The 72,089-nt window shown below is 45.2% G+C and overlaps 1 protein-coding gene across 1 annotated transcript; it reads left to right on the top strand.

Annotated features, from left to right (window-relative positions):
• Positions 1–766: 766 nt before the first annotated feature.
• FEM1C (fem-1 homolog C) lies at positions 767–58,187 on the top strand. The gene is made up of 3 exons (XM_078675518.1): positions 767–991; positions 1,839–2,443; positions 55,555–58,187. Exons 2-3 carry the CDS (start codon positions 1,900–1,902, stop codon positions 56,862–56,864), a joined length of 1,854 nt encoding a protein of 617 aa, XP_078531644.1. The 5' UTR covers positions 767–991; positions 1,839–1,899; the 3' UTR covers positions 56,865–58,187.
• Positions 58,188–72,089: the final 13,902 nt, after the last annotated feature.

Genomic DNA, 72,089 nt, shown 5'->3' on the forward strand with positions numbered 1-72,089 from the left:
AAGAAGGGGCCAGGTGGCAACCACAGTCTGTAGGAGGTAGCAAATGACAGGGGTGTGGAAAGCGTTTGTGTGTGCTATTTTCGTAGACTTGCACGTTACTAGGAAACGCCTACAAACAAAACATTCCATTGATTATTTTAAAATTATAGTCATTCTTCCGAGTTCCACGACTTAAGTCTGTTCCACAATTGAAACGGTGGGCGTATGGAGCACTCTACTCCAATAGAGAAACTTCTCCGTTGGTGTAAACAAAGACCAACTCCAAAACGCTAAAGTGACATGTTGAGGATCAGGTAGCGGCCATGGCAGGGTCAGGCGACAGTCCAGCATTAATTTAAGTCTGTACCTGCCCCCGGCTCTTCCACAATAAGAACACGATTGTCCTTTGCTAACCTAGGTATGTTGAAAATAAAAACCACTTCAATGACCAGCTGGAATGTTCTAACTTTGCATTTACAAAGGGTGGCCGTCCGACGCATTCGTCCTTCTTCACTTTCTATTTAAGGGTTCTACCTTCCGTGAACTTAACACGAGATCGGTGTATCGTCGCTCTTTTATTAATTATTTTTTCCTAACTGACGCCCTCCTAATATCTATCAACAAGGTGGAATGGAACATCGAACTTGAACCAACACCTTCGTGTGCGCTCTCAGCCTATTCTCTGTTTACGTCACAAGCAGAGCCCCGCCTTCTTGCGCCCTAATTCAGCGACTGTTGCGTTGGAATGCGGGTTCTTTCACCGTTCATTGGTTGGTGCGAAGATGACAGTTGCGTGAGTCATCGGAGGTAAGGTTAGGTTGGCTTCTCTTCCTCTTCTAGCAGTCAGCCGTGCTGCTTAAGTCCCCTGTCCGCTTCCTGTTCCGGGGGCGCCCGAAGAAGGCGTCGAGCGAGGTGCCGGCTAGTTCGCGTTGTTTTATGAGTCGAGGGTGTTGGCCATGGAGGAGCGGGACGTCCGACGCCATTGGAACGGTGGCTGCAGAGCTCTGTGAAGGTAGCTTTAGTCCGGAACGTAAACGGACTGTCAGGAAGGTCGGAAGGCGGGGCTTTATTAAAGGGGCGGAGTTATCTGGATCCTTTTTTGGGGTTCAGGGAGCTTGTTCCGATGGTTGTTATAGTTAGTATGGTCTTGTTTTGGGTTCAACTGGTCCTGTTTTTGGTGTAGATAAGGGAATACTGATGTGGGGCAGCAGTGCTTAAGGGATCTTTATTAAAGAATAAGGATAGGGGTGGGGTTCCCAGTACTTGGAGTCCAGAAGCAGCTGTTTTGGGGGGGGTCAGTGTTCTTGTAATTCTGGGTACTTTTATTGTCATGTGACGTTGGCTGGAAAGAAGGCATGAAAATGCATTCACGGCATCGATTGATCGGTCAGTGACAGATTCATATTTGGTATTTTACTTCAATTCTGCCATTCGGGTCCTTTGAAATGACGAGATTTCCGCGCGACAGATGGTATTTCTTCCCTGGAGATGGCACTGTTGGCCGTTCTACCTGACTGCGAAGTTGCTCCTTTTCTGAGTGTGGTGGGTGGGCCTACGGGTGGTGGAAATAGTTACTGGAGCCTCGGAATCCCTGCTGCTGTAGGGGGCGAGTGAGTCACAGGCGGCTGGCTACACAAGCCTGGTCTCAGCGCACGCAGAGACTGGTTCCTGGGTGTCCCTGGGAGGCAGTCTACATACAGGCGCTTATGCCTTCTGTTGTGATCCGACATGTGCACCTGCCCGAATGGATTTCAAAAGGCATGGTGAAGTGCAGGATCTCGGTGTCGGGCGACCGTCTGAACAAGTGTGCCAGGCTTGGCGATGCGGTGTATGATAGCTATGCTCTTGTCTCCCCACAGGTGTGACCCTGGGATCTTTGGGACGGATGCCACCCTCCACGGCTGAGCCTGCGCCGCAGCCATGGATCTGAGGACGGCCGTATTCAACGCAGCCCGCGATGGTAAACTGCGGCTTCTGGCCAAGCTGCTGGGCAGCAAGACTCCGCCCGAAGTGGTGGCACTGGTATCGGAGCGCACGGGCGGCGCCACCCCGTTGCTGATGGCGGCACGGTATGGCCACCTTGACATGGTGCGGTACCTGCTGACACAGTGCAGGGCTCCCGTGGAGGCCGGCGGTGCCGTCAGTTTCGACGGGGAGACCATCGAGGGTGCACCACCGCTCTGGGCTGCCTCGGCCGCAGGCCACCTGCCAGTGGTGCAGGCGCTGCTGGAGCACGGGGCATCGGTCAACAACACCACCTTGACCAACTCCACCCCTCTGCGGGCCGCCTGCTTCGATGGACACCTGGAGATCGTCAAGTACCTGGTGGAGCACAAGGCCGACCTGGAGGTGGCCAACCGGCACGGCCACACCTGCCTCATGATCTCCTGCTACAAGGGCCACAAGGACATCGCACAGTACCTTCTAGAAAAGGGGGCAGATGTGAACAGGAAGAGCGTGAAAGGTATGAGACCGAGAGCAAGCTTGAAATTCAAGATCACAGGTCCTTTAAGATATGGGGGGGTCACACATGTAATCGTCATGCTGTAATAGTGTCTTGGATAGCTACATACTTTATAGTGTTTGTCTTAAACTGGCAGAAGCACAGATGCTGGAGCAGTCAGTAACGTACATGGATTTTATTTTAGGTCTTACATGACAGTTAAACTGTCACTTTGCCTTTAACCTATACCAATATTCTACAGTTCTCTGCTTCCACACAAATACATATTAATTCTCATACTATTTACTTGGAATGCTTCACAATACCATGCTACATTCCTTTAAAGCCAGACCTATGGGTATTGCGTGTGTGTGTGTGTGTGTGTGTGTTTTTTTTTTTTTTTAATAATCAAGTGCATTTTGTAGTACATCATCGCTACATAATAAACATAACTGTAAAATGTTGGAGTGTAAAAGCAGATTAGTGGTTTGCCTTTTTTTTCCCTCAGTGCTTTTAGGTTACAATAGCAGGGATTCAGCTCAAGACAAACATGAAATTAAACAAGCATTGGCAAAACACTAGGATTGGTGGTGGTTAGTAGTCTATTGGTTTTGTTAATGCGTGTTTTATTTAGACAGTGTTTGTATAACTTTATTGTCGTGGGAACTGATGACTCTTCAGCAATGTAACAAAAAGATTAGTTGAAGGAAAATGTTTTTTTGGTCTCAAAGCACACATTGTCATTGGAGTCCTTGGCACTGAAGAAAATGGTTTTGTATGTTGATGGGTGCTTTGCGAAAGCTAAAGATAGTCACTCACAGTGAACTTAGCCATATAGAGTTTTTTAGAATAGTTTTAATAAAAAGAAAATGGCATTGGCTATTTCTGGACGTCATTAGGGGCTCGATTATTAAAGAAAGACACAAAAGTGCACCCTTAGTATATGTCCTTGCGTTGGTGCAGATTTACGATCTTCATGAATTTACAGAAGTAGGCCTGGAAACCTTTCTCTTCTCAGGAGTACATTTTCCAGCACTGGTAGAGATTACTAAAAAGATGGTGAAAACCCTTAAATAGGAAAGTTTGTAGGTGTGCACAGACTCAAAATGATATTACATCCTTGAAACTACCACTTCCAGCCCCAGTTAGAAGGCAATCTTTTATTTTTATTTTTTATTCTTATACATTTTCTTATTAAAAACAGCCTTGTTTCATTCATACATCACCAGCTTCATCGGGGCTAAGCACAATTATTCAAATCCACAATGTGTTGTCGTCTGTGTTTGATCCTTATCTTAAAAAAAAAAAAAAGTTTTTCATAACAAAATCTATGGGGCAGGTGAAAGACTTAGCAGGCAGAAGAGAAAAAGAGCAGTCTAAGTAGACAAAATTGCCAAATCAAACCTTGCATGTTATGGTCAAATTAACAAACCAAACAAAGGCCAGAAATGTAAGACAGAAGAGAAAGATAAATGAATGGAGGAGAGCATCCTGAGAACCCAAAAACACCACAGACTGAGAGGACCGGTCCTGAGGAGCAGCTACCTCTGCCAACCACCCCTGCACTGGATTCCCCAGAATCTTGCCAACACTTAGCTAATGTGATAAAGAAAAATAAAACCCAGATTGAAAAACCGGAATAGCTGATGAATGTCTCAACATGATCAACTTTAGATATGCAACAATTCTCAACTTGGAGATGCACTTTAGTTTATGAAAGACTAATTCCCAGAAAAGATTTAATGCTGGACAAGATGCGAAGACATGGACTGAATTGCACCAGTGCGTCCACAATGGAAGCAGTGGCAATCCAACTGACGCTTCATAATATAGAATGGGGAGGGGTTGGAAAGTCATAATCTTGCTAACACCAGTCAAGCTAATGTGATAGAGAATAAATAAAACCCAGATAGACAAACCGGAGTAGCTGATGAATGTCTCGACATAATCAACATTGGATCCCCAACAGTCCTCAACCCTGGAGATACTCCCAGTTTGTCAAAGACCAATTCCCAGAAAAGATTTAATGCTGGACCGGATGCAAAGACATGGGTCGAATTGCACCAGTGCGTCCACAACGGAAGCAGTGGCTGGCCAACTGAAGCTTCATAGTATAGAGATGGTGAGGAGTGTAATGCTAGTCATTAATACATTTAGGATGGTGTACCTTGATACAGAGCACATTCAAAGCTGAATGAAACCACATATTGCTACACCTAAGATCAACACATGTGACTTCCATGTTGAGCAGAATACTCCACTTAGGAGCCCTCCCCAGAAAATTAATCCATCTGGTTATTAGATGAGATAGATTGGCTCATAAACCAGCCTAATATTTCTCTTGGATAGAGCATTCCTAATAAGATCAAGACCGTGCTTGCCCACACAACTCCAATCAGCTTCTTTAAGGCTAAAAAAAATGACGCATTTGCAAATATCCAAAAAGACGGTTGATGGGAGAGGAACCTTTTGCTGTAGATTACCAAATGAGGTAAAGACTGTGCTGTCGAATAGCTGGCCTAAGGTCAGGAGATTGACCGTTACCCAAGTCTCCCTGAAACCCTCCTGAATACAATCCGGAAAGTTGGGATTATAGCCAAACATGTGAGCTGGTTGAAAGGAGAAATGCCCAGAAATATTCTCTTTAAAGGAACCCCAAATAAAATGGAAAACTTAATATATATTAAACAAGGTTTGTTTAAAATAAACAAGGTTTGTTTAAAATATATTGTATCTGATCGTTCCCCCCTCCACCCCCCCCCCCCCCCCCCAAAAAAAAAACGGGAGGAACTCACTAAGCATATGGGCCAAGAACCAACCGAAGTTGTGCGAAGAAAAATGCCAGATAATAAACACTTAGGACCGGGAGTGAACCCCGCCCCCCTCTCCACTCCTTGGACTGCTGTAAAAATGTAATCTTGCAACGGGGCTTCTGATGTGACCAAATTAACTTGAGCCCTAATGACGCGACTTTTCTAAAAAAGAGAACCAGTAAAAAAGTGGGATACAGCAAAATAAATTAAGATATTGAGGAAGGTAATAATTTTAATAAGATTATTGTCCGATGAGCCCCAGATGCAAACTGTTCCACTTGAGAAACACCTCTGCTGAGTGTTGAAATAGTTTACCATAGTTATTTCTAAGATATCAAGAGTGTTAACAGTTAATGTAACCCTAAGGTATACCAGAGACTGACCACACCTCCTGTCCTTGTCGGGAGACAAAATTGGATATAATCCGAGTCTTCTGATTTAACTTGTAGCCAGCAACCTCTCCAAATGACTGATCATGTAGACCACTAATTAGAGAAGGCGGTCAAAACGGCGATGTCGTCCACATAATCTACCATTTTTACTTCAAAATTAACCTCGGGTTGTATCTCTAACGTTAGGGACTGAATAAACAGTTCAATATAAAGAGAAAATAACTGAGAGGAAAGAGGACACCCCTGCCTGGTCCCATGGAGTATGGAAATGGGATCTTATTGTCCCTATTCTACAAATCGAGAGAATAAAGGGTCCCTCAAAACCGGCGCGAGGTACCATGAGAAAGTAGCATTAAACTCTTCTGGTATCTGATCAGGATCAGATGCCTTCCTTCTGGCCAGAGAGCTAATGGTGTCATTGACCTCCCCAAGGGAAATGGGTAACTCCAACTTAGATTGCTGGGTACGAGTTGCCATGGGCTCAAGATGCTGCTGGTTAAATCGAGATATATCCTTGGGGGAGGATTAGCAATCCTGTTTATAAAAAGGCCTGATAGAGCCTACGAAAAGTATCACATATTGCTGCAAAATCCGGGATAAAGGACCCATTTTTGTCCCTGATCTGCAGAATGCTATTTGACCTAGAGCTGTCTCTTACCCTAAATGACAAAATGTGCCCATTTCCTCACTATTTTCAAAATAGGTCAATTGCTGAGCCTTTCCGTTTTTAACTGCTCGATTCCCAGATTTGTTTCCTAAGGGAGGCTCTAAGAATCGTAGCCAATTCCCAGAGTCAGTTGGTCGACCCATGGCCCATCCTTTACCATGAGACAATAGCCGAGGTCTGTTTCTAAAGCACAGAGCCAGTCTGGCCGCCCTTTCCTCTGTCATTTCTGCCTTCCATCGACGGGAGGCAAATTGGAGAGTCTGTCCCCAACACGAGGCCTTAAGAGCACCCCGAACCACCTGGAGTGGAGATGGGTTAATATTGAATTCCAGGAATTTGCTTAAATGTGCATTCATAGAGCTAACATACCCATCTTTCAATAGAATCTTGAGTTCAAATGTCCACCTAATGCCATTCCCTCCTCCCCCCCCAATCAGTCAGTATAAAGCGCAGCTAATCACCAGAGTGGGTATCCAGGCGCTTGCAGGTCCCAGAGGCTAATTCGAACAGCCAGGTCTTGAGGGCTATTTGGAATTCCGAAAGTGAGGTTGTGGTCCGGAGGTGTGGGGAGGCTGTTCCAGCTCTTTGTTGTGATGTGGGAGATGGAGCATTCTCCTTCTGTAGACGCAGGGAGTATGGGTTAGTGAAAGGGAAGTGGAGCGTAGGCTTGACTCCTGGTGGAAGTTCAGGCGGTGGTTCATGTAGGCAGATCCTTAGTCTAGTGCCATGTGTGCGCAGGGTCAGCAGCTTGAATTGGCATCTCTTCTGTACGGTGAGCCAGTGGAGTTTCCTGAGGTGTGGTGTGTTTTGGGTTTTTCGGGGAATATCGAAGATGAGTCTGGCTGTGGCGTTCTGTTTGGTCTGGAGTTTCTGTAGGAGGTGGGCTGCGATTCCTACGTGCAGGGCATTGCCATAGTCCAGACTGCTGGTGATGAAGGCTTATGTCACGGTGCGTCTCAAGTGTAGGGGTAGCCACTTAAAGATCTTGCGTAGCATGCACAGAGTGAGGAGCAGGCGGAGGAGATGGCGTTTATCTATGACTTCATGGGTAGCTTGTTGTCTTTTATTATTTCAAAGTTTCTGGCATTGTTGGAATGAGTGGGTGCGAGTCCTAGGTCTGATGGCCACCAGGAGTCGTTCCATGTGTTGCTGCTGTTGCCAAAGATCAGTACTTCCCCCTAATGATATAGGGAATGACAGAGTTGTGGTCTGACAGGACCCATGCTTTGTGCTTTGCTTGTAATATTTGAGGAAGAAACCAAAGTACAGCTCCCCAAAAACATATCTAGACTGGACACAGCGTTATTGGGCACAGAGTAAAATGTAAAAACCGGATCCCGTTTGAAGCAGTCATCTGTTTGACTGCAGATTGTGGGTTTGATGACTTGTGCTAAGCCCTGAAGAAGCTTGTTGTGTATGAGTGAAACGCGTTGGCTGCTATGGGTGTATTTTATAAAGAAAACTTGGAACAACAATAAAAGATTGACATTTAACAGTATCTGCTCAGGGCATCTGGAGCTTTTATTGTTTTGGAGTAATGGAATCATTTGTGTAATTAACTGTAGGGCACTGCCGCTCTGATGAATTATTCTAATAATTTGGGTGCGGGGCAGCTATTCCAGAGAGGTGGGCAACAATTTGATGAAGGCAGGCAACTTGCTAGTGGTGCAGTGAATCAGTCCTTGTGATCCAGTATGTAGATTTGTAGAAATGTGGTAAAAGCAGGGCATTGCTAGAATACAAACCCTGCTGTAATGGGAGTCCTGGCATAACCAGAGAGGCTATTAACAGATTTCTAATACAAGAACACTCCCATAATTTGTCACCTCACTGCATGGCACCAGAGGGATAAGTTAATTTTCTTTTACCAGACAAGTAGATTTAAGAAGCTTCCTGGGCCATGGAGTATGGAAATGAAATGAAAAATATGCTCCACAGTCTTGAGGTTCAAAGTTCAATCGGTGCTTTCTCATAAATTAACCTTTTTATGTGTTTTAAGCTTAATAATTTAGGTTTTCAAACGTGTTTTCTTATAAGGGTGCACTTCCTCTGAAGCTAGAAGTGTGAACACACATTTTTACCCCACAGGCATTCTTAAATGGAGAAATACGAGAAGCCTTTTGGTTAGATTTTGTATGTCAGTAGTAAACCCGCAGTGTGATGTTATTACGTCTTTTCATTTTGATAGACTGCTGATTTGATTCTAGAAGGTAAATCTGACATTGGTTCTACCTGTCTGGCTTAATGGACCCAAGATCACATTCTACATGTTTGGCTTTCTCAAGTTTAATTTGAGAAGACAGCAAATTTCTCCTCTTTAAGGGGCTCAAATTGCGCAAACTTAACAGGTACATTTTGTTTGTATGAAAACTGCTGAATATAGTGATATTCGTAAGATTTAGTGGCGCGTGCAGCTTTTTCATTCTGCATGCATTATACCTGCTTTTTTAGGGCAAGCATTCCAACTGGTGACATTCGGTTTAAACATAGCTGGTTTTGGAGACCTTTTATTTGTGGAATATTTTTCATACTTTGAATAGTCCAAAAGGTCCAAGTATACACCCTACTGGGAATTTGTTGAAATGTGTTATAGATCTAAATGTTGGCTAGGCCATTTACATCTGAAAAACAGCACATGCTCCCAGGAATGCAATCCTGGAGATGAGAAAATTGCTCCTCAGTCATTTTTTTTGTTCTTCCCTACAACTAGAAGTAGTTGGTTTCTCAGTAAATGTATTGGTCAACAGTGTGTTAGTTTCATATTGTGCTATTGTTTCTCTGTTTATAAAGTGGATGTTGGTTGGAATTATGTTTGATATACTTGGCTTTAACTTTGAGTTGTGCCTTTGTTTCAATCGTTGACCAGTGATGCTGTTTGTATTCGTAACTGACTGATGTAGGCATGTTTAGGTTTGAAGTTTGGTTTCCGAGAATACACATTCCCCACATTTAAATTGATCAATCCATTTTATTCATTAGAATTACTGTCACTTTCAAAAGTAACTATACGCATTAAAACATGTATAGTACTGGGGCAACAAATGATGGATTGATGCTGAATAAATCAATCATTATCTCTTCCCCCCCCCCCCTTCCCAGTTAACAGATCTGGGTTAAATCCATCGTTCTTATGCTCACTATGCCACCCCAGTTTGAGCCGAGCCAGTGGTCAAATATGTAAATACCTTTGAGCATTGCCAAGCCAGATGTAAGAAACATGCTGCGGGTGGCCACACCTTGCACAACAACCATCTTATCTGAGCCCTAACTTGTAATGGGCAACTGGGCTATGATCTATTCTTTTTTGATATTTAAAATGTATCAAACGAAGTTGTTAGTTTGGGGTGAGCTCACCAGTCTGAGCATAGCAGTAGTCCATTGCACATCTGTAGGGGTAGCTAGCAACTCCTCCTGCCACTTTTGTTAAGCCTTGGTTGGGTATTTTGGCGCTGCCTCCTGCATTAACTTGTAAATGTGGGGCACTAGTTTCCTGGTGGATAGTGTCACTGCAGTGCTTTCTAGTGTGCAAAACTCTTGCGGGTGCAGTAAAGTTAGCATTTATTTTGCAGTACGCTTTGTAAATTCTATACTACAGGAAAATATCTAGTTGTGTATTCTCCTTATGGTCGGACACCTCATTTGGATGTATAAATGTCCTTGTCTGCTGTAGATCGCCCACATATCGGAAGGGCATTACCTGGACCTGCATGTATGCTCTTTGATCGCATGTTGGTGGAATGCTCGGGAGGAAGGCTAGCATCAGGCTTGGGGTGGAAAAAGTTTTGCACAATTTTTAAGTTTGCCCTAGGCCCATACCGTGCATTGTGTGGTGTCAGTTTCAGCCATTAGGAGCTATAAGAGTGTCACATGGTTGATGTGATGTCTGGTAGTGCCAGAAGTAAGTATATGCTCTCTACTTGAGCACTGAGGTAATACACTTGAAGTCTGGCACTGCCATCCCTATCTATTTATAAAGAAGAGTCTGTCTGTCCCACCTTAGTCTAGGGTGCTTGCCTGCCCATGCAATGCGAATCAGTTCGGTCAGTAGCATCATGGAGGATGCTTTCGTTAGTGGCTTGGGTATATTTTTGAACTGATAAAAAGGAGGCCGCATCACCTTTTTTGCCAGTGCTAGATGTCTGGCCATCGACAGGCAATGTAATCTGTTTCTCTATTCTATTTTCTCCATGGCTACTACATATTTCTTGCTTATTACAACATTGACACTTTTATTCACTGTAATTCCTTAAGTACTTTAGCATATGTTCTTCCTGTTGTAAAGGATGGTCTTAAATCTAATCAGTTCATACCTTGGTCAGTGGTAAAAATGTTTATGGTGATGCCAGCCTGTGTTTTTTTTTTTTTTTTTTATATCAATTCTTTTTATTTGATTTTCATTGCGCACAATAGGCCACTTCATTAGCTGTTAAATTTCACATGAGTTTGTACATGTATTTTAGTATATCATTTCAGCTGTAGGCATTATCATTTATCACTTTACTGCTTCACTTTATGTTCGGTTTAATAATAATAAAGAATTGAACTTCATTGTGTGCATCATAGCGGTATTTGTCGCCTATCATTGGTTTGAATAGATGCATAATATTGCTCTGCAATGGGGAACATAACTTGAATCGAGGGGGAAATCAATTGGGATAGACTGTGTGGGAGGATATATATGTTGCTGGACGTAGGCGAGCCTTGTAGGGAGTTTTTTTTAGTTTCTAGCCACTAAGTCGGATCTCAAGATGGAATGCCATAGCTGGGTATGAGGTCTAGAATTTGTGTTTGTCCCATATCTGTACCCTGCGGTTTAGGCGCAGGAGGAGATTGTCCTGTGCGCTGCATGAGTAACATTCTTCCTGGGGGGCCTGAGAGGAAGGTAATGTTATCTGGAGATACTGCATGTGGTGTAGTGTGCTTGAAGGTGTGGAGTAGTGTCGCCCATTGCATGGAGATAGGATGTTTCCGAGTACCTCAGACTTCTTCAAGTCTTAGCACATCTTCCTCTGATGCTCCCCATTTAATGACTGCTCCTCTCCTAGCCGCTAATGCTGGTCCCACCGGGGTCCTCCAGAGCATAGCTAAGCTTCGTTTGGCTAGTAGAGGAGCTAGGGACGCAAATCACATCTCTACTTTGTGATGTTTCCGACGCGTGAATATACAGAACGCACAGGCTTCCCACGTGGTAATGTCTGCAAGTCCTGTCACCTCATGTGGCGTGTATCGTGCTCCAGTAGGGTTCTAGTGTTGGACAACTCCAGAACATGTGGAGAAATGTCACCCTGGTTTCTTGGCATCTAGGGCATACATATTCAGGTAGTAACACTGGACGGTGTCTGGTGTTGGGTATGCCCGATGTAATAGAAAGTATTGTATGTTTTTGAATTGCTAATTACAGGATACTTTTTTAGGGAATTCCAATTCTTGTTCCCATTCTGTATCATAGAGTGACCTCTGACATCCCGTCTCCCACTTTTCCCAAAGAGGGGTGAATGTGACAATGCCCAGCTCTCGCATTGCCTTCTATAACCATGTCCCTATGTGACGTCCGGGACCCATCCGTAATATTGCATGAATGACTGTGCGTAGATGGCTCTGTGTCAGTCATGTGCAGCAGCAGTCTGCCACCAATTGCCCATGTGTGAGAAACTGTCCTCTCAGGAGATCCGTGTTGGCCATTAGCCCTGCGAATGAGAGCAGCTGACCGTTTGTAAACGAGGAGCTTGCTTGTCCATGTGTGTAGGGTTTGTGCTGTATAATGGTTACGGCCTCTGGGAAGACCGACCAGCAGCAATAGGGGGGAGGTGCGGAGTACAGAGGGGTTGTGCGTGACATCCAATGTATGCGTTTCATACAAGTGTACACTACGTCATTTGTAGTGGACACCATAGCGTAGATTAGTGAAGTAATAGAGTAGTCGTGGGACAAGGATAATTTTGGCACTGCCATTTTCCCCGATGGGGGCTAAAGAGAGTTTTCCAGAAGTTGACCGAGTAACGAATGCCTGCTAGTGCTTTTCGGTAGTTACCCTCATAAATGTTGTGTGGGGTGTGGTACAACCGAACACCTAGGTAATTCGTTGTTTGAGCACTCCACATGAGGTCAATTCCTCTAGCTCACACATGTTGGGGAGTGGGATCAACTGATAATGGGTATATTGTGGACTCGGCCCAGTTAACTTTTAGGCCCGCTGTGGACTCATAATCCATCAGAGTGACAAATATCGGTGTGAGGTCCGAGGTGATGTCTTGGACATAGATGTGCAGATCGTCCACGTACAGTGACGCACTATGCATAGTTCCCACTATTGGGATTATCCACTGCTCGCCCTCCCTTCAAAGCCGAATTGCTAGTGGCTTCATCGCTATGGCAAATTGCGGGGAGAGCGGGCAGCCCTGCCTTGTACCTCTCAGCACTGGGAACGAGGGCAATACGTGGCGTGCGAGCCTTACTCTGGAGGACGGTCTAGTGTATATGAGTTTAGTGTAGGCCAATAAGCGGGGTCCCACTCCCATCCGTTGGAGGACGTTAAAGAGGTATTGCCACAATAATGTATCAAAGTCCTTCTTCAGGTCCAGGCACGCAGCATGGGGGAAGCGACCCTGGATTTGACCCTGCACATGGAACAGCTGCTGGATATTATGGGAGGTGTTTCTCCGCGGCACAAACCCACACTGGTATGAGTGTATTAGCGTTGGGAGAATTGAGGAGTACTGGTCTGCTAGGATTTAGCCATACTTTTTATAGTCTGCGGGTAGCAGGGTGATAGGCCGGTATGAGCCCAAGTGACAGGGGTCTTGGTCTGGCTTAAGGAATGAGACTATTATTGATTTCCGCATCGATTGCAGTAGATCAGCCTCCTCCAGTGCTGCTTTGTATAGTTCTACCAATCGGTGGATTAACTGGACTGAGAGTGCAGAAAAACTCCACGACAGGCTGCCCAGACCTGGTGCCTTGCGTGTAGCCAGGACTTGGATAGCTTGTCACTTCTGTTGCAGTGATATACTCATCTAGGGTGCTTTGGTCATTTGGTGTTATACAGGGCAGAGGGTGTGCACCCAAGAATCTGTCCAGTATGTCTGGGACTTCTAGGCTAGGAGCCTTATATAGGGCAGAGTAATATTCCTGAGATGCCTGCGTTATGAATGCTTGGGAGTGGACTTAGGTTCCTGTAATGGTGTGCACAGCGGTAATTGGCTGTGAGGCAGTGTCTTGTTTCACTAGCCAAGCTAGCAGTGCGCCAGCTCTGTTTACTTCCTTGTTTACTCTGGCCGCATGTGCTCTAAAGTTATATCTTTAGAGGTCTGCGAGCACCTTTTTGTGTATACCGTTTTGGTGTCGATGTGGCTACATTTCTATTTTCTGCATGTGTCAGTGAGGCTAGTTTTTGTTCTTTTTCTACTGTATGCCGTTCTAGAGTTTTACGCACTCCAGAGATGTGTTGGTTACACGTCCCCCTTATCACTACTGTGAATGTCCCACCATACTGCCCAGGTTGTTGCTGTTAGTTTTTTTGCTGAAATAGTTTTGAATATGTTTAAACACTGGGTCTACTAAGCATTCTCACGGAAGGCGCCAGGTGAGAACCGGCGACGCGATTGGTTGCCATGCTAGGGTAAGCGTATGAGCGCCATGATCCGATAGGACCCGTCACAGGTACTCAGAGTACTGAACCATAGGAATTATGGGCGGAGAACATAAGCGATCCAGACAGACTCTGAGATCATGTGGTATAGAGTGAAATTAGTACAGACTCGCATCTGGGTGCTTGGTACGCCATGCTTCCGCCAATGCTCTATCCAGGTATTAAAGCGCTTTGTTTGTGTTATTGCCGGGTAGGGTGGATGCGGCGGGCAGGATATATCTAAGAGGATATTTTGTACACAATTGTAGTCCCTTTCTAGTATCCAGGGCGTCTTGGTGTGTTGGGTCAGATAGGTGGGAGAAAGAGTCCCAGAATTTCCCCTGTTCGGTGCGTAGATACTTCCCAGCAGGACTGGTTGTAATAAAGGAGCCCTTGTAATAAAGCATAACGCCTCTCTGAATCTATTGTTTTGGATAGTTCTCGGAACGTAACTCTTGGTCGTAACCAAATAAGTGTTCCCTGTGCACACGCAGAGTACGTTGTGGCACAAAATGTACCGTGCTAGCGTCTATGGAAATTTTTTGAAGTTCTCCTTCCACTAGGTGTGTTTCCTGCAGCAATGCAATCTGTGCGTTTTGTCGTTTTATGTAGGCGTACACTGCGTATCTCTTGCGTGCCATGTGCATACTGCGCACATTGAGTGTGAGGAAGTTAATATCTTTATGTGCCATAGTGTGCAGGGAGGGTCTGGGATCGGTTAGTCCGACAGGGTGTGGGGTAGTATTGTGGCATATGCACCTCTCTGAGTTTGGCCTTGTTGCCCCATTTTAGTTTAAATGCCTCCTCTACCTGCAAGCAGCTCTTTAGTGTAGTGGTGGCTAACAGAATAGGGGTTATCAACTGGGGTGGGGTACTTTCCCAATACAGGGGACCTATTGCAACAGGCGGTACGTCCAAACATAGCATGTTGCAAAAACTCTAATGTATTGTGGGGGTGGTGGTTTGTGCTGCTAAAGGCGACTCTGTAAAGGGGCACTTGCAGGATTTTTGTGTGCAGGGGAGCTGATCAGTAGTCTATTGCTTGTTGTGTGTAGTATTGCAACATGTGTGATATATCATTTTTGATAAGGACTAAGCTACTTTAAAGTTCATTGCAGTAGTGGCGGTGGGGTTATATCAACGTGTCTGCTGTCTGTGACGTAACCAGTGGATGGGTCATCCAGCCTGCTTGTGACTCAGTTTCTTCACTGCCTTCTTCCGCTTCTGATGTGAAGATGTGCGGGCCTTTGTCTATATCTGTTGCTGTTGAGGTTGCCATAATTCTGCCACTGCCTGTAGGGCTTTCCTGCACTGTGTAATGATTTGCTCCAGGTCCGAAGACCCCATGGACTGGGCGGAAGGTTCCGGCTAGGATGCTTGTCTTGTGTTTTAGGGTGACTTCTATTGCTGCGCTGTGTGCTTAGTGTGCTTAAAGTTCGAGCTTGGATGTTTGTTGCAGTTGTGGTCCGCCCAGTTGTGGGCTGCTTGTGGGTCCGTGAAGAAAACAATGGTTCCACCTTGCATAATTTTGAGGCGTGCTAGGAATAGCAGTGAGTATTGGATTCCATCTTGCCGAAGTCGCCGCTTCACCTCTAAAAACGAAGATCGCTGGCTTTGCACCGCTCGAATAGTCCTGAAAGAGCATTATTTGTTTGTTCTCCACTTGAATGGGGCCATGTTGTCTTTACGCCTAGAGCACGGCATCCCTGTCTCTATAGTGCAGGAACTTCACGAGCATCGAGTGAGGTGGGGATCCTGGTGGAGGTCTACGAGTTGGCACTCTGTGGGCTCTCTGTTGAGAAGAACGTGGTGTGGTCTGCATCTGCAGGGCTCGAAAAATCTTTCAAATGTTACTAGACCTGCAGGTCTAGTAACTTTAGTAATGTACTTGACCCGTTAACTGGTCTCAAATTGTGTGATCCTAGGCAAATACGTTGTCATATGGCGCAGCCTCTTTTTGATTATCAAATAAGAAAGCACCTTCAAATATGCAAGCTCACTATTTCTGATGAACAAAAAACTCCTTATTTACTAGACTAAATGTTTGCTCCATGTATAACAAGAATCAAACCCATATTAAGGGTATATGTCATTCCTGGATTACCTCTTTGTTTACTAATAGCTTTGTCATCTGGGCAGGAGCAGAAATAATTCTCAGTTCATGTTTAAAAACTCACTTTTCATAAATATATTACATTGCATGATGTGGTAGTGCAATATCCTTTACGGATCGCATATTTTCCTTCAAATGGCCACAATCTTCCCACTGACACTTAGTTTTACTGATGATAGCGCATAAACAAATTTTGGAAATTGGGTTTCAGCAAAAATATTTAAAATGTGCACATCAAGTAAAATGTTCTAATTTGTTCCTATAAAAATATTTTTTTTCACTCACAGAATTACAAAAATGTCTTCATACAGTAAAATATATTTCAAATGTTTGAACAGGTCACTTGGCTATTTCAGTGTTAGAGAAAAGCCTGACATGTTAAGCCTTTCATTTAACATGCTTTGCACAGTTCAATTGTCACACAGTTCACTTTACAAAATCCTTTAACCTAAGGCATAGAAAGAAAAATAAATGTAATAAGATAAGCTGACTTTTGACCTCTGTCTCTGAAAGCCAGCAAATGTGACACAATAACAAGATTTCATTGCATTTATATTACTCTTTCACTTTGTAAGCGATAAAGATGCATTTAAATCTTGTTTTCTTTTACTCTGTTTTCAGAGACGTAGGTCAAAAGTCAGTTTGTCTTCCCTGAAGATAAGAGGATTTTCAACTCCAGAAAGGGCAACTACTCCCTAAAAATAGCTCTTCCTGAATACATCTTTGTAGACCATGAGTGGATTTTTCAAGGCAGGAGTGAAGGACCTGGTCCAATTTTCCATGTCCTCAATTGGGTTGGTTTCCTCCGCGCCCTCCGGAAGGCCTAGGTCACGGATATTACATAGTGTCAATCACCCTTCGAGGTCATCTGTGCGTTCCTCCATGGTTGTCATTCAGCCTAATAAAGTCTGCAACGTTTCTTGGTGTATTTTGAATGACTGTTGCATAGTAGCGATTGCTTTCTCCCACTCCACCACCCGGTCTGCAAGTGTGCGATCGTGTCAAAGCAGATTAAGGTCTTTACCTAGGGTGCCAAAACGCTCTTCCATTGACACTCCGGAGTGCTCAGTCGCTTTTAAGACCTTGTCTTGTCTCTCGGACTGGTCCGTTCAAGAAGAGCCGCCATGCCTTTCTGCAAGGCTTGGCACTTGTGGGATCATCTTGCGTTGCAGCGGGCGTAATGGAGCTTTGTATGGGCGCGTGGTTCCCTCATTTTGTCCATAATTTGTTGCATTTCGCAGCTGAGAAGCCTGCGCACCGGTTCAAGATTGAGGTTCGGTCGTTTGCCAGACTTCTTAATACAGGTATCACATGACCTACTTATTTGTGTTAGTCCAAGCGTATGGTGCTCCGGGGGCTGTGTGAATTACTTTTATTGTCCCTGACCTTTACACACTGCATCTGTATATTGGAGAGAGTGCTTAATGATCGCGCTGGTTCGGTCCTTCCGAGTGGTCACCATGTGTGCCCTTGATGGTAGCGGTGGGGTATGCAGTGGCATCTGTCTCGTGCTGGTAGCTTGCTCTGGTTAGCGATGCCCTCACTTAGTGCCTTGCGCCGTAGCTACTGCCAGTTCCTGTGAGTATCTCCGCGACTGAATATCGCCACGGTTCGTCTCAGTAACTGCTTGTGGTCGCCATTTGGTTTGCCTGGTAGCCCGCCTCTGAGATGTGAGCCCAATATGGTGGCGTGAGGGGGGGTGGTGGTTTCTTTCCTGCTGATGTTACGTGGCCTTGTGCTTGAGCACCTCTGGTGAGTTACTGTGAGGTTTCCCTTCGTCTGTGCCCTGGCTCCTGAGGGGTGGTGACCTTGCTCTGTACTCCGGAGGAGTTGTGAGGGGCCCAGAGTGGCTGCTAAAGTGGATGGGGGGGCCTGCCTCCTGCGCTGATTTTCTCTGGGATTGCTGGGAGCGCGCTTACTTACCGAAGTCGTCCGTCTTGGTGGCTGCCTCAGACAGTTTAGTTTCCCGCTCTGTGTATTTCAGCACAGCCTCGCGGCTCTCGCTGGGCCTTGTGTCCTGTCTTGCCACTGTTGGGTGGGGGGGCAGGGAGTGGGGTGGGGGCAGGGAGTTGGTCGTGTTATACCCAGCTCTGCTGAACGCCACCCTCTTGCCTCAGCTCTCGCCGACTCCCTGTTCCACAATCGTGTCACCGCCTTCGCTGGATGCAATGGCTAGAGCCCGGTGGAGAAGTCCGGCGCCTCCTGGTCTGCCTTACCCTCGTGGGGGCCGCCATGTTGGATCCGAGTCCGCGTCACCGAGGGCTTCGCAATCCACTGTCTCGTGACGCCTGGGTAAGTGCAAGACCCGTACGTGCTTCCACAAGTGTTCAGGTAGCTGTAGGTTCGCACATGGCTCCCCCGGTTCGGTGCATCTGGCGAGGTTCGTGCTTTATGTTGGAGCCCCAGCTAGGCACCTCTGCCATTGTAGCCAGCTTGGTCACGCCCCTGTGTTGCCAGCCTGTTGAGGGAGCAAACCTCAGGAATTCTTTTATTAGTGGTGGTACATTGACTCCAGGCTGCCTGAGAGATAGATATCTATCTATCCGGGGTCTGGTGGATCATTGGACTAATTCCTGCACAGCATGGGCCTGTGTTAGACCACATGGTCACAGGCTCAAATCCCGGAGGGTCTACTTAGCCTTTCATCCAACTGAGGTCGATAAAATGAGTACCATTGAGTTGGGTAACAATAAACATCTGTTATTCAGCGCCAAGATACCTTTGGGTGAACGTGCGCTTTACAAATAAACGGTGTGTGTGTATGTATGTGTAATGTATGTATGTATGTGTGTGTGTGTATATATATATATATATATATATGTATGTAACTTCGTCTAGAATTAAAGAGATTATGAGCCTTCTAGAAGAGCATGATGTTGCCGTAGTCCAGCCCCCAGTGTCTCCATCGCTATGAACAATGGTGCTGATATTATTCGGTTTAGCCAAATCCTTGCTGTAGGTGCAGTGTAGAGCTGTTTAACCCATTTAAGAAACTCTACAATAAATCCCATTCTTCTTAAAAACCTAAATGGGTATGGCCACTCTAGGGAATCAAATGCTTTTGCAGTATCCAAGAACACTACTGCTGCCTCAGGTTTAAGGTTGAGCAGTGCAAATAAAGTACAGAGGTTTGCATTATGGATCTCCCAGATATGAAACCTGCTTGATCCTTTCTCGGCAGACTGGCTAGCAGTGACCGAATCTGATCTGTTGGGAGTTTGGCAGTGATCTTGTTCTCTGTGATAGGCGCCTGTGTGAGTTGCCTTTTTTCAGGAGGCTTATTCAGTTTTATTAATCTAATTATTATAGCATCTCTTAGGGTTGGGGAAGATTGCCTTTCTGGTATCAATCTTTGTACGTGGCAATTAGTCTCTGTTTTATTAGCTGCACATATTCCTTCTGGAACTACGCTGGTGACCCGTCTGGGCCAGGGGCTTTTCCGTTTGGTAAATTTGTGATTCTTTCACCAACTTCTTCGGGGTAATGGGCATCTCTAGATAGTGAATTTGTACACAGGAATTTGAGGAGATCACTTAAAGCATATTTGTAGGGTGCACTTCACACTTTCCCCCTGACAAAAGGCCTCGCAGGACTGAAATGCATTGGGGATCGGGGGAGCATGGGGGTTGTAAAGCCATCAATTAATGATGAAATCTAACCCCTTCGCTGCTGCCGTCGGCCGTTGCGCGAGCTACCTCCCTGGTGCTGCACACGTCTGACGCGGCCCCGCCTACCCTTTAGAACGCCCGCACCGTGGCGGAGAAACCGTCGCGGTTAAGGCGTTAAGAATGAAGTGGTTACACACCCGGATGTTTGGTATACCTTGGACAAATACTAATAAAATGAATGATTCATGATCATTTGACCTTTTAGGTTATTAAGATGGATGAAATGAAACTACAATAATATTGATTGAGTAGACACTCCTCGCAGTACCTGAAGGAGTGCTTAAGGGGATGTGTAGTTTTCTATACTTGCATATGGTGTTTGACTTTGCCTCACCAATGAGTTGAGTGATACCCACAAGCACACTTACCAATAGTATTTTGTTTAACTATTTATAAATTGGAGTATATTGAGTGCAAATTTTTTTTTTTTTCTACCTATGCCTCCCTAGATATTTCCTTTGTGTAGCCCCCAATCGGGCAAGTTCACTGGTATCTAGAAACGTAGAGCATCTGCATTCAGGTTAACTTGGGAGGTGTGTTGGCTTTTCTAGTACTCTTCATTCTGCTGAAATTTGTGTGGCCTTGTTTTTTTCTTAATTTGACCTCCTTCTCTAGCTCTGTAGTTTATTCATCTTTGTGATTTATTATTTTTCCCCCCAGGAACTTGGCTAGCGTTTTACTTGGTAATCTCACCTCCCGGATGATCTAGCCATTTCTTCTTCACCTAAATAATTTAATTTGCTTTGTGCAGCCTCGTATTCATCTAGCTTAGCCTTCAGCTTGGCTAAATGATTTGTTCCTCCTTTTTAAAGGTGGTATCTCTCCAATTTTCTGAGTTAGAGTTCCACCCTTAGCATTCCCTCCAGTTTGGCAGGCCAGAACCCGGTATGACTGATCTGTATGTCTCCTTAAACTGAGGGGTTGACAACTAAATTATTTGGTAGAAAAATGCCTCCTTCTCTTGCCTAATTTAGTCTTTGGTGTCCAGTCCACATCGTATGGTAAACTGCGTCCCTCCCTTCGTCTACTGCACGGGACAGCATGGCCCGGGCCGCCTCCGGGCACTGGGGCAGCACCTGCTCTACCGTATCCCACACAGAGTGGGTGTACCGCCCAACAGACATGCTGTGTTTACCGACTGCTGTCCCAAGCTGGAGGAAGAAAACATCTTACCAAGATGGTCCAGTTTTTTGGATTCCCTATCAGGTGGTGCGGTAGGGAATGCGCCGTTGGATGTCAAGGATTGGACCACCAAGCTCTCAGGGGTGGGGTGTTGGGAGAGGAAAGTGGGGTCGTCCGGAGCGGAAAGGGGGGTCGTCCGGAGCTGGGTGGTGGCGTCGGGCAATCGTCCTCTCCACAGGAGTCCCTATGTTGGTCCTGGACCAGGTGCCCAAAAGGATGTCGGTTAGGGCTTCATTGAACGGCAGTAGGGGCTCCAAATAGCTCGCTACCGGTTGAAGCAGCTCTGTCAGGAGGTTAGTCCTGACTGCCACTGTAGCTAGCTCGAGGTTGAGTCTCGGACGCCCTACGCAACACCACTGCATAAGAAGCTCCCTCCTTTATAGCCACGGTAGGAGGAGACAACATGCCAAGGTCTGGGGAGGTATCCAGGCCATTGGCTTCCCCCAACTCCTTTCTCCAGTCTGGGTCATGCTCCAACTGGTTTCCAGACCCCTCCCAGTGCTCCTCACCCTCCTTTGGTTTCCAATCTGGCCTGAAAGGAACACCAGTGTAGAACAGGGGTGCAAAATAACCGTCTGCGTCAGACGTCGGTCCGGCTCCGTGTCCACTTCATGGTGTAGGCCGGGGCAACACTGGCTGGGGACACAACCGCATCAGCTGCAGACGCGGTGCCGATGGAATCTGCGCCGGGGGAGGTGTTATAAGGTTGACCGGTGCCGATCCGTATCCAGGCCTGAATCCAAAGGGACCCTGCGGTGCCGAAGCCACCGGCGTTGAAGGCCCATAACCCCCAGCCGTGTCTGCGGGGCCCACAGGTGCGCCGGTGGAGTTGGGCTGCCCAAAGATGGCATGCATCGCTTTGTGAAAGCTTCGAAGCTGGGCAGGGGTCGCTCTGGCTCCAGGAAAGGGAGGGAAACTCAGAGCCGGCCTTTCGGGTTCCACATGCGAAGCCGTGAGAGGGGCACCGCCCACATCACTCGTCGCGTCGGCTGACGGATGGGGAGAAGTCTAAGAGCAACAATGCTTCTTCGACTTCTTTTTGTGCTTTTACTTATCCGAGTGCGAAGACCTCTGAGACGAGTGGTGGCTGTGGTAACTGCGCGACCGGGACCTTGACCGACGCGGACTGCCAGGCCTCAAGAAGCTTTCGGGACCGCCACCACAAAGGCTTCGGACTCATGGTCCGGCAGTCTGAACACGATTTGGAGTCGTGGTCCCGTTCTGGGCACCACAGGCACACAGGCTGCAGATCTTTCACCGACATCCACCTACAGCAAGACCCGCAAGCCTTGAAACTGGGTATCCCTCCCTATGTGCACCAGGAGTCGATAGACTCAAAAACGATGTGTCGACAAAAGTCGCAAAAAAGTCAGTCAAAAAGTGACTGGAGGTACCGCTCTCTCTGAATCTACGCTCCGGCGTGGAAAAAGAAAGATCTGACATTCCGTGTGTGAGGACGGCATCTAAGTAGATACAGTTACGTCATTCAGACGACCCGAAGGCCATCGACTAACGCAGAGTCGACCAACACCACCTTTAGACGCTCGGGGGTACTGCTGATGAGAAAATTCTCCGGATCCAGACTGACGTCTGGGGGTAATTCCAAGGTAAGGAATGTATAACTAATCTATGTGTCTTACAGATTTATTGTTACCAGAGTTAAGTAACTTGTTCTTCAGAACCCTGTATGACTGGGCTATATGTTTTCCCTTGTACTGAGGGGCTGTCCACTAACTTAATTGGTAGAAAAATGCCTGTCTCTTGCCTAATTTGCTCCGTGAACACAATGTCCGAAGAGCTCTATTTGGGAGCCTCCAAGAAAAATTCTCAGAGCGTCCTTATATGCTTATTTTCAGTAATACTGGGTAGTGGTTGGATACTGTTCTCGGAAGATGATCAACACAGGTGGCCCATGGACAGATGTTTTTTGAGAGCAGCCAATAATATCATCTGGACCAAGTGCAGTCAGAGTTGTACATGCATTTTCCCTCGTATCTCTGGGTTTCTAGCATACGATACATCAGTTTGTTGTTATCTTCTATGATCTCAAGCAAATGTTTTGTAGCAAGGGGATGTGGGTGCCTCTCGCTTGATCTAGCTACACTCTGATCTAGTATTACATCAAAACCACCACCTCAGATAATCGCCTTCCTCCAGTTCCAGTCGCTTTTTGCCATACATCCTGAAAGAAGGCCGGACTATCCATGTTGTGGCCAAATGTACTTATTATTGTATATGTGCATGTGTATCGGAGTATGGAGTATAATGTAGTGATCTGGTTCAAGAACTTGGTGTAAGTGATGGATTGGGGGTGCCATTACTAATTAGAATGGCAGTCTTACTGGTGTTTGACTGTTTTTTTTTTTTTTGCGTGAAGTGCATTTCCTACAGTATGCTGGTATCCATTTAGTGCCTTTGTTGGTACATCACGGCTAGTCGCAATTTCACTGTATCATTACGCTCATGGATGCTTCATATAATCCGCTTAATTGGCCATATTACTTATCTCCGATACACCCACCCTAGATGCGCACAATGGGGCAGCCTGCTGGGATATGTTTACTTTGTTGGACTGGGCCCCACTATTACTGGATAGTTAGTAACCTGGTGGAATTGTATGCCACATTTCATAATAAATTGGTGCCACAGCTGGAGCGTTTATATGCCGCCTACCAGGGAACAGGCCCTGGTGACCTCCCTGGTGAAGCCCGGAAGGGTACCTGCTGACATGTCGTCATAGAGGCCAATTTCTCTACTAAATACAGAGTACAGCATCCTTAGTAAAGTATTGGCTCGTAGGCTTTTCCCCCTACTTCCTAAACTTATATCCATGTGGACTAGTGCAGATTTGTGCTTGACCACATCACAGCTCTAAATATTCTCCGACTCTACCATGTCATGGATGCCGTCCCCATAGGCGGGTTGCCTTTCATTGGATATCCGCCAAGCTTTGGACACCTTGAGCTGGGATTACACGTTGGCCGTCCTTAGATTTTTCCAATTATATTCGTTGGTTTGAATTGCTATACATCTCTCCCATAGTGAGGGCACAAATAGGAGTGCACACTTTAGGCTTCTCTGAGGCACTAGACAGGGCTGCCCACTCTCCCCAATGTTATTTGTAATTGAGCTAGAACCACTAGCACAGAGGCTTCGACAAGATGCTCATGACTGGGGAATCTCTATTGGGCCTACTGTTCATGCTTTGTCGCTCTATGCAGAAGATATTATATTGTATTTCAAGAATCTGCACGAGAACTTACAAACAGACTTGTAGTGTGTAAACGTCTGGGCTGCTATCTCTGGGTTGTCCGTTTGATGCTGATCAGTCGGACGCTTTTCCCTTTGCTGACATGCCCTTGCCCGACTGTTCCAATTGGCGATGAACAAATCAGGTGGCACCCACTACATTCAGATACTTGGGAGTCAAGTATACAGAGACACGCAGGATCTACTGGAGGGGAGCCTTCAGAAGGCAATCACCTCCCTACTCTCTTCAAATGCCTTTTGGACCTTGCTGTCGCTCTCGGTGGCTGGCTGCCTATCCATCTCCAAATAGGTGATGCTTCCACGCCTTCTCTACTTCATATATTTACCAGTAGTGCTACCAGCTCAATATTTTAAAACCCTGAATAATCTACTGATAACCTTGGTGTCGGGTCATGGTAAAAGGCGAATCTGTTTTGATAAGCTGCCACTGCCGTCTGACGGTGGGTGGGTGGGGGGCGGGGGGGGAGAGGTGGTGGGAGCACCATACTTTTAAATCTTATTGCCTTGCGGACCAGCTACAGTGGCTTTCCTATTGGCTGGCCGGCCGCAACCTTGATGAGATACATTACATGCAACACAAATTACACTGCACCCCCCCCCCCTCCCCGCCCCACAAGGGTCCCATAACTACATACAGGAAAACAGCCATGAGATACTGCCCCAGCTGTCCCCTACTCCCCTAATATACCTTTGCTGGCTCTTCCCAAGACTGCTGGTACACTAACGTGGTGCCAACTAAGTGTAGGAACGCATAGGAGTCACAATGGCAAGGGCACTGTTGGGCCATCCAGACTTTATTAATGTGCAGGGTCTGCCAGGCTCATTGTTCCTAACACATGCACGTATCTTTCGATATGTCAGAAAACCCTGGACCCCGGATGGGATAGAGCCAGCCACACACAAATTCATACAGTCACTGCATAATAGGCAGACATTTGAGACTGTGACTATACCAAGGACTTCGCTCACATCTATTAACCTCTATGGCTCCTTTAATGGCCCGATGGGAGGCGAATATGGGTCGAGGGTTCAGAGATAATGAATGGACATTCCTTCTCAAATTCCCTAAAAACAAATGTCCCGCAACTCCAGATTTAGATTTATACAATGCTTTGTTTTTCACTGCGCATACCTTACACCACATAGACTCCATGCCATATTGCTTCTCAACACGCCCCAAATGTTCTGAACAGGACGCGGACCTGATGTATATGCTGTCCTCATCTTCATACTGGGCACAGATTGGAGCCACACTGGAGGCGGTAACTGCTGGAACCAACTGGCATTCAGCCGAGAGTTGTATTCTGGGTCTCTACCCGTGCCTCAAAGGCAACAGGGTGGGGCACGGTTTGCATGTCTGGCATTCTTTCTGGCAAAGTGCCTACTGACAAGGAGGTGGAAATTAGCAACGCATCCAATGCTATTCCTGTGGAGTGTGGAGGTAGAGAGGTGGGGGTGGAGGTAGAGAGGTGGGGGTTTATCAGAGAGCGACGTTGTTAGCCGGGATTAATATCATTGGTTGTGGAAGCAACAGATAGTGATGGACTGGGACGTACTGCTGGAATCTTTTAAGGCTCTAGAGTTGCCCAATACCTGAATACTGATACTTGCTAATGGGAAACCCAATGTGATACCCTAGATCCACAGCAGTTTAGACCCATCAATTGTCTCCGATGGGCTGCAACAACTGTGCGTCACCTATGCAGATCCTCCAGGATATCACGATTTCACGATTTGCAAAAAAATCGCGAAATCGGCCGAACGCCGCAAATCCCGCGATATTTGCCCAAACGCCCGCGAAATCCGCTGTTTTGCCAGCCATTAGTACTTCAGAGATGAGATCTAAATATATGAAAGTCCCCGAACGCTTTGAGACGGCGCTTCGGAAAGGCTGTAATGTGCCCGTCCTTTCCGAGTTTGCGCTATATAAATCTGCGAAAAAATAAATAAAATAGGAGGGGACGAGTGCTGTGGTAGGTCGACAAGACTGCTCAGTGTTGCTCCGAAGGCAGGTAGGCTATACTGCCTGGTATTGCCCTTACCCATAATGCAACCCGGCTTCGCTTCTAGCAGAAACACCAGCTGCACCTCTCCCCCTGGTTCAGGTCTGACGCCATTGGTAAAGTTTTAATGCTGCGCCTCAGCCTGGAAATCGAGGTCACGTTCCTCACTGGCCGCCATATTGTTCATGTGACAGAATGTTGTTTCTTCCTTAAATAGAGTGATGCGAGTCAAACAAAGCCCTGGCTGACCCCTCCTTCCCCAGGAACGGAAATAGTGTTTCTTCCTCTCCAATGTCACCACCTGTAAATAATACTCCCTTTTAGCGGGGACATGCTGGCTTCGGTGCGACGCTCGCTTGTGAATGGAGGCATCAGGACAAGTCGTTCGCTCTCCCAGCATCGATGGGGTTAAGAGAGGGTCATCTTGCGGGATACATTCTGCCATCCCATGTGATACAACATAGCTCACCGCCGTTGATCAGTTACGTAGGAGACTCGTATTCCATGCGGCTGACTCAGCCTTTCATCCTTCTTGAGCCAGTACCATAGATAAGGTTAATAATAGCGGCTGCTATAGACTAGCGTTGCAATGCTCCTTCTGGGACGCCCCGAAGATTTTACATGAACTTTTTGTAGAGTTCCGCATTTAAGTGCTTGAGGAGAACTACTGAGACAGAGAGCGCTATCGCCAAGGTGTGGAAAAGGAAAGGGGGTTTAACTGAGATTAGGATGACGAACGGCGGCTATGAGGCCGGCTGGATAGCTGCACACCTATGGGGGAGGGGGAGGGAGAGGGGGAGGGAGGGAGATAGAGAGGGAGGGACACAGGGAGGGAGACGGAGGGAGAGGGGGACAGAGGGGGACGAAGAGAGGGACGGAGACTGAGGGACGGTGAGAGAGGGACGGCGTGAGAGATGGTGAGAGAGAGAGAGGGATGGCGTGAGAGACGGTGAGAGAGAGAGGGACGGCAAGAGAGAGAGGGACGGCGTGAATTTTTTGCTCTCCTTGTGTTTTCTGTGTGGATGTTCACAATGTGCTTACTTTTTTTTTAGTACATCTGTATGTTTCAATGACTAGAACGTAAGCCACTTGGAATATCTGAAATCCGAGGGTTCCCTAGTAAGGATATAAAATGGGCTAATACATGACCCCATGAAGTCTTGTTGCATAAAAGAGTTTGAAGGAGCTGCCAGCCTCCAGGGACTGGAGATGTACATGCGTATGGTAAGCACATCTCCTGTCCGTACGCGTGCACATCTCCTGTACGCTCGTGCCTTTACGCTCGTGCCTTCTCTTGTCTCCCTTCAGGACAGAAAGCAGCAGCAATAGTCTCATAGCTTCATGTTGCTAAATAACTCAAAAACAAAGATATCTGTGTTTGTTGTAGGAAAAATGGCCCAAAAAAATGCCGCAAAGTTGCCGCTAAATTTCCATATTTGTGCCGCTAAATTTGCTAATCCATGCCGCTATATCCTGGGGGGTCTGCCTATGGTTGTACGAGCGTGGAGACTGACTGAGGAGCCATATTGACAGAGACTCTTTCTCTTAACTGCTGGACAACACGATATGTTCACTAACCGACCTACTTGCTACCTAATGTGCTGCAGTGTTTGAATGGATGAAAGTCATGTTACGGGGGAGGGGACTGTTCTATTTGAATACTGGTTATCGCCAAATTATTTTAGGCAACACAATGTTCATTGTCTTATCTTACAGTTATGATGTACGCATAGACGAGAATAGCATGTAATAAATTATTTCTACTTTATATGCTCCTGTTTGACATGATTGCGGTAATGTCAATCCTCCAAGCTGTCTTTTGTAACTCCGTTTGTTTAAAATAAAAATGTACAGTAAACAAATAATGAAATGCTGCACCACATTCTCTGTGTACTTGTACCACGGCCTGTGTTTGATACCACATCCAGCACCCCCCCCCCCCCCCCTCAAAAAAAAACTTTAAACCCCAGGTACAATGCAGTACTAACGAAACTGTACAACTTAATGGTCTTACATTTGAATTGGGTCTTAACAATGTGCCGTCCCTATATTATATAATAATAAATCAGTGAAGGGGGTTTCCCAGTTGGTGAGGGGAGGGGGTTGAGAACTGTGACTAGCTCCCAATTCATTACTGGAGTTGGTAGCCGATGTTCATCTAGGTCTTAGCATCCAGCTTCCACATCGTATGTTACCTGCACTGGACAGTTTGCCATGATTTCGAAGTTTTGGGTGCAGGCTTTAGGATATTTGCTGTGTGCACAGTGCACACCCTCATGGGTGATTTTCGCTGCTTGTTGGACCATCTCTTCTAGGGACCAGAAATGTTCATTCTCTCACTAATTCAGTTTGTTGCTCATGCTGCAATGTTTGGTACTTTGGATGACTTCTTTGCGCGCCGATGTGCATAATAGATTTTGCTTTATGAATTTGTTAGCTGGTGATAGGTTGAAAAATGTCTATGGCTTTCAATTCATTAGTATGCAAAACTTCTCATACCATAGCCTGTATTCTATTCCGGCTTTCAGTAATCCTCTTTTGACTAGCTTGTATATCGGTGTTCTTTGTGCTCTTTTGCCATATACAGCCCAGTGTCTCTATCTTTGAAGATAGAGGCGTGCGATAATTGGTTAGGGCAGCACACCTTGGCAATATAATGCTCTGTGGGTACCCTCTACAGAGAAAAGCGCGTGAGGGGTGCCCTGTTGAAGGACTGCCTGATCAGTTTGTCCATGTATTATTCCCCTGCTTGTGGTTTCCTGGGATTCCTAAAATGTAGTAGTTGTTGTGATAAAATTTAACGACTACATATTCATTTTTGGCCCTTATAACTTTCAGCACGTCTTTCAACCATAGCACCTTTTCGTTGGGCCTCTTTGCTGTGTCTTCAGTTTCCGATGTGTTTTTTAAAAAAAATGTATTTTTAGAGTTGCCCCAGTCTGCCGCTTTGCGTTCCGACATGTTCTTTCATGCAGTCTAGTCAGTCCATTAATGTATCTCTTTGAATCAAATTTTTTAGGCTTTGTTTCATTGAGTGATCTAGGAGATCTAGGTCTTTTATCTGTAGTTTGTTGTGGTTTGTATATTCTGCTGTCAGCAGCTTCTTCGTTCGTGGCCAGTTCCTCAGTGTATCTGGTCTCAAAGGTATTCTTCACTTGTTCACCATTATGTTTGCCCATTTCGCTTGGGTGTTGTTGGGTGGGCAACGTTTGTTGCTGCACTTAACCCTTAATGAAACTAATCCACACCCCATGAACTGCCAGGTACTTGTCTGTTTAACAGTATCCAAGTGGGTATCACTAGCTGATAGTGCTTCTTACTCCATGTCTAGTCTAATGGGCTCACTTTGTGCCCTTTGTCCATCAACTGATCTCGCTTCGCCCCAAGCCTTTAGCTCTTGTTCATGGGAGGCACGAGCAGATCAGCCTGTTGCCTTTGGCTTGCGGCACCTGTGGTTGTCCATTGTCTGTTCTGTATCCCGGGGTGCCATTCCGTGCACCTCCTAATACTCGCAGTCACTGTCCCCTGTGTCAGTATGGGGTTGTATTTATATTTGTGGATACTTTCATGTTTGGGGGATCTTTGGTGCTCTATCCCTCACACTGCGAGGTCTATCTGGTGAGGGCACTCCCACAGCATGGTCTCAGTGCACCAATGGCAGGTTTGTAGTAGCCCATGACGGCAGTTGCATTAATTTACTTCTCTGTGCACCCACCTTGCACTCTGTTGCATGGACTAGTGAGTTTGACTGCGCCCCAGCACACATTCATCCCTTTGTCGCCTGTGTGTTTGCCCTGCACCTGCTGGGTGCCTAGCAATCCGTCAGTACGCCTGCACTGCTGGCTTCCCTCAGCTGTGACTTGGTTGTCCTGGATACAATCACCTCATCCACACACTTACTTTTCTAATAATGAGCTTCGCTGCAGCCCTTGTCCGGCATGTCTGCAAGCTACTCCACCTCCTAGCCAAATTACAAGATGTCGGATTGTTGTTCGGTCTCTGTTCCCAGCACTTTGTCCGCGTGCCCCCCCCACCCCAACACCAAATCTCACTGGCAGTACAAACCGAGCTCATGGCTACCAACAGCCACGGCTGATGCAAGTGTCCGGGTGTTTCCATAGCTGGATTAATTTGAGTCTATTGAAGGATTCTTGCCTTGTCCTGGAGAGCCTCACTGTTGTGCGTCTATTTGTTGTTGCACATTCTAGTGCCCCCACTTTTGTGGCATAGTTGGAGGACTATTGTTCTACATGCGGCTTCTGTCTATGGATGAGACTGGTCTTTATCATGTTGAGCAAGGTGTGAGTTGATGTGTAATCCTGTGTCAGGGCTGCAGGGGAAAGACCCTTTCCTTTTACCATAGGTGAGCATACCAGTGGAAATTCTTTACCCAGTTTGTATGATTTCATTTTGATCAAGATTTGCTTGCATTACGTCTGTTTTACCTTATTAAAGCCCGTTTCATATTTTTGATATTTCTGTTTCACATTACTAACCGCATCCATAGCGGTACAATTGTCTTGTTACAATAATTTTAAATAATATAAAAATGTTTTGTTGCATATTTGTATTATGTACACGTTGGCATCCCTGGTGTTAAAGCACAGGTGTCCTGTATTCCAGATTTGACAAATGCAAAATGTGTGCTAAAGTACACCCAGAAGAGATGTAAATGTTCATGATAAAGGAGAAGATCGTAAGAAGAGAAATAGCATTTTTAAAGCTACCAAAAATGCATCAGTTACTGAGATTTGTACTCTGATTCCATTCGTTCCTCACCCTCCAATTTCTGAGGGACAGCTTCGCATAAGAGTCAAGGTCCTAGAAGAATGAGTAGCCGCTAATACCGTTTTTCAAATTATGTGTATTTTCTCAAGATAGTTTAAAATGAAGCAGTGGTGTTTGTATCAGCGTGAACAAACGTGTGACCATGTGGGTGTACAGAACATGGAGAGTAAAGGGTTTTGACAATCCACAACTAAATAAATGAAGTGGGCAACGATTATATGAATATCTAACCACACCGGTTGCAACAAAAAAAATGAAGACCAACTTCATTTCGGATTTTGTATGCTCCTTGTTTTTTTGCACTTATTTAGACAGATAACCTCTATAGTGTAGGGATACTGTTCTCGCTGAATGAAGGCTTTTGTAGTAAAAAAAAAAAATCGATAAGGATAATAAGCAATACGTTTTTAGATCTGGTTTGACAGTTCAGAAGAGCTTTAAGAAGCATTATTGAGGGGTTTTGGGTGCTCGTACATGTTTTCCTTGACTAAAGCTTTTGAAAGTTCAGAAGTTGTAAGCTCCCGCTGAAAGAGTGCTTAGAATTCCGTTTTTGCCTTGTTTGAAATCTCATGCTCTATACGGGTCTTCTTAATTGTTTATGGTGACAAGACACTAAATGCCATTTGACAGATGCTATAGGTCCCGTCTCATTATGAAAGGTTACAACCAAGGCAGTAGTCCTAAATGATTGTGAAAAGTGTATATTAAAGTCAATAGGCCTGTAAGAATAGATTGCTATTACTCTTTGGCAAAGCCTTTCAACAGCTATTTTGTGACATGGACTCTCGTGGATTACCATAGTAGGCAAGAGTTTTGATGTTGCTTAACCTCGCTAACAAGTTCTAGGGGTTGAAGATTTGACCTTTGACAATCTCTTATGTGCACATAAGAGTGGTGTACATAGTTTTGTCCATTATTTAGTACGTATTTGTAAGGTTATGACTGTCAGTGGTTGCCTTGAAGGAAAACCTATGTTCAGTAAAGTAGGCTTGAGTTGATTATGGTGACATGGTTATGATAAATTCTGTCGGCCTGATTGTTTCGTTGGGAACATTTATATCCAATGTCAGAGGTCTGATCGGTTTATGAAAAGATGCAACTAGAGCAATAGAATTAATGGGAGAAAAACACATTGTAAAGCATATATGCTTGTTTGTTACACAAAATCTTCCGGGATACCATAGCAGGTAAGGATTTTGGGGGTTGTTACCTTCTCTGACCAACCCTTTCAGTAGAATATTTGCATTGAGAGAATCCCAGTTAGGCTCACCTATTAGGTGGTTGTTTTGGCAACTGTAATTTTGCACAGATTGGCAACTTAATGACTATTGCCATGTGGGGGATTTTTGTTTGTTTGTGTGCTCAATACAGTGGGCCTGAGCTGGTCATTCTCACAACCCAGTGAAAAGACTATAGACTTGATTAGTTCGCTGGGAAGGGTTATGCCGATGCTATATACCTGATCTGTGTTAAAATCAATAGGCCTTTAAGGGTGGGTAGATATTGCATTTGTTAAATCCTGTAGACTAGCATGCTATTGTCACAAAGTATCTTGGCGATTAGTTATATGTAAGAAATGTAGTTTTGTTTTCCCTGTTTGACAAATATAGGGTAGAAGATTTTCATCTGCTAGTGCATTAGACCCTTTTTTTGGCAGACGTTTTATATTTTTTTGCCATCTTTCATTTTGTACATCTTAATAGTTTTTTTACACTAGGCTGATGGTTGCTTTGTGGGCAAGCTTAGGCTCCATATAGTAGGATTTCTCTCTCTCTCGCTCGCTTTCTCTCTCGCTTTCTCTCTCGCTTTCTCTCTCGCTTTCTCTCTCGCTCTTTTTCGCGCTCTTTCCTTCCTTCCCTCCCTCCCTGGAAGATTTGGCAGGCCTCGTTATAGTGTGAGATTTATACGTTAGTTAGTGTGCCTTTGAGGGTGGAGGATTATTAGAGTTAAAGACCGTTTAGTTTTTAACATGGAATATCGCAGCTTATTGTAGTTGGCAAGGTTTTTAGAGTTGATCACCCCCTCAGGCGCACCCTTATCCTAGAGGATTTGCATCATGAAAATCCTTGGTAGGCCTGCTTAAGAGCGGTTGTATATTGTTTTGCTAACTGTCATTTGGTCCATATTTGCAATTTTGTGTATGTATGCCCATTATTTGCCTTGTTGTAAATATTTTTGTCCACCCTAAGCGTGGAAGGGTATACTCAGACATGAGTCCCTTGCTCATTGCACCATCAGGATTCAAGCAAGCCAGGCCGAAGATGGCTGTAATGCCAGAAACCGGTCCCCGGAAGCTTGTTTCCTTCCCAGTGTAAGAATTGGCTTTTGTAGTCTGTTCTGCCCTGTTCCCATGAAGCACTGGGCCAGGGACAGACTAATTTGCATACAGCCAGGTTCTGAAACTGGGATGGTGCAATGAGCTAAAAAACGGTGTTGGATCTAGCCCTGATCTCTTGACTGGGTGAGAGTATTCTGCTTAATTCAGAGACTCTGTCCCTCACCACCCCTTGTTGTAAACATTATTTGCCTTATGGCACAGCTTATGCTCAGTATGTAGGCCGATTGTTCATTATGGTAACAAGTCCATTCCTACAGACCTGCTTGTAGTTATATCCGATGCCGTATGACTGTTCATTACAGAAACCTATTAAAAAGGCAGCGGTCCTAACTAATTTATAGTGGGAACCATGTTTAAGACTATAAGACTTTAAGCGTGAATTGTTACACCATGTAAAACCTACAAACAGGAACTTTGTAACTGGAATCTGACAGATCACAGCAATAGGCAACAGTTTTGGTGTCTGCTACTGTTTAGTTTATTTGTTTAGCATAGTGAATTAAAACCATTGCTGTGAAATATCCATATTAGCACAATTATCGCATCAAGAAAAAAAACTGAAGAAATACACTGTCGTTTTTAAGAAAATCTACATTTAAAAACAATTTTAAAACTACCAGTGTTAAGTTTCTATTGAAGGCCATAAATTAAAAGATTAGAACAAAAGGTACTAGAAAAGTAGACGAAAAAAGTCAGTAATAAGTTTTTTTTGGGGGGGGGCCAGGAAGCGTAGGAGCCAAGGAGGGTGAAAATAAATTTAACAAGAGTCTCACAAACTTTCCAACCCTGGCAAGCGCTTGGATGTCTGTGGAGGTAAAACACAGAGACGTCGCCTCCCAGCATGACCTAGTGCCCCATTTTTAAAATAAAGGTTTTAATAGATGCCTTCTGGGGCCATCCATAGCGGGGCAACAACACAGAAGGTGTTGCTACTGATTTCCCCCCCCCCCCCCAACTGTGGGGGTAGATTGCATTTGTGAATCCTTGTTAGGCCTCTGAGGACGGGCTGTAAATTGTTTTGCCAGTTGAAATGTTATGCAGGTTTGTAATTTTTATTCATAGTCTGTAATTGTTTTACTACGCCAAGATGACTGTCCTATTTAGCAGCAACATTCAAGCCCTCTTGGATTGCTACAGCAATCAATCACTTTTCACAATACATCCCAAGATGGCCACAAACTTATGATTTTTTTATTTACTTATTCCTGATTAAAAACACATGCCTGTTGGGTTTATATAGTATTTTTCTACTTTTATTCTTTAAATTTATCTCGCATATGCTTGTTGAAGTTTGTGGTTTGCTGTGGATGAATGAAACAGTGAGTTGATGGGTTGATGAATAAAGGAATGAAAGCAGTGATAAGTGAAAATGCACGTATGAATTTGGCATCGAATATCTAACTTTACTAGTAACTGAAGTGCCAGTTTTTTTGATATGTTTGGCTTAGCATTGCCAATGCTTGTTCATAATTATAATTGAGTGTTTACATTTCGAAATAAGAGACTGAATTAAACATTACTATAGTCTGGCAACTGGTCTTCAGAGTGTATCTGTCACTCTCGTTTTCCTGTTAACACCACATTCCTCTGCAGTCTCCCTGTTTTATTTACATATGTTTTTTAATCTTTCTGAAATCCATCATCTGCATATCTTACACGTCATCTCTATCTTCATCACTATCTTTTTTCACTCTGCTCTTCTGTACTTCTTTCTGTGCCCTTCCCATCATCCTAGCTCCTCTCACACACACACTCACACATTTTTTCCTTCGTTAGTCAGGCTTTCAATAGCTGTGTATACTACGGTAACACACATTAACATAAACAATAATTGCACTTGACCCGTATGTGACTATTGTTGACTATTGTTCCGTGTGCTATGGAGAGGCCAAGCATGTAATCTGAACACTTCTTTGACCTACTGAAGGGTACATTGGAAAAACTGGCTGTACGTTCACGTTAGCCTCCACTCTAGAGCGTTCATTTGTTCCCTGTTCCGAACAGCCATCCACCTAGATGAATTTTAATTAGCAGTATGCACGATACAAGAGTCACTCGTACGGTGCTTGAGCAAAACTACAGGAACCTAAAACCTGGAATAAAACAAATGCTCTTAGGGAATTGAAGACTAAGCAAACCATGTGAAATGGGACTACATTTCTGAAATTATTACCTTTACGGTTTTAATGACTCTTTTGGTGAATCGATTACGCTTTTTGCTGGTAAAGTTTAGGGCATTAATATAGAGACTTGTTTCAAAGTCTATTTTTAATTACTGCTGGGTCTCGGCCCTGGTGATACCCATCCCACGTAAAGCCCGATTAGGCTTCATCACTGCTCATGCACCTCTACATATCACCTCTGTCCGGTGCTCTTTTGAGGCCAGGGCACAGCCATGCTTTGACTTGGAGAGTGCCTATTATCAGCTGAATTTGTGGTCTCTCTCGCCAACCTGACTGTTATGTTCCTCGGAAGACCTACTTAAACTTGAGAGCCTGTCCATTCCTTCCCATCGGATGACTTTTTTTTGTCCCTCTCCTTTGCTTACTACTATTTATTGTGTTTATCCTTTCCCTGGAGCAGAGCGTCTTTACCATCCTGTCGAGTGGCTGACTTGTATCCTTCCATTTCTCGCATTTAAGGAATTGCTTTTTGTCTTTTTCATTAAGCACTTCAGGAGAACTGGTTTCTTGCCCTTCTGTGTCCAGGCCATCCTTTATTGCTCACTGTTGAGCTCAGTTGGTTGTAACTAAGCATAGGGGCATTGTTCCTGCTTTGCTGCGTACACCCATGAAGTTTTGAAGGTGTTGCATGCAGGAAGAGAGATCCACGGCTGTATACTTGGAAGTGGTGATGCATCTGAAGTTCATTTTGTCTTGTGATCTGGCTCAGGGGTGTGGAATTTAATAAAATATCTACTTGTGCACGGGGCAGGTTACATCATACATCCACTTGTCCCTTTCTTGCAATGTACTGCTATAACACATTATGGCAGCAGTTTCGTTATATAAGAGCTCTGATAGAGCCTCTCTGATTAATACCAGCGCTCCTTCTATAGTAGGGTTTAACTACTAACCATTTCCATTTTCTGCCACCTTTCCGCAGATCTACGTACTGTGGCGAAAGGTAGTGATAAGCAACAGTTTCAGGATTGACATGTCCTATTTAGTCTGTACAAACCTACTAACTTGCATTTTTTAAGGGTTTTCACCAGCTCTTCTCTAATCTTTTCCTATACTGGGACAGGTTGGAAATGCATTCCTGATAATGGCAGAAGTAATCCGGCAGGGTAAAAAGTGGTTGGATGGAAAGTTAACGTGCAAACACTCAACGTATTTTTACATGAGCAAATCTACACATACTCGTTTGCTCATACTAAAATGCAGTTCATTAATATTTTCCAGGAGTACGATTTCTTGACCTACTTCTGTAAATTATTGTGAATTAATGAAAGCTGTAAATCTGCACTCTTGCAATGACATTTACCATGGGTGCATTTTTGAGATTTTTTTTAATTTTTGGGCCCATAATTAGGTCTGGCTTTAACCAACACCTTTTGTGTTTATTATAATTCTGTCTGTCGGTCTCTCTCTATCTATCAATCTGTTTGCTTCGCTGTAGGTGACTGCAATCTGCTCTTTCACAAGGAGCATATTGGTGCACACAGTAGTTTCGTTCAATGCCAGGGACTAATGTGGTAAGGTCCTTTTTTTTAACCAACATTTTTTTTTGTTCTGCTGACCAATACTTGTTATAATGGCGAGAGCCAGACAGCTCCCACGCCAATATGGTTTTACAAAAACTATGCCAAAACAAGACATGAATTGACTAAACCAAAAGGCTGTCCACAAATTTCAGACATACTGACTCTGCCAAGGCTTGTTTATTATTGCTTTCCGTAATTTTTTTGACACTGGTTACACTGTTTTTTTTCATTATGAATATTTTTGGGAGATATTGGCATGCATCAGCAAAGTTTATAAATGATGGTGCAAAAAAATGGTACCTAAACTTTAACAATAGTTTTACAAAATGTTTTTTTTATCTAGTTGCATTTTTTTGTGAACCTTTTATTGTGAAACCAAAGATTCCTCCATTTTGCTTTCAAGCTTCTGTAAATATTTGCATGTAATCAGAGCATTCTGGAAGCAGTATACATAGCCTCATATTGCTAAACTTTTCAAACTGTACACATTTATACTGGAACCGCTGTCAGTACTGCAGTCCGATCTTACCACATTTTGCTAGGACGCTCACTCCAATAGTAAAGGCTTTGAATTAATGAACCATGAATACCAGTCTCAACAGCAGTAACATATGAACACAAATATTATCCTAACTGCAGACAATGCACTTCCCAAATCCATAATGTGCTACTGTAAACTGGCAGCCAAAGGGTTAGTGCTGCAAGGGGTTGGGCCTACTTGTCCCAAAGACAAAATACATATGAAATCTTGTTCTTGACTCCAAACAAAATGTCCTGGGCATCGACCTATAGGAATTCCACTCTCCTGCTGGCATTGCTCCATCTATGAGACAAAGGACCTACGTTATGGAGCAGGTGTTACATGTGGCAGTTCTTTAAGCAAGCCACACAGTATTTCCTTCTAATGTGGACAGTTTGCTGTGTGAAAACAGTCAAAAGTAATGCATATGTCACAGGGGCAATGTGGAAAATAGCACGACAATGTGTACTATGACAGAATCCTGGCATATTTGAGCAGCTGGCCGGAAACTTGAGCAACACTTTGTAATTCTTTACAGGACCCAGAATGTAAGTGCAGCACTCCAATATTAAATGACTATTGCTTGGCAGTTAGTGGTAGTACCTTGGCACGCAGTAAGAATCTCAATGGTAGCTTGCGTTCTGCCCCGTAAAGTTGTGTAATGGAACATGCAAACTGACCATGAACTCCTTAGATTCCTGCACCTGCAGCCACTAACTACATAGATGACCCTCTTTCTTAACTCGTTTTAGAAGCTTGCTTCACTGCTGCAGGCACTCTGCTGTGGAGGTGAACAGAAGGTACTGTATCCCACCTAGGTCTATGGCGCAAAGGAAAAGAGGACCGCAATGGCAAGTGCCCTGGCGTTTGGACAGTGGGATGTTTTGTAACTTTTTACGTTTATCCTTTCCACTTTTAATAGTAAAAGTGATCCGTTTATTTTGATGCCAGAAGTGGTAAAATTCGTATTTTTACCGTAGTAAAAAGGGAGCTTAATGTTTGCCTTAGTTCCCGGGAGAATACTGTGCTGCTTTTCGTTTAACGTCAGTGATTGAACCAAGTCTGTCCAATCTACATTCAGAATAAGCATTGGTAACATTAATATGCCTTGCCTATGACTACTGTTGACTTTGGCACTGCTAATTTTTGTCTACGGGATAGAAAAAGCATCCCAGAGTGGCTACCGTCCATTTGTGCATATATGTGGAAACCACCAATTAACATTTCCCTGAAGCAAAAGATAACCCATTTCAGTAGGGCCTTTGCTCATGCACGCACATACATACAGGGTTAGCATGTTTAGAAGGATTTTTAAATCTATAAAACACACTTCCCACTGACTGAGCCTTTTGTGGCGGTGAGAGCAAGATGGTCTTGATGAGGCCTATTGGGCGCTGGTGGGTGTGGTGACTGGCACAAAGGATTCATGGGTGTGAGGGGAGAGGAGGAGGGGCAAAAGGATAGAGGAGGAGCAAGGAGATGCACAGGTAGGGAATAGTCCCTCATGTACTACAATACAACTTTCTGATCAGATGTGGAAGGATACAACTCATCCAATGAAAACATAGGGAGATTAAAATAGGTTTGGTGTAATGGACATAAGGATAGGAAGGAAAGCCATTGTCTCATTAGTAGAACTGGGATAGACTGGCATACCTAATCACGAGCAAGTGGTGGATGCAAAGACTGCTCTAAATCTATATTGGATTCTAGGTCTGTTTGACACCAGACAGCTAAAGCTAGACGAGACTGAAAAATCGCCCTCTCGGTTAATACAAAAACAGCTGCCAGCCTTTTCAGTCAGATAGCGTTTTATAGTTATGGTGCGTGCCCATGCATCAGAAATTACTTTTACTACATGATGGGCCCCTAATAGTTCCAGTGTTGGGATAACATCCTTGTGTGATTATTAGGGATGGTAGTGGATTTTCCACCTATTTATGCTCTTAGCAGTGTTGTGGTTTAGTAAGATTTGAATCGTGTAATTGAAGTGTTTATCATTGTCTTAAAACCCTGTCTGCTGCAGGGTTGTGCCTCCACACCAGGTCGTTTTCTATCAAGACAGTTAAATAGAGGCAGTTGGACAGAAAAAAAGTCCCTAAGCGGAAGCGGACCGGTCCTAGGGCTGATCTCCAGAGCCTACAAAGTACATACACATATGTATATACTAAAGTATATGCAAGAGGTCTCGAATTCTCCACCTAAATAAGTATATACTAAAGTGTGTACAAGAAGTCTCGAATGTTCAACCTAATAAATTGCTGCAAGTGCATCACTCATATCACATGCACCCATCTTACTTGAGGATGTCCACATTTTTATTTGCTGTGCCAAGATGGCTAGGAGCCGTGTTGCAGTGGCAAATAAAGAAAATAAATGTATATACGCGGAAAAAAGAAAGTAAGGTAACCAGTAGCAGTATAGAGTTGCCTGGCTTTTGCTAAAGCAATTTACTTTTTAAAGAGGGAGTGGCTGGGGAAGATGAGTGGAGCAGCGGAGCGGAATGGAACGTTTTCAGAGGGCCTGAATGTGGCTGTAGATGTGATTGTGGGAGAGAGCAAGGAAAGCTATGCACTCTCAAACTGTTGTAAATGAAAGTTGCTTCATGTCAGCAGTGGATGGATTCAAATCATGTAATCAAAAGGTGATAAAGATGGTGCTATTGGGGCAGGGCAAAAAAAATTAGGTAGGAAGTCCATCTGATAAGGAACTGGAATAGACCAAGCTATCCTGTCTTGATCAAGAGGCTGGCCCAGAGTCCAATCCGTTGTATTTTTGGTCTCACCTATGTGCTGCTTCAGCTATCTGTTCATGGTCTGCTGTACATAATACATAAAGTGGGCTTTGTATCAGTCCCTTGCTCATGACTGATTGGTTGCACCCCACACCTTTGTTGCCACCATGTCTGATCACAATTTGTGTTCATTAAGGACACACTCCAAGTGCTCTCTATTAGAAACCCAGATGCTCTTTCATTGCTCCACCAAGTTTCGGCATCCTCTTCCCTACCTGTTTTTTTACTACTGCCTTCATTCCCCCTATGCCCCCCCCCCCCCACCCCAGTGTGTGGCACCTGTAGAATGCAATCTGGCTGTTCTCTTCCCTTTTTTTTGTGTGTATTACCAGACACTTTAATTTATATTTTAATTTACCTTCATAAGATGGCATTTGGCCATCTTGGAACAGTAAATGGAAATGCCAAACGTCCATCTGGGTGTATCGTGACACATAGAACATTAGGAAAATGCACAGAAAGATGCTCCATGCTGATGCTTCAAAACCTCTTGCAAGAAGAAAAATGTTACCCAGTCATCTGGGCAGTGAGCCCTGAACAGGACTACAGGGGAGCGTAGAGGTTTGCTTCTCTGGGCCTCAATTGCTATATTTAGTGAGCTTACTAGATGTGTCAGTGCTCAGTTAACTAGGAGGGATGATGTGGACTCTTGTGTCTTCTTAGAACTTAATCTAAGGATAATAAACCTCAGACAAGACAGCAGATAAACACATGGGTTTATTCAAAAATGATTGTTGCCGAAAGCAAAAATGTATTGGTGGATTATAATTAGCATAATAAAAATATACAGAGTATAATTCTGCAAGAGGTATAACATAAGGTCTGCCTCCTAAGAAAACCCAAGGAAAGTACAAATGGGTAAGGACTGACTTAGTCTGCTCTCTTAGCAAGTGCAAAAAGCTCCATGTAGTTAACACAGCCTATCACAGTCTGCTCAGTTACAATGGCAAAAAGTCTGCCTTCTAAAAAAAATAAGAGAGAAGTGAGTATAAATCAAATAGACCGACTGCCAGGGTCTGCTCGGTTAGAAAGCCAAAAAAAGACTAGCTTATCTTAAAAATAACATAGCTTTTATAATGTTTCAGAACAGAGAAGCCACGTGCATTTCATGGCATGATTTGAGTTGGCACTGCTCATTGAGCTCTCCAACTCCTCAAGATGTTCTTTGAGAGAATGATGTGACCTATAGTATCTTTTAGACGTCCATGCATTCTTAGTGGTCTTCAAAATTAGGTCCCTCTTGCCCCCTCCACCCCAATCTCCGCCGGTTTTATAAAGTTATTGTTGACTTACAATCCCAAAATGTAGAGTTGTACAAACGCTGCTCCATTGCATGACAGGAACGTCTGGTGGAGGTTTTTGGCAGCTAACGCATGCTTGGGAGCATATAGTTCGCAGCGGTTCTATTTTGTGCAGCATACGTTCAACAGAGACCATGAACTTCAAATCGCCTTGTCTCTCCTCACAGCATCCTGCAGAAAATCAGTTTTATGCTCCGCTTAGAATTATGTCCTCTCCTTCTCAATGTTAACCTTTCTGTAGCTAATTCAGATGAAGTCTGCCAGTGATTGCACAATCCAAGCAGTTAGCTCTGCCCGGCAGCTACTTTTTCAAATGCAAATGATCAACAAGCATTTGCAATGCAATAGGTCTCGCATTTACATGAGTTTGAGCTATTGACATTGCAAATAACAATGCCTTTTATGTTTTTGTTTTTAAAACATAAATAAAAGGCATTGTCATTTACAATGGCAATAGCTTAAACTTGCGTAAATGCGAAACCTATTGCATTGCAAATGCTTGTTTTTTGGTGCAGTTCAATGCTTAAATTAAGTGCAGTTATTATTTAAGTGTTGAAGTGTGCCCCGTCGATTGTTAAGAATGCCACAGCACACGGAATATCCTATACCGTAGTGTGGGAATGTGTTGCGCCAAATTGGAGTGTTCCCATTTACGTAAAACACCATGGACTTGTTACAGTGGCACGGTTTCCAAGTGCGCAGTAATCACACTGGGAAGTTGGGCCCAGAATCGGACCAGAGTCCTCAGCCAATCTGGTTCACAGGCCGTTATTTTGGTGCGTGTTTGTTTTGTTGTGTGCCTGGTAGGTTGGTTGAACCTTGAGGCATTTTGGAGTTCTGCCACAAATGACGGCTTGATTGAGCACAGTTAATTTGGGCAGTGGTACTTGGAAGGGCAGAGCGAAGAGCACCTGTTATTTACAACGCAACTAACCAACTGTACGCCTGTTATTTACATCACTAAGAAACAGCAACACGCCTGCTGTTTACAGCGCTACGGAACAACCGAAGCCTGCTATTTACAGCCCAATGAAACAGCACGACGCCGCCTATTCACAGCTTCATAAAATGGAAACCCACCTGTAACTGACAGCGCTACGAAGTGGCAAAGAATAATACAGGGCTACAAAATGTCGGCGTCTGTTATTTACAGCCAATGGCAGAACTCCTAAGTGCGTATAGTGTTACATAATCGCAATTAACTGCGGTCACGAGCGCCATATAAATGCACAAGGCTTTATTTTTATTGTGATATATGACAAAATCATGCATTTTTCAGTAAGGAGATGACTGACTTGTTCAGTTGCTTTGAAAAGATCAAGGGGTCTCAGGAAAAAATGCCTCGTACAGAGTTCAGTTTGCCAGATAACTTTTACTATTATTTTTCTTAGGACGATTTTGCCGTACATCAAAAATCATTTCCTAAAAAAAATGTTGCTGAGTCTGCATTTATGGAGTACAGTGAGGTATGCAAAAAAAACAAGACGTGCGCGCGCACTGGCAAAAACGAAACCTATCGTGGGGCGGGACTTCCGTTTTGTGAAGCCCGCGCCCACGGAGTGCCTGGCCAGAGAAAGAGCCCCGCGGAGGCTGCAGATGTCCGGAGTGGCGGTAAGTGGGCCTTAGTTGTAGGGGGGGGGGGTGCGCTTCTGTGTATGTGTGCGGCGGGGCGGGGGCCGGGGGTCTCTGTATGTGTGTGTGTGTGTGTGTGCGTGCGTGTGTGTAGGTGCGCTGGTGTGTGTGTGTCTCTGTGTGTGCTGCTGCGGGGGAGGGGGGGTGTCTGTATGTATGTGCATGTGTGCATGGGCGCTCGTGTGTGTGTGTGTGTGTGTGCGCATGCGTGTGTGGTGTTGGATTGCGAGAGCATGTGAATGGCAGGCAGGGGATGTGCACAGCGCCGTGCGCGCCCTCGAGGGCAAATCGGAGACGGCAGAGGCTCGTGCTTGTACACAGTCTCACATTCCCCCAGACACGCCAGCAAAAGATCTTTCGCAGACAAAAGCATGCTTTGCATGCTTTTTAGGACTGCTCGGCCTAAAAATAGCTGTTGCTTTTTACTGGTAAAAACCGTCTTGTGTCTATGGTCTGCCGATATAGTCTCCTGAACCATGTGCTACTGCCTGTAGGTCAGATGTGTAGCTGTATATTTTTATAAGGAAATGAGCATGTGGATTCGAAAGGAGGACGGAGTTTTATGTATGACTGAACACACACACACATATATACATATATATATCTCTAAGGCTAAAGATCTTTAATAGCTAGGAAAACGTTATTAATGTGTGTTTTAAAAATTTTTTGTTCAAGTTTTCTGAAACCTACATCCAGCAGAGAATACATAGTACATTGGTAGTTACATGCTCATCAAAGAGGTTTGGGTAACAAGTAGATGCATCCCATTGTCCAGAACAACAAAAGCATCAGTAAGCATAACTGAACATTGTTCGTATATGACCAATCCACAGGTGTCAATAAGGAACATGTCTGAGTGAACTCAATACATAATTACGTTGCCAACTCTATAGATAACATACATTTGTGGTCAATATCTAAACCTTGTGTTCAACTGCCAGTTATGGGTATAACGTGTACGGCCTCTGCCAGGTGTTCTTGGAGATACACCTTCAAGGAGTCCCAGATATCTCGAGGCCGCGAAGTGATGGGGAGCAATTCTGTGAATGTGTATGTTTGTTCCTGCCAGAATAACATGTCCTTAATCCACTCCTTAAATTTGGGAGGCCTGCCTTGACCCCATCGACATGCTATTCTCCATTTAGCCAGTAAGAGACTAAATGAAATATATTTCCGATATGCCACAGCCAAGTCTTCCATGTAGCCTAGTAGGGCCAACCTGGGAGATGGCTGAAGCATTAGGGAGGTCATCTGCTCCAATGCTGTGTGTGAGCACTTGACGCCAGTAGACATAGACAGTATTACAGTCCCAGGCAAGGTGCAGGAAGTCCGCAGACTCTGTCCCACACCTGTCCCACACCTGTCCCACACCTGTCTCATTTATCATAATCACGTAGTTTATATCTATGCATTTTGACCAGGGTGTAATAAGTTTGGTGCAGAAATTTGTAGTGCGTTGTGCGCAAATGGCTGTTAGATGATATAAGTTCTGTCTGATGACAGCAACATGTCCATTGCTTGTCAGTGATATTATTTCCCACCACAGTAATTCATTTGTCCCTAGCAGCACAAGGTGTTAAAGCTGTGTTAGTGTATAAACTGTGGTAAAGTGTAGAGACTAAATGTGAGGCAGTGTCAGTAAGCAATATTGTGCGCAGGGGGGCTACCTCATGGTGTTCCAGCAGGTATGAAGGTGTGTAGTCTTTGATACCCTGTCTCACCCTGACATATAGGAAAATATCCATAGGGGAAGGCTGTTGTTTTGAAAATAACTGTTGAAGAGTGCGGAAACTCCCATTTGAATAGCGATCTCCCCAGCAGGTGATGCCGTACTTGGCTTTAGTTTTTTTTAAAGGCACCTTCCTGTAGGGTTTGGTAAGTGTCTCCCATTTCAGCCGAGGTTGTTCTCTCTACCCCCACACCCCAGGCAGTCCGATTAGTTCAGCGCTAAGCGTGGGGAAAAAAATGTCTGCCCGGGTCGTACGGGTTGGTTAAAAAGAGGTAAAGCAGTTTGGGGAGGACAACTATTTTTATGAGAGGTGTGGTCTGCCATGGAGAATGGGAGAGCAATCCATCTCGTAATACTGCTTGTAATGTTCTCCAATGCTCTGCTGTAGTTGAGCCGCATCAGTTCTTCACGGTCGGCAATGACGTATGCCTTCCTTATCGCCAATTTCTAGGATGTAATTAGAGAAGCGGGGCAGCCGAATTTACATTTCTAATGCTCTGCCCGGTCTTTCACCGTCTCTGTATTTCCATGCTGTAAAGTATTTTCCCCGAAATCAAGCTTCACGCTCTGCAGTGTCTTTACTCGTTTTTTCTCAAAATGTTGCCTGCTGAGATCTGGCGGCGTCCCGCCAGAGGTCAACCTCCAATTGTTTTAGCTCCTCCTCAAGTTTCCGTAGGCTGTGGCGAGACTCCCTTAAGACTCGGAAGCTCTTAGCTATGTATCCTCTAATCGTTACTTTAAAGACCTCCCAGATCGTGCCCACATGTGTAATGGAACCTGTGTTTTTCTGAAAAAAGTCGGTGATTTCGACACCTAGTTCAGCCTTAATGCTGAGTCCAATAAAGCCTCCGTCCTAAGTTTCCAACACCTTGGGGTAGCGATCGAGTTAGGGGGTGAAATAGTTATAAGAACTGGGGCATGAGCAGAAGAAAGTTCTGGCTAAGTGCTCAGCAGTGTGTATCCATGGGACAACACCCAGGGAAACCAACCGGTAATCTAAGCTGGCCCAGGTAGAGTGTAACGCTGTGAAGTGTGTGCCTTCGTTTCCGGCAGGATGAACGTCCCGCCACGTATCTGTAAGCAGAGAACACGTTTGCCATGTTTATAGTGGTGAGGGAGGTGGCTGTACCTGTCAATAGAGGGGCAGAGCGTAGTATTAGTCACCTCCCCAGATAATGAATGGATCCTACCTTAAGGATTTGCCCCCATAGTGTAGTGAAGTAGTCTGGGTTATCAACATTAGGCCCATAACGGCACACTAGTGTGGCCATCTGTGTACCCAGTGTGCCCCAAATCATACAGCTCCTACCTAATGAATCCTGACACGTTCCACCCAAGATGAAAGGAGTGTTCTATTTGATAAGAATCACTGTGCCTTCAATATGTAGAGTACAATGAGAAGACTCTGTCCGAGGCCCACTTCTTGGCGAAACCGGGAATGTGGTGCGGGTCAAAATGCATTTCTTGCAGCATAGCAATATGAATCTGATGACGATCCAGATATGTAAGGATTTGTCTACACTTACATGGATCTCCCAACCCTCTGATGTTCCATGCGAGGAGGTTTACCTTTAACCCCTCAGCGTGGGTGGTCATAGCAGAGCGACATGTGTTTATCTTGATGCCTATCTGGCATGGAGCTGCGAGTGCATCTCTTTATGAATATTTGCAGGTCTACCTGCTGAAAAAAGATTTTCAGAAACATCTAAAGTAACAGCCCCCCCCACACCCCCCCCCCCCCTCCACCCCAGCGCCCTAATCGTGCTGGCATTTTTCCACCCACCCAATAGCCAAACACCTTTTAGACAAGGAAACCCAAGTCAAATAGCCCTAGAAAAAAAACAGTGAGGGGTAGCACCTGTGGGGGGGGGGGTCGCTTCTCCCCAAGCTGGCGAAGACAGCCTCCCGGTGGCAGGGGATAGAGGGGGAGGGGGAATGCTTGGCATAGTCCATAGTTCAAGTATGGGTAATATCATGCCCGCCGCCCAACAATAAGTACATATTTCATGTGCTTATCACTTCTCTGTCTTTTTTGTATCCGCATCCTCACAAACATATCGCCAAAGAACCGTAGCATGTTGCTCTCACTGGGAGAAGACTGCACTGTCCTGCCTTCACTAAAGCACCCCAAAACTAGGATGCAGCATGTGCAGAGACAAGTTTTGATGAATTGTTGCTGGCACAGTCATTGTTTTAACCTTCTGGGTCAATCAGTTGTGGGATATGGAGATCTAGTTGGGCGCTCCCTGGACTCTTGGTGTGGCAAGTGTTTCTTGACATGTTTGAGGAAGTCATCTACTTGCTGTGGATTTGTAAAGGAATGCTGCTTGCTCTGATATGTAACCAGCAAAAATGCCGGATACATGAACGCATATTCAATTTGCGCCTGTCGGAGTTTTTGTTTGGCCAGTACAAATTTGGGGGGGGAGGCCTCAGCACCAACGGTGTTGCGCAACTTGATTTGACCATCATGCTTGTCCACCTTTTGGACTAGAAAATCCATACGGCTATTCATGGAGGCCATTTTGCTTGAGATGTCTGTAAGGCTGTTTCATGGCCACTAGAAGAGTTTTGACTTAGTCATCTTGGGTGGTCTGCGCTGCCTGTGCACGTTCTTCGTTGGGCTGTTATGTTTCCTCCGAACTGGATCGTGTAACAGCCTTCTTGGTTTCAAAGGGGAGTTTGGATTTACGTCCCTCTGTCTTCCCCATTGTGGTACGCTGTAGGCAATGTAGCCTAGAGAGGGGGAGTGGGGGTATCCGTAGTGCTGTAGCAATGAGGTCCTCTCGTGCTCAGGAGGTGAATGTAGCAGGGCTGCAGCAGTAGTGTACTTGTATGAGGATTTGCTCACCACGCTGCGGTAGCTGTAAGGTGTCCCTGGAGGTGAAACTGGTGTCCCCGCACTTGTAGGGGCACGAAAATGGGTGTAGGCAGGCGCGGAGATCTGTGGCTCGGTCTCCCTGTGATGCAAGCTCAGGAGAGTTGATACAATGGCGGGTCGCCTTGGATCATATAGCGCCTGTGCTGCTTAATTTCCAGTTGTTGGCGCTCTCACCCCAAATCCCCCTAGGTACTGGGGGGTGTAGTTGAAGGTTGTGCTTTTAAACAGTCTCCCCTAGGAGGGATCAAATGGTCAGGAGTGGCAGGCTGTCATTCAGTGCCGGACAACGCTGCTCGCTTGATAAGGCGCAATAGGCCGCAGGAGCGGTGTCCCTTTGACTATGGAATGAGTGGCACCAGATTGGTTCCGAAGTGGCAGACAAGCGAGATAAGTGGGCGGCGAGCCTGACTGACCTTGATACTGTAGAAGTCTAATATCTGTGTAGGCAAATGTCTGAAGAAGCATATGCATCGGCTGGACTACGTTATCCAGGCATCGCGTTCTTCTTTCTTTTTATTTTATTTTTAACAGTCCTGGACTGTAATTTCTGCTTATTTCCACAGCCGTCCCACTACTGGGTAATGAGCGTGTCTGTGAGCGTGGTAGTCCGGTTACACTTAAGAGGCTCAGGAAGTTTCAGATGCCAGGCTGAGTCGACCATGGCCCAGACACTACGTGGGCTCCCTGGGACTCACGAAGCAGCCAGGCTGAGCTCCGGCCATGTCTCACGTCAGTCCCCGCTCCGGACAGAGCTCGCCTCAAAACCCTTTCACATCGTTAGCGTCTTCTGATTTTGAAACCGGAGGTCAGCATAAAGATGAGGCACAAGCGGCAGGCGATTTAAAAATTTTTTTTTTTAAAGAATTGGTGTGTAAATTCCGGATAATTATTAAAGGATAGTGCCGCCAAGCAGCTGGAGCCTCACTGGTGTACGGGCATCCTGGTTGTGCGCCACCTAGCTCCACCCCAAACTTTAATAATGTTTGCTATGCAAGCCCAACTTAAACTGCACAGATATTTTAAAGTTCTATTTTTAATTTCTTTTACGCAACACTTTTAAATTAATGTCCAACTAAGAACACATTTATACTTGCGCACCACCTTAAAATACCAATAACCTCCACACCTCCGTGCAGTCTTTTCGCCACACTATATTAACTATATCTCTCCACTGTACGATGCAGTATGTTCTGTCACATTATATAATTTCAGATGTCGCAAGTAGTGTTAACCCAATCATTTCACGTGCTCTAATTTCTGTAAAATGCAAGGGCATAGGTAGTGCATGGAGAAAGGCTGACATATAGTTAATGTAGTGGCGATGGAGGTGAGAAGACTATGTTCAAAGGTGTTCGAGTTATATGAATTTTAAGGTGGTGCTGAAGTATAAATGTGTGTTAAAAAGTTTGACATATTAATTTGAAAGCGATGTGTAAATGATAAATTAAAAAATATATAACTTATGAATGTCTATTGTTTGAGTAGTTTATGTTGGCTTTGTTGAGCAAACTTAGTTTTCCTAACTATCTTTACCCGTTGTTTTAAAAAATATATATAAATATTTTTCAATGGTTTTTCTTAAGTGGAGTAAAGTAGAATTGGGTGTACTGGAGTGGCGCACAGTGGAATGGCATATTGTGGCGTAGCTTAGAGCGAAAAAGAATGCAGTAGCATACATTGGCATAGTGAAATGGCGTACACTACAGTGGTTTTTGACAAATAACAAGCCCAGGCAAAATCAGGAAAGTAGCAATGTAGGCAAACAAAGAAAACTAATATACACTTAAAATTACAAGAATACTCAGTTTAATAAATTTCATTAAAATCGGGTAGAAAAGGGAGATTCTTGATAGTTATAATAAAAAAACAGAATATCTCTATACATGAAATTAGTACATGATAATCAACACAATTCATAATATATGGATCAATATAGCAAAAAGACTGTCTTCTTCAACGCGTTTCGACACTAAGGTGTCTTCATCAGGAAAATACCATCTAAGATATTGAATCTCCAAGATATTGAAAATATTTTTTTGTAGCCACGGATGATGATCACGGGTCAGTCAGTGGTGACTAACACGATATTTAAACAGCACCACAGTAGAGCTGTAGATTATCCGCTCGGAGATTTGTTACTCACTTTGAAAGCTGATGGAAGTGTGCATAATAGCAGATAAAGTTAAAATCAAAATACGCAGATATCGAGGGGAAAGCATTAACACAGATCACTCCAATGCGGAGCAACGCTCTAGGTAGGCGAGCGTGGTAGGCAACCAGGGTTGAAATGGTAAAGGTAGTCCTCAGGCATATGTGTGTGAAGCGGTGCAGTCCATAATTGTTGACGCACTTATTACAGAGTAGTGTTTCCGGAGCGGGAGCAGTTACTTGTTTGAATGTGCTCCTGTCTCTTAGAGAGGGGCTAGGAAAGCCTCCTGCCTCTTCTTTAAAACTTCGCGGTGGATAAACGGCAATTTTCAGGACTCAAAGAATGAAATGGAGGCAGTAGGTTTGCAAAGTTTTGCAGACCTTCGTCAATCGGGGATAATGTTTTTATGGGACAAAAATCCCCATCTAGGCACCCTAACTACAGAGTGGCTACCACCACTATGTAATATATATATATATACACCCTTCACGTTGCAACAACTACAGGCTCTGCAAATTATTATTTTAATATGTAAGATTATAAAGTAACACTCCCCTTTCAGTCCTTTTTTTTTTTTTTTTTAAAGCACACTCTCCAACTCGTAGGTGAGTTCTACCTGCAAGTGTCTCAGCCTGTATTCTGAACTTCTGCAGCCCTCCCATCTTCCCTAAGCCTTAAGATATAATTATTTGTTTTGCACAAGCATATGCCACAAAAATCTGGTGGAAGGATGGAAATACATTCCGCCACCTAAAACTGGCATCTGAATGCTTGCACTAAATTATCAATTTAAAAAAAATTCACTGATGTGCCTATTTTTACTAATGATGTTTTTAAAGATCATGCCTTTCATTTGTGAACTGCATTTTGGTATTTGTGGAGGAGACCAGAATAAACCGCAACGTAACCAAGCCACTTAAATGCAGGCAGGTACCATATTACTGAAACACTTTTTTAACTGCAACTTTAAAAAACAATGAAAACCAATAATCTCACCTTCTGGACCAGTTTGCTTTGCCAGCTGTTTATGCAGTTTCTGTGCATCGTTGGGGGGAGCCAAATGCTTTTTCCAATGCCTCTAGGCACCCCTACAAAACCTGAAAAGGTGCAGTGACGTGGAGAAAATGTTGCACATGTCAATACACTGGGCATGCGCATGCATGATAAATCCATGCATGCATCTTCGTACAGGTGCTTGCCTACCTAATGATGCAGAGTGCTACGCAAACAAATGATAGGTTTAATGCTGAAAAAATCCTACATTAACTCCTAGTCAAGAGATCTGGGTTGCATCCATTGTTCTTTTGCTTACCATGCCACCCAAGTTTAGACCCAGCCATAGCAAATCAGTCTTGGTCCTGTTCCTTATAGGAACAGTCCAGCCCGAACTGCTAAGCCAGAACCTCCCTGGACTGGAATGAAGCATCCTGGGACTGGTTTCAGGTTATTACCGCTCATCAGCCAGGCTAGCTTGTATCCAGTGGCACAGTGAGCAAGGGACCCACTTCTGGGCATACCCATCCCACTTAGGGCAAAAAGCGCTACACTAAAAAAATGATGGACGTGTGTCCCGTGCTGTCCATGACACTGGATTCAAGCTAGCTTGGCTGATTAGGGGTGCAACCCCGAAACCAGTTCCAGGATGCTTGTTTCTGGTCCACGGAGGACCTGGTCTGGCAGTTCGGGCTGGACTGTTCCCATGGGGAACAGGGTCAAGACTGATTAGCATATGGCTGGGTTTAAACTGGAATATCATGGGGAGCAAAAAAAACTATTGATTTAGGACCAGATCTCTCTACTGGGTTGAATGTTTGACATTGATCCACATTCTGTCCATTAATTGTTCTTTTTGCATGTACGTATTGACGAAGGCGGTGTTTTCTGGTTTTAATTTACCAATTAATGCCACTTGGATCAGTAAATGATCAACAACAAAAAAAGTGTTAGTGTGGAAGTGCTTTTGCAGAGTAGTCCAGCAACAAATGGCATCAGCTGTGCTACCCCACCCCCAAAACAAATAGGTGATAAATGTGTGGTGTATCAGGGAATTGGAAAGCTGGGGAGCAAAGTGGATTGATCAGGAGGTGGAAGTAGCTGTGATAGTAGGTGGTAGGGGAAAGCAAAAGGCTGTGAGAGGAGGAGTGAATATTTGGTGGTGGATAAGCACACTAGGGAGAGAACTGGAAAACGCATGCACTCTCATGAGAAAAATGGTTCCCTAAAAATCAGCAGTTGAGAGGTATGTCAGCTAGTTAAAGGGATGTTACAAACTGTACTCCAAGGTAGGGAGAAACAAGATGGGACAAGGTGTTCCATTGAATAAGAAGCGAGCAAATGAGTGACCAAGCTAACCAATGGTCAGCAATGGTCCTCTCCAAGCTCACTGTATGACCTGGGTAAGCCCACAATAAGTCTTTCACAACCAGACATTTGCACTGTCTGATCGGTGAGTGCTAAAAGTTGGAAAATAAATTGCCTTCAAGCTGGGTACCTAGAGTGTAGGCAAATTAAATGGCTGATATTTAAAAAATAATGTGAAACCGCTATGTTAGTAAAATAGAGCGCATCTGTTTGTAGATGAATGTGACTACCGTGCACAGGCATTGTGCAAGCGGTCGTATTGAAGGAACTAGTTGACCGAGTGGGGATTTATTTAGACTTGAAAGAAGTATTTCCTCATTATCATCCTCTCCCTTAGGATTGAACTGATGTTCTCCCAAATAATCAACTGTTAGTTTTTGTGTAAATAACCACCAGTGAAATTAATCTTGCAGTGCATCTTCAACCCCAGCATCGTTCATGTGTTTCTATGCTGACCAATAAATGTTTTAAGTCCAAAATAGTTATAGGTTTCACTTACTATGAAGGCCTTCCTCATAAACGATGTGGAGATAGTTCCCATTTCCACTGATTCCCAATGATGCAGAGTTTCTGCTCTTAGTGCTTTTAGGCTGCTTAGTGCAAGTTTGGTACATCTCTTTTGTTTTTTTTCTTGCTTTAAAATGGTTTTGGGCAGATCACTTATTTTTCCCCGCAAATCCGTGTTTACTACTGAACTTGAAAGCTTTCGTGATTGAGAATTTAGCGTCTTTGCCGTTGGAACATCTTGATTAACAGTTAATTATTTGTTTATCATTTTGTTTGCATTTATGTAAAGCAAGGAATAAATCCGGACTTTAATACCTAGAGTGGCAGCAGAAGAGACTTCACTTGCACCTAGGTGTGTGTAGTGTAGAGGAAGTTGACTTTAGATTGATTCTTATTCACAGAGAAAAGTGTCACTCTGTAAGTACCTTCTAGTTAAGTAAGGAAGCTTGCATTTGACCTTTACGAAATGCAACCACTTATTATCCGAGTCATTTGAGGGCATATGTGCATCGGGAATAAAACGCAGATTTGGGATTGAAGCACACATTAAGAGGCTACAATGATGCACTGTAAAGGGTTTATTTTACGGACGGAATCAGTTGAGAATTAAAAACCGCGGGTAATCGAGCGCAGCATTAACAAACTGTCGTTTAGTTTACAAACAAAAATCAATGAAAAGAGCTGCTTCTGTTACATTGAGGTGGTCACCTGTTGTCTGAATATGACTTAGTTTATGATCTTTGTTTTTGACATTGAACAGCTTGGTGCTGCTTTTTTTTGGCACTACATAAATCCAAATGTATGTATTTTTATTGCGTGTCCTATTGTCACTCCCTGATTCACTGAGGCTGAATTGTTCATATGGAATGGCTAGTAATGGTGAGGCTTGTTTATCAGGTCGAGCCTGGGCAGCACTTGCGCTGCTCTTGGAGGCATTCTGTTTTCAGGTATGGATTTGAAGCCCTGCTGACTCTCTGCCCATATGTTTCATTGACTTGTGTCATTGTCCACTGTAACCTGGCTTTTCATTGGTCAATAGACTTAGTAGTCCCTCCTTAGTACTGCCTTGTCTCATTTGGTAACCTCCAATGAGGGCACCCCCTGTTTCGTGTGTTACTCAATGGGCTTTAATTACAGCCTTCGAGCACAATGTTTCAAATCGCTTTGTCCTGTCACGCTCTCTCCTAATGCTTTAAAAAAATATATCTTTAAAAAATATATCTTTTTAGTACGGGCGCCGAACTCAAGTGCAATGCAATAGGTCTCACGTGTGCGACAGTTTAAGCTGTTGGCATTGTAAATGACATTGCCTTTTATTTATCTGTTTTAAAAAACACACATAAATAAAAGGCATGGTCTTTTACAATGCCAAAAGCTCAAACTCTCGTAAATGCAAGACCTATTACTTTGCAAATGCTTTAAGTTGCATGTCAAACAAGCATGTGTTGCTGCCTCAGGCCGAGACCCATCCAATTTGTAGAGTTTGTATTCTTCCTTTATCCATCAAACATCCATTAAGTTGAATTTGGTATATTGACGGTGATTTTGTAATGCAGGCCGCCTCACTTAACCACTTTTTGTCCTATTAGGTTAATTACTTGTATTCTCTGAATACGTGAAAAAGGGCAGTATTTTGTGTGATATAAGTTTATACAGTAGTTATGTCTGACATCAAGAGATGCACATCAAAAACTTTTGTTTGAAAAAAGTATCTAGTCTGGTGAAATTAATGAAATCCACAAAGCTAAGTCCTAGACGTTTTAAATGTTGGTGACCATAAATATCAAATTGTATTTTAAATTTGGATAATTAATTAAAAAAACAGAAAATTAACAAAATCGTGCAATAGATTGTAAAATAATGAAACTGATAGTATTCCGTCAGTTATTGACCTTTTTTTCTGGCACCTTCTCTAAAGCCAGATGAAAAAAAACAGCAAAGTTAAGTATCTGGGTATTCTGTCTCATTCTGACTGTCTCTAAAAGCTGTATTAGCGACAATATTCTGCAAGCCCTCACCCACCGGTCCCCCTCACCCCTCCCAAATCATTAATTGATGTGTCCAACTAATGCGCCCACGGCTTTATATAGATATCCCTAGTACCAATATGTACCTTGGAATCGTTTTCATTGAATCATGTTGAGCATTCTCAATTCTGTGACCAACTTCGACAAGGCTGCCTTAGAGACCTTATCTGGTTTGTTAGACCTAATTCTAAACCGTTTTTGACTTTGACATGTGCTGTTTAGCAAGTTAAATATCATCCTGAATGGCGGCACATTGAATTGGCAATGCAAGTTGTAGCTGCTGTTGGAAGGGCCTCTTGGTAGTAAATAAGAGAGGGGAGTACTTGTCGGTCACTGTTAATGTAAAGTGAACCCAGTTGATAGGTCCTTTGTGAGTGTTTTTTGAGTGCTGAGAGTTTTTTCCATGAACACGTCTACATGCAAGGCTTGTATTTGTAGTTTTTTCGTACCTCTGTCTAATATTTTAGCAACATTTTCTAAGCATTTTCACACTGTAAGCCTAATGTTGATATTAGTTCTATATTCCCAAGCCTCGAAACAAAATAAACCTAATAAAATTTAAATAAGTGTTGCATCATTTGTATATTTTTTTTAAAACTTGATTGTCTTATTTATTCACACGTTTTCCCTTTCTATCCTAACTATACTGTCTTATTTTGTCTAGGTAATACTGCCCTGCATGACTGTGCGGAATCTGGAAGTTTGGACATCATGAAGATGCTTCTCAAATATGGAGCGAAAATGGAAAAAGATGGCTACAGCATGACACCACTTCTCTCTGCTAGCGTCACTGGTCATACGAACATTGTGGATTTTCTGACACAACACCCAAAGACCAGCACTATCGAGCGCATCAATGCCTTGGAGCTGTTAGGGGCCACCTTTGTGGACAAGAAACGTGACCTGCTGGGGGCTTTAAAGTATTGGAAAAGAGCAATGGAAATGAGGTACAGTGATAGGACTAACATCATCTGTAAACCTACGCCACAAACCTTGGTGATGGCTTACGATTATGCAAAGGAAGTAAATACTGCGGAAGAGTTGGACAACCTTATTGCAGACCCTGATGAAATGCGGATGCAGGCCCTGTTGATCAGAGAGCGTATTCTTGGTCCCTCCCATCCAGATACATCATACTACATAAGATACAGAGGTGCTGTCTACGCAGACTCTGGGAATTTCAAGAGATGTATTAACCTTTGGAAGTACGCTTTGGATATGCAACAAAATAACTTGGATCCCTTGAGCCCCATGACTGCTAGTAGTTTGCTGTCTTTTGCTGAACTCTTTTCTTTCATGTTACAGGACAGGGCAAAGGGCCTACTGGGTACTACTGTTACATTTGACGACCTTATGGGAATACTGTGTAAAAGTGTCCTCGAAATAGATCGGGCTGTCAAGCAAACTCATTGCCCCCCAGACCAAATACAGTTAAACAAAGCTCTCTCTATAATTTTGCACTTAATCTGTTTGCTGGAAAAAGTCGCATGCAGCCCTGAACAGGACCATATAAAAAAACAGAACATCTATAGGTTTCTTAAGCTGCATCCAAGAGGAAAGAATGACTTCAGTCCCCTTCATCTTGCAGTTGACAAGAACACAACATGCGTGGGGCGCTATCCTGTGTGTAAATTCCCCTCTCTACAAGTGGCCGCTATCTTAGTGGAATGTGGGGCAGATGTGAATGTTAGAGACGCCGATGATAACAGCCCTCTTCATATTGCTGCCCTTAACAACCATCCGGACATCATGAATCTCCTCATCAAGTCTGGTTCACATTTTGACTCCACAAACTCTCAAAATCAAACTGCAAGTGATTTGCTAGACGAAAAGGAGATAGCAAAAAATTTAATTCAGCCCATTAATCATACCACACTACAGTGTCTTGCTGCCCGTGTGATAGTCAAACACAATATATTTTATAAGGAAGAGATCCCCGAAAAACTGGAGGATTTTGTTTTGCTTCATAGATGATGGCTAGCTGGAGAGAAGAAGTTGGTGGCGGACTGTTTCCTTCTCAAGCACTATTGATCAGATACACCAGCGTTTGTTCAGTTGGCCTCATGCACACATTGGCTCTGACATACTTTGCATCAGTTTGCATACTCTGCTGCCCAATATTTAATATGACCATGCCACATACAATTTTTTGTTATGTGCATTGCTCAGAAATGTTATGCCGTATTCCAGCTCTTTAATTTGTCTTGCCAAAGGCTCGTTTATGCTACAATTGTGGGTGGTTGTGTTTTTTTCTTTTTTGAATGAGTTTTTTTTTTCGGTTCTAACTACACACCTCCTCGCTGGTTTGTAGATTTTTTTTTTTTTTTTTTAATGGGCCGTTTCTTTTTTCTCCCGCTCGTATATTTTAACCCCAAATTTTGTTTAAATGGACCACTGCTAAAATGTACGTGCTTTATGAAGTGTTGATGTTGCAATTACCATAAGTGCTTTAACTTCTCTATGCACTGGCTCAGACATGACTGTTGTGTGGCAACATATTTCTATGCAGCAGCTTAGACCACTTCAACTGAAACACTGTTTTTGTTGTTTTTTTGTTGGAGCTTTTGTTTTCTGGGAGGACTTCAGTTTCACAGTATTGAGTTAAACAAATGTTTTGACATGGCGCTAAAACTGGGAAAAGTGTCTGTTATTGGTTACAATACCACCTTCACCCTCCTGAAATTTGAGTCCTTAGAATGCATTCTGCAGCAAAACGAAGGGTACTTTTATTGAAAACCAGTCCTTCTGCTTGTGCTGACGCAGTTCAGTGTGTGATGAGATGTTCTAGAGTTTGCTCAATTTGAAATGTAGTCGCACAATTTACAATAAAAACACAGAAATCCAAAATCCAGCACCCACTATTATTTTTACTAGGAATAGAACAGAGCATGTCAGTGTCCTGGTGCTTTGCCAGACTAGAATGAATCTAATTGTGTATTGCAGTAACTGGTCATAACCATGTCATCAAACATTGTGACCATGCCATCCTTTCAGTTTTGAATTAATTTGGAAGATCTGCATGCATTATATCCATTTTTTCTGTCTGCTAATCAGAAACAAATCTAGGCTCTGTCATGTACATCTTGCTTTATAGGTAACTTTTTTAGTGTATGCACAATAGCTTTGCTGTTGTGACAGAAAGGGCTCTTTTTGACTTGATAAAACGTAAGTGAAAGAATAGAAATGAGAAATATTCAGGTAATGAGTGTAATGCAGCACTTTATTGTTGATTCCAAATAACATTTATTATGGTATATTAGCCAGGCACATGTCTTAATTAAAATGTTCTCAATTTAAGTTATGCTCGTGTTTCAGTTATTCATATTGTCGTATGTAAAACTGAAGTGTTAAGCAAGTAGAATGTTACATAAATAGGTGTTTTTTTTCTCTTCGCTGTTTTCTTTCAGAACTGCAGTCCTGGATATGCACTTCATGCATAAAGGACTTGAACTCGTACAGATTCTGGCTAATGTATTTGTTTTTTTCAGTAAGTTTAATTTCCATTCAGTATCAAAGATCACGTTCTTCCTATCTCCTTCATAATTTGAAGCCACAGAAACTGATTTCGATGATTTCAGAGGGTGCTAAATTGCCTGACTCCTTTTGTGTATTAAACCTCATTACTGTTGAGCCAGAGAACGTACTCCTTTGGAAAGTCTTTATTCCGGTTTTTCTGGCTGATGCACTAAATCCAGGAAGAGGTGGTCTGTTAAAGATCTAACACGTCTCTTGGTCACTGAAGGAGGGTGGATTCTGGGTGGAAAAGGCTCTTGCAGCAAGTTCAGCCAACAGTACCAAACGTCATGGCTTATAATTGAGAACTGGCTGGTCGCAGTCAACATTATTGATTTGCTGTAGCATCCGCTTAGACTCCAAGACTGTTCTGGTCCTCGGGTGAGGCATCGGGATAACTTGCTGCACAGATACGATGCGTGGAAATTCGGGATGCGGCGGCGATCAATGCAGTGGTGGCACTGCGTCTGTTTCTTGAGCCGCAATCCCTTGATGTGTCTGTTCTTGCAACAGCGACCGGCGCTGCGTCGGTTTGACAATGGCACAGCAGTACGTGCAAATTCCAATTCTTCTGGCACTGCAGTGCTACGTTGGATAAACGGCCGCAAGAAGAGCAATGTGTCAATTTCTTCACTTCTTTAGGTTTCTTCCAGCTCCCACAGCAGGAACACCCTCCAGAGGCACAGAACTGGAACACGCACCTCCTAGCAGGTCAGAACTCTCAGAAGCAGTGTTCAGGGGAGCTGGGGGTGAAGTCTTTGTGTCCCTGAGACTTCAGGACAGGAGCCCAGCACACACAGGCCCTTCGAAATCTTCGAGCAGGTTCACAGCAAAGTTCCAGTCTTTGTCCTCTCCTTGGCAGAAACACCAACTGCAGGCCAACCCCACACAGCACACTACAAAGGGGCAGTACTCTTCCTCACAGCTCTACAGCTCTTCACCTTGGCAAAGGTTCCTCTTGAGTACAGAAGTAACCTAAAGTTCTTTGGGATTTAGGTCTAAAACTTACACCCCAAAATGTCTGTTCTCTTTGTGCAAGGGTCTCTGAGCCCAGTCCAAACCAGTTCTGTCCTCACAGGTGCAGTATGACCACAGGGGGTGGAGACAGCATGGTGCAAGAGACAGCCACTATTCAGGTGCCAGGAAATCTCCTCCCACTACTCAATGCAGCAAAGCCCCTTTCAGCTCAGCTCTGAGTCATCCAGGAAGGGCCAGGCACACCTCAACCTCACCCCCCAACCCTCCTCCCCAGTGGCTGTCTACAGTGAATGCACATCCCCAGTCACTCCAAAACCAGACTGTCATTACACAAACAGGCAGAGGCACACAAAATGGTTAAACAAGAAAATGCCTACTTTCTAAAAGTGTCATTTTAAAACACTCCATTTAAAAACCATTTCTAATAAAATGATATTAAATTCTGAGTCGAGGGATCCTAAACTTTATTTCTGTCTGCTCCCAATGGGAAGTTATACTTTTAAGGTGTTACAAAGCATTTTCCATTCTGTGCTATAGGGCTAGATAGCCTTTTTAATAGTGAAAAACGAAATTGGCCGTAGTTCACGATCAGGAAATGTCACACACACCAAAACATGTCCTATCTTTCACATACACTGCACCCTGCCCATGGAGGTACTTTGATCCCGCCATAGGGGTATCTTACTTGTAAGAAAAGGCCAGGTTAGGGCCTGGCAAGTGAGTGGCAGGTCTGAGATACCTTTTCAGGGCTACTCATGTGGGTGGCTCAATCAGTACTGCAGGCCCACTGGTAGCATTTGATTTACAGTCCTTGGCGCACACTGTACAATTTCCAGTAGGGGCTTACCAGTAAATCAAATATGCCAAGCAGGAAAACACCAATCCATGAACACAATTTATACAGAGAGTATATGCACTTTAGCCCTGATCAGCAGGGCTAAAGTGCCCAAAGTCCTATAGCCAACAACAGGTCAGGAAAATATAGGCGGAAGAAGCAAAAAGTTTGGGTATAATCCTGTAAAAAGGGCCACGTCCAGAAGGTGGTCTGTTAAAGATCTAACAGGTCTCTTGGTCACTGAAGCAGGGTGGATTCTGAGCAGAATTGGATCGGATAACTCCCCTGCCTTCCGCGGGAGCTATAGACCTGAGCTATCCCTCATTTTAAAAATTAATCTTCACCTTTACAGCGCTCTCTCGCGCTTATTTTAATTTTAGCCTACCTGCCCTCAGGGACTCTCCCTGCGTCTGTCAGCGCCGCGCAGCCCAAGGTGACGCTGCAGCGGCCATAGGAGCTCCTGCTCGCCGACTCCAGCGGGCGCTCCCCCCGGCCACGCCCAGTGCAACTGGCCACGCCCATCTGAGCCTCATTAGGAGCTGAGTGCTAGCTCAAGCACAACTGGACTGGATAAACTCCCCTGCCTTCCGCGGGAGTAATAGACATGAGTAAACCCTCATTTTTAAAAACCATATCTTTTCTCTTACAGCGCTCGCTCGCGCTTCCCTGGCCCTGCCCATCGCAATAGGCCACGCCCACCTGAGCTTTTTTAAGGAGCTGACTGCTAGCTCCAGTCCAATTGGACTGGACAAACTCCCCTGCCTTCCGCGGGAGTAATAGACTTGGTAAACCCTCTTTTTTTAAATAAATAATATCTTTTTCTTTCACAGCGCCGTTCGCGCTTCTCTGGCCACGCCCACCGCAATAGGCCACGCCTACCCGAGCTTTTTTAAGGAGCTGACTGCTAGCTCACTGGAATTGGATCGGATAACTCCCCTGCCTTCCGCGGGAGCTATAGACCTGAGCTATCCCTCATTTTAAAAATTAATCTTCACCTTTACAGCGCTCGCTCGCGCTTATTTTAATTTTAGCCTACCTGCCCTCAGGACTCTCCCTGCGTCTGTCAGCGCCGCGCAGCCCAAGGTGACGCTGCAGCGGCCATAGGAGCTCCTGCTCGCCGACTCCAGCGGCCGCTCCCCCCGGCCACGCCCACTGCAACTGGCCACGCCTTCTACCATCGCCATAAAGCATGTGCTTCTTTCGTACGCGCAGCGGACGGGCGCAGCGGGCGCGCCGTTTGCGCGCCAAATGCGCGCCTAAGGCAAGCCAGTCTGCGCCCGTCCGCGCCCAGACGGGCCCAGGGCCCCGAAACGCTACCCATTCTTTGGCATACTCCCCCGCTGCACTTAGAAATCTCCAGCTGCCCCCCTGCGCTCTTCTATCCACTACCTGGGACCGCTTGGCATCTCTTGGCATTGCGGCCGACCTGGTTTCCCCCAGACCCACCCGTGCACCTGAGTTGCTCCCTGTGCCGCCGGAAACTTGCATCCGCATATTGTATCTTAACACCCGCTCTCTCCCCCAACATCACGCTGATATTTTTCTTCTGCTGACCGCGGAAAACCCTGACATCTTACTGCTCACCGAGACCTGGCTATACGACCTATCCCTTCCGGATATCCTGGCTGCACTACCCCCTAACTATTATCTGCTGAACGCCAACCGGCCTCACGGCTGCCGGGGCGGAGGGGTCGCAGCAATCATCCGCAAAGATCTTCCTCTCATTACGTCTTCATCTCTATGCCTCCCCGATGTTGAAAATTTAGTAATTAGCCTGCCAACTGAAGCGGGGGCTTTGACCCTTATCGTCTTATACCACCCTCCTATCCCGATGCCATTATTCCCCGTCACTTTCTGCGAGCAGCTCGCTGCCCTCATGACTTTCTCAGCCCGCGTTGCCATATACGGCGACTTCAACTACTGGTTCAACCATGCTGCCGCCGGTCCCCATGCTACCGAATTGTTTGAGGCACTTTCTAGCCTCAACCTGACGCAGCATGTTACCTCCCCCACCCACACCGGGGGCAACATCCTGGACCACATATGGACTCAAGGTATCTCATTTCTCGGTCCGACTGTCTCTCCCTGTGTCTGGTCAGACCACTCTCTGATAGAGTCATCCATCCTCATAAAGGGCCTGATCAGGCCCCCCTCCCGGCCTGGAGGGTCCGCCCGGAACTGGAAAACTCTGGACTCGCCCGCCTTTCTCTCCTTACTTGCCAAGACCCAGCCTCCATTCCCCGAGTCCTTGGATATCAACACCATTGATGCTAACATCTCACACTGGTTAACAACGGCCAGTGACACTTTTGCTCCCCTCACCTGCTTCTCCCGCACCCATCTTAACAAATCCCACAAATGGTACAATTCCATCTTAAAGCAGCAACATCTGGAGCTGCGCCAATTGGAGCGCAGATGGCGGCGCCACTACCTCGGCCCCGACAGGGAAGCCTATGTGTCTGCGCGCCAAGCCTACAAAGCTGCAATTATCACCACTAAAACCTCTTTCATCTCCAATAGGATCTTAACAGCTCCCAACAGATCCAAGGAGATATTCAAAGTCCTTGGCGAATTGACATCGGACGCCAGGACACTTTCGATTCCACCTCCCTCCTTGGAATCTTGCACTGCCTTAAACTTCTTCTTTACTGATAAAATCATTGCCATCAAGAATTCCATTCCCCACTCACTTCCGCCCGCCACATCAGTTCCTCTCCCTGTTAATACATCTACCTTTTCTCAGTTTCCTGCGCTCGACCCGGAATCACTCACTAGACTGTCCACCCGCGTGAAATCTGGATCTCCCAAGGACTGCTGTCCCCCTTTCGTGCTCCGCGACATCTGTCATGCTCTCCCACACTGTATCCTTCCCCTGCTCAACTCTTCTCTCATCTCAGGCTCAGTCCCCAGCTCATTTAAAGAGGCTACACTGGTGCCCCTCTTAAAAAAGCCTGGCGCCGATTCAGCAGTCCTGGCCAATTATCGCCCCATCTCCCTCCTACCTTTCTTTTCCAAAATCCTTGAGGCTCATGTCACGACCTGCCTCTCACACTTTATCGAGGAATCCAACTACCTTGCACCCAACCAGGCCGGGTTCAGACCAGCCCACTCCACCGAGGCCGTGATCCTCGCTGTGCTGGATAATCTCAGGCGCAGCGAGGACAAAGGACATCCCCAGGCTCTGGTCTTACTCGATCTATCGGCGGCTTTCGACACGGTGGACCATAACATCTTAATCCACCGTGTCGAATCCGCCGGAATCTGTGGGGCGGCTCTGTCTTGGATCAAATCCTTCCTCGAGGAGAGGTCCCAGGCAGTAAGCATGGGTCCCTTCTGTGCCTCTAGTGTCCCCTCGTCCTGCGGAGTCCCTCAAGGATCATCTTTGTCTCCCCTCCTTTTTAATTTGTACCTTCAACCCCTCCTTCACTCCCTGGGTAAATGGGATATCACCGTGTTTAATTACGCGGATGATTTACAACTTATTTTTCCCCTCACTTCCCCTGACGCTGTCACCAATTTTCAGACTGCCATGACACACATCCAGCTTTGGATGAACCAAAATCAGCTCAAGCTCAATCCAGGCAAGAATGAGCTCCTCCCGGGGAGAAGTGCACAGTTTTGGGGCCCTCAGTACTGGCCGATTGAGCTTGGAACACCACCTTCTCCTGCTGGATGTGTTAAGAGTCTCGGAATTCTGATCGACTCTGGACTCACCCTCAAGGCACAGGTGAGCGCAGTAACATCTTCCTGTATGTTTCAACTTTACAGGATCCGGAAAGTCGCTCACCTCCTTTCACCTGAAGCCTTGCTGCAAGTCCTAATAGCCCTGGTGATGTCCCGGCTGGACTTTTCGAACTCAATCTACCACGGTCTCCCTCAATCTCTGCTATCGAGGTTGCAGATCGTCCAAAAGCAGGCCGCCCGGTTGGTCTTCAAAATCCCCAAATGGCAGTCGGCCCAACCTTTATTACGCCATCTTCATTGGTTACCAGTGAACGAAAGAATTACGTTCAAGGTCCACTGTCTGATCTTTAAAGCTCTCACTGGCCCTGCCCCTGCTTTCCTTAAATCTCTTATCACTCCCTATTGCCCTCCCCACACCCTGAGGTCTACCCATCTCTCGCTTCTTGTTGTTCCCCGTTTCAAACTCGCAAGATCTGGTGGCCGCAGCTTTTCCTGCTTAGCCCCTAAGCTGTGGAACTCCCTCCCTCTCGCACTCAAGTCATCTTGTTCCCTCCTTTCTTTCAGGAAATCCTTAAAAACAATACTCTTCCCTCATTAAAATCTCCGCTCCCCTCCTTCTTCCCTTCTTTTCCAATCCAATCAGCGCCAGGAAACCTCCGGTGACAGTGCGCTTAAGAAATCCATAATAACATAACATAACAGAATAGGCTCTTGCAGCAAGTTCAGCCAACAGTACAAAACGTAATGGCTCATATTTGAGCACTGACTGGTTGCAGCCAAAATTGTTGATTTGCTGTAGCATCCGCTTCACCCAAAGGCCTGACTACTAATGACTGTGATCAGATATTTTTATGGTCGGGAGCTACCAGTGACTTTACACACCCATTATCTAAACTGGAAGGCTTTGAGACAGTGTTCTAGAATCAAGGCAAACAGCAGGACATTATCCAGAGGCTGAAGTGAAATGAGAAAAATACCTGTGCCCCAATGAGTCTTAAAACCTGCAATGTGGACTACCTTTGGGTGAGGAATGCTGCCAGTTTGTGAGACACTGTGGGGGCTGGGGGCAGCTTCTCTGCTAGGCAGCATAGCTTTCTGCTTTTCAAGTCTGTTGCATGGCTCTTCCATTGTGTAAAGTTATTCCTAAGCCTTTGAAAGCCAGCCGAGGCAGGCCACTTTCACTGTTAAGTCTGTCCGACCTGCTGTGCATTTTTCATAGGCCAATTGAATTAAATCAACTAGTTAAAGTAAAGTTTTTATCTTATTTTGGTGAGGGAGGAGGGAGTCCCTTATGGTATGTCGGGGCCAACCAGAGCACACCTTTCTTTAAAAATTCAGATTCTCTTCCAGTCAGATGGAATGCTTCTAGGTTTCCTACCCATTTTGCAGCCTATTTTGGAGTGCAAAGCCATATCTATTCCAGCTGGTTATGGAGTTCATTTCACCTAGACATAATTAGTAACCAAGCAAGCATTAGCCAAGCTGATGAGTCTGGCCTATGCAAGAGCTGTTGGCGTTGCCAATTGTGTTTCAGCCGTATTGTACACCAGCATGGGCTGCTGTTCATCATGGCTATACATTTTTCGTAGAGCAAGGGTCACAGAGTGGAAAGTTTTAGAGCGCCATGGAGTAGTGTCATAGCATGGAATGGCATAGAGGGGCGTAGAGAAGTGTGGAGGAGAGTGTTATGGAGTGGAATGGTGTGAAGGGGCATAGAGTTGAGGGACTTAGAGTGTCAGAGTGGAGTATGCATGGTGTGGTAGTGCCATTAGACAACACATTTTCAATTGAAATGACCACTACATGTGTACAGACCTACAGTTTTATTAATAAAACTATACAGCGCACAAACGATAATGTGTAGAAATGGCATCACCTAGTGTATTGATTTGTTTTGATAGTGTTCAAATATTTGTTTCCAGAATTACAAAAAAGTGCTTAATTTGTGCTTACATACTTTTTTTTTTTTTTTACATTTTGAAATATTTACACAGTTCACTTAGACCTTTACATTTTGTTGTGTGCTAGAAAAAAGTCTTTAGTAAGTAAATAAAATTTGAAGAGAGCACAGTACTTGAAGGTGTCGCAGCGCTAGCAGAACCTAGATGCTGCATCAGAGGCAGGGAGGGACAAGAAAACCCTCAAATCAATGGAGAAAAAAAGCTATCTCTTTTCACTACCCCAGATTGTCAAATAAAGCCCCTCACTATGAAGTCAGAGAAATAAAAGTAAACACCAAGCTCCCTTGGAAGGCAGAGCCTGACATTAGACCACCGGCTTTGAAAGCACAGTAAATGGGAAAAGATGAGAACAAAATTTAAAAGGCCAGTTTACAGAAAGCAAGCTCTTTGGAAGAATACAGTAAACCGGTTGTGCTCCACAGGATGGACTAAATCAAGCTGGACAACCTAAAATAAATAAAACCAGCTAATAGAAAGCAAGCAAACGTGAGCTACAAACCACAAAGCCAATGTTAAGCAATGGGTGAAATGGATTCCTAGGTCATCTGTCCAAATGTCTCCAAAAAGTGACCAGGTGCTCAGCTAGATGGCTTTAAAATGATTTTTCTAAGGCTGGAAGCAGCATAAAGGGTAATTCTCAATTGAGAGCTCTAGGGTGGTGTTGTTTTCTGCCTTTTGAGCAGTGCTGCAATTTTTTATAGACTATAACTCTGGGCCTCAAGCACTATATAAATACAGCGATAGCTCAGTAGTTGGTAATCATTCTTACAGATTGGCATGGAGGGGCCCCTATCTAAACGTATATTCTGAACAAAGAACCAATCGGAGAAGTTATGAATTATCTAATCATATGCTATTGTAGTCATCCCATTCTCTGTATAAATAGATTAACAGGTTATTCTTTAGTTAGATTTTCTCTTATTTCCAAGTAGGCCTTCTGTGGCTTCCATAAACCTCTGGTCCATAAACTGGGTGGTAGAGAGGAGCAGAACTGAATATTATGTGCCAGTAATGTAATTGCAATATACAGTACACATAATGACTAATGAGCGAAGCCCTCTACCACACCACATGGCTGGTCTTGACTAACAATGACTCTGCAGTGTGCCTTCGCTTTGAAAATGAAATATCCTTCATAAAGTATTTCCTGCAGTGTTTGCCATCTCCTAGCCAGGTATACATAAGATCCACCTCAGAATGACCGTATTGAGTACAGCATGTGTTGATCTCCCATTGGTGTGTTATACAATCTTTGCAGGGATTTTATATGAATTGATCTTTGTTTGCTATTTAAGAAACAGTCTTGTGCTTGTGTGCAGCAGTAAGCCACTGATCATCTGTCAATGATGAGTCTAGCCTGCACTCTGACACTAGCCTCCTGCCCAATGAGGTTTTATAAATTTGAGACTCTAAATGCCAATTCTCTGGGTAGAAGTATCTGGGGCTCATGTAGAAATAAAGAAATATGTTTAGGTGTGAAATGTTTCCTTTAAATTGAGCAAACACCCCTCTACACAGATAGCTTTCTTTTGCTGAAGTTCAAACCTAGACATTATCTAGTGTTCGGCTCAGATTTATTTGACCAAATTCTGGACTGGAGGGAATTTTGGTACACCTTGGACACTAGTGGACTCCAGGCTTGGTTAGTACATGCACCAAATTGATATCTTTAGAAGTTTTTTTTTTTGTGGATTGGCTAACACCCAAGGATACGCTATGTGAGGCTCCACGACCAAGTGTGGTAGGACTAAAATAGACAGTACCAATAAGTAGTGGTGCGCACCTGAGCTGCATAGAAATACAGCTCAAAGTGATGTCTTCCAGTAAGTCGAAAGGAAACACTATATCCAAATGGGATTTGGCCCCTTAATGCCACTTTCCAAACTCCCTAAAAAAATGTGTAGTGGCTAAACGTGTTTCCTAGTCTTGCTTCTGAACTGCATCTACTTAAACAGAATCTAGAACTTGTTTTGACACACCCTGACTTTTCAGGGCTGACACTGACTTTGCAGCAGATAGAGCAGCTCTGTTAAGCCATGCTGCATATATTTTACACTCTACTGGTTCCCCCTGGTGTGCCTTCAGACCCTAAGGAACCATTAGGACCTCCAACTGGAACTCAACCTGTGGACAATGTGAACCCGCTGCGGGTTGCTTAGTCTGGTTCTGACGCCGTTAGGACCCCGCACTGTACCCTCTTGCATCGACGCAGATGCCAGAAGAGGACTCGCTACAAATAATGTTGCCTGATTTGGAGATTACCTCTTCTCTGCTTTTGTTGAGACTGGGATCTGGCCCCTCTGGGGAGTAGCCTTACAGCAACCTATTGGATTCTGGCACATTGCCTTTCCCTCGTGGCTGGGCACAGGTTCTTCATATAACCTCTTTGGCAGTGATTTGGATAAGGACCAATATGATGACTGGCTCTTTTAGCCCCTCCCCCAATACACTGAAGACAATTGGCATGAGAATTTGAAGGACGTCAGTGGACTGGACACTTCGCCAGGGACTGGACTAGACTCTCCTCCTCTTGGCCTTACCACTGAAGAAAGTGCTTCCTTCACTGTGTTAATGCAAAGGGTGGTGGAGATGTTGAAGCTTCAGTTACCAATCATAGAGGTAAAAACTAATGTCTAGACTGAGGTCCTTCAGCCAGACCGGGCTCACAGAGCCTCTTCTCCCTTTTTAATTGTATCCTATCTGAGCTTGTATAGCTACCTGGAGGCTTCCCAGCGCTGAGTGTGCCACAGAATATTAAGAGGGACTTGCAGGGACTCCTTTAGGAAAAGCCATGTTTTTTATGCTTTCCAAAAAGTAAGTTCCTTTCAGAGGGTTTGAAGAGAATAGGGTAGGCAGTTGATGACAGGGGTCTTTGAAGAAAGGCATTAGAGGAGTGCAGCGATCTCTCTGGTATGTAAAAGGATAACCGAGTGAGAGATCACTGGCCTTTTGTCAGGCAGAGCCCTATACACAGTGATTTCAATGTAATCCTCTCAGCCACAGGGAGCCAATGAAGGAGATGTAAGGCTTGCCGGACAGATTGGTTTCTCCATATATTGTACAATATCCAAGCAGCAGAGTTTTGGACTGCCTACAATTTCTTTAATGTGACTTTGGTTGCTTCCAGATACAGCGAGTGGCCGCAGTTCAGGCGTGAGCGGATTAGTGCCTGGACCACCAACCCTTTTGAGATGGAAGGAAGAAGGGGGAGAATTTTGCATAACATTCAACATGCCATAACAAGTGGCAGCTAATTTTACAGTTTGAGACACACATGTTGGATATGTTTTCAACCACATACCTAAACCTTTTATAGCTGATTTTGGGGCCGGAGGAGGACCTAAGCAGCTTGACCAACCCAAGTCAGAAGAGGGACTGATATTGTTGCCCAGGATCATAAGCTCTGTTTTGTCTCCGTTTAGTTTCAGATGTGCTTTCCATCCACTTGGCAAATCTCTAGACAGAGGCCTAGTGAGGTGGAAACAGTGCTGTGACTTTGAGTGAGTGAAAAGACCAGTTGAGGATCATCCGCATGTATTATTGAGTTCCCAAAGGGGAGGACATTATCTGCCAGAAATTTCCTATATAAATTAAAAGGAGTAGGGCTCAACAAGGAGCCCGGAGTTCTCCACATTTAAGGGGGAGAATGTCTGATGTACAGAACCTGAAAGGTCCTGTCTTTCATAAACGAGTTGAGCGAAGGCAGTACATGTAATTCCAGCTCTCAGTATTCTATCTGCGAGAATGTTCTAGCTTATGGTGCTGAAAGCTGAGTTGAGATTTTAGTGGATGATTGCTGCCGAAAATCTCTGATCTAAAAACTTTTTGGCTTCTTCTGCAACTGACAGAGAGCAGTCTCTGTGCGGTAATAGGAATGAAATCCAGTCTGTGCAGCATGTAAAATGTTGTGTTCCTCTAAATTCAGAGAGTTGGGGGGGGGGGGGGGGCGTGGCCAAGATGGCGGCGTGATCGGACGCACCTTCCCGGAGCTCCTGCCGACAGTAAACTTTAGCATGGGCCCACGGCCAGCAAAGCAGCAGTCGTCTCCCAGTATTGGCGGGGTGTACTCCCGCAAGCACGAGAAGAAGTGGGCTGCCGGTAGATATTGTTTTGGTGGAGTTTGGCGCCTCTTACCGGCGGCCGAAATGGAGCGGTGGCCGGCTGAGGCGGAGTGTGGAATGGACGGCGAGCTGGTGGGGGCGCGCGGTTAGACGCCCAACCGAGAGACAGACCGGTAGCGGCAACGGGAAAGGTGAGGAGACGCTTGATCGTGATCAGAGGAGCGGTACGCGGCATCCCTCTCGGACGCTACGGAGGAGGTGACGGCGATCAGGCCGCCCGCCATTTTGTGTGTTGGCGGCTGCAGCGAACGGGGCGAGTGACCAGCGACCGGAGGTGCACGTCTTGGCGGTGCCGCGCACGGAGAGGCTGCTAGATTAGCGGCTGGTGCCAGCGGCTGCCTGGAAAGCTGGTGGACGTCTTGTTGTTGACCTGGGCCAGCCTGCAGAAGATACTAGGTGAGCCGCCATCTTGAGACTGGGCCTATAGGCCGCGGCTTCCGAGTGCGGTGGACTGCTGGGTCGGGAAGGCAGGTGTGGACGGTGCCGGTGAGGGGCACTCCTTTGATAGTCCTCGTGGCTCCCCGGTAGGCGGGACTGCCTGGCGGACACTGGGGGCAGTAGGGGATACGAACGGCTGGCTGAGGGATCTTCCTGCAGCGCTGGGGCCCCCGAGCTTGGAGATTTTGGTGGCAATCCCGCCCCCCCCCCCCCCCCCTTGCCGGTAGGGCCCCACATCGTGGCCGCAGCAAAGAGATCCCCCAGGAAGAGCGAGGTGAGCTGGCACTGCCCCTCCAGACGCGAGGTGGTTGGCGCAGAGACAGTGCCTTGGAGCGAGGGACCGCCGTGGTGAGGAGGTGGTTGAGGCTGTTGAGCGCTTTGGAGGCCCGGGTGAGAGGAGCAGGGACAGGTGAGTGTCCTAAGCCAGTGAGGGTGAGCAATGTGCCCTGTGGAGATGGCATTGGAGTAGGGTGGAGAGCGTCACCCCCTGCAGACCGGGCAGTGTGAATTGGGACCCAAGTACTTGGCACCATATAGGGGCTGCAGAGCGGTCTACCAGCGGAATAGTCCGCCTCGGGGTACTTTGGTGCTGCTTTGGAGACCGCCCGGCGACTTGCGGCGAGGGACCTTACGGCAGGATAGCGGCTGGAGGTGCGGAAGGGGAGGCCTGATGTGGTGAGTGGGTCTGAGCTGTGAGGGGCCCTCTTGCCGTGCACGCCCCCATCTGGGAACAGATGTCCACCGCGAGGCTTCGGAAAGAAAAAACGGTCAAGGACCTTTTTGCTAAGGCCCAATCAAATCAGCAGGCCAAGGATATGGCGACATGCACATCTCACACAGCGACGGAGCAGGCGGAAGGTACGGAGCCGATCACTAAAGCATTCCTTGAATCGCTTTTTACCTCTCTACGGGAAGACATTCACGCCTTACAGAAGGAGTTCGCGGACGAGATCAAAGACGTCCGCAGGGACGTGGATGGCATAGGGGAACGAGTAGCTGATTTGGAGACCAAGAGTGATTCCTGGGACACTGAGATGGAGGTGCTAGGCCAAGAGCTAGTTCGGATTCACGACCAGCAGGTGGCCTTGCAGACACATATGGAAGACTTGGAGAACCGCTCCCGTCGCCATAACGTCCGTATCCGGAGTGTGACAATGGCTGAGGACACCAGAGATCTATTTGGTTTCACCAGCGCTCTGTTTAACCTCATCCTAGGACCCCCAGTGGAAACTGAGATACGGATAGACCGTGTGCACAGAGTGGGTTTCCCACGCTCTCCCTCGGCTCCCCCTCCTGACATCCTTGCATGTGTGCAGAAATTTCGCACTAAGGAAGAAATTTTGCAGAAGGCGCGGCAGAAGCATCCCTTATCCTTTTTGTATCAGAATTTGTCCGCTCTCACCCTGCAGAAACGGCGGATCTTTAGGCCCGTCACGACCTTCCTTCAGCAGCAAAACATTTCCTTTAGCTGGGGGGTCATCCCTTCCGTTTGATCTTCAAAAAGGATAATAAGCTACACCAACTCCGGTCCTTGAAAGAGGCATGCAGACTGCTGGGTGTGGACCCACCTGCTGAGGCAGAGGAGACGGAGGGACCTACAATGGAGAAAGATGCCGGCAGACCTCGCTGGCGGCAACAGACTAGAAGACGTCTGGTCCGGAAACCCCCA

The sequence above is a fragment of the Lissotriton helveticus genome, chromosome 2_1, assembly GCF_964261635.1.
Source record: "Lissotriton helveticus chromosome 2_1, aLisHel1.1, whole genome shotgun sequence".
Classification (NCBI taxonomy): domain Eukaryota; kingdom Metazoa; phylum Chordata; class Amphibia; order Caudata; family Salamandridae; genus Lissotriton; species Lissotriton helveticus.

Bases quoted from the DNA above. Each gene is read 5' to 3' on its own strand.
- FEM1C (XM_078675518.1), top strand. From the start codon at position 1,900: ATGGATCTGAGGACGGCCGTATTCAACGCAGCCCGCGATGGTAAACTG. The intron at 2,444-55,554 runs GTATGAGACCGA...TATTTTGTCTAG, and splicing joins GAACAGGAAGAGCGTGAAAG to GTAATACTGCCCTGCATGAC.